We start from the raw sequence: 72,089 nt of genomic DNA, 5'->3' as shown, positions 1-72,089 counted from the left end.
TTACAATGGTCCCCTATTCAATTGTGAATGGCAAACTAGTAGAAGATCCTATCGATGGGAATATTGCAGGGAATAACGGTGGACATCGAAGGTGCGAGCGCGCTTGCAGATTTCGAAGTGATAGAGATTGTCGATGACAACAATCCCTATCCTACGCCACTAGGAATAGATTGGGCCACTAATATGAACAGGGTGATAAATCTAAAGAAGCGTAAAATTATTTTTTAGAAAAAGTCACTACACATAGTGGTACCTTTAGACTCTGCAGAAGGATCACGCTACACGAAGCCAGTCCGCGACGATGAAACTGACGATGATATAGACTGTATCTACAAGATAACCATTTGGTAACAGGATTGGGTAAATTCTACAATAGATGGTAGGATTTCGTGGGAGTGCGACAGCTCCTGCACATCAGATTCAGATGAGGAAATAGAATGATGGCAGAACCAATTACATGAGGTAACCACGCTCAATTGCAATGTGATGGTAAGATCATTACATTGCATGACAACATAGGTAAGGAATTTTCCTATGTATGATAGGTTGATAGCGGTGGAAATTTCTAAACAAATTTGAAAGAGAAGTGATAGAATTGCAGTGTTTTGATGCTCTGAAATGGGCACTACAAGCTACACCCACAAGATGCTGGGGTCCACATCAAAGTAGTTTTGAGAACTGGCGCGAAATGCAAAATGGTGATGCTTATACAGTTTGGAAAGCCTCAGTTGCGGATGGAAACCTATTATGATAGATGAAATAGCCTGCACACCCACATCTCCAGATGGGTACAGGCGTATGGTAGTGTGATGCAGGAAAGTGTTCCCTCTATGGACAGAGGCAACCCCTCTAGCCCTAGAGTGGTTCTAGTCACAAAGAAGGACAAATCAACAACAATTTTCCTTAAATAGTTCAAGTTGGATGTCTACCTCAACCAGTGGTTGATGGAGTTCCATTGCGCTGCTACAACTTCCGCTTCCTTCTCCTAATGAGTAATCAGCCTGAAACAAAGCAAAGGAAATACAACAAAGCACGTAACCAGATACAACAAATGATCTATTTACTCATAAAGTCAAGAAGTATTGAGCGCTATCAAGTACATTACATACAAGACATAGGAAACATCATTGATTGCATTAAATATGAAATAAGAGTAAGCTTACAACCGAAGTCTTGACGTCGCAAACCTTCTTAGGAGGGTCCAGCCAGCATGTTCCTCAAGCATTCACTCTTGAAAGTGGATATCCCAATACACAAGTCTCTCTCACTCACAAGTTTTACATAAGATCAAAGGCACTTCACAACCTTCCTCAAGCTATCAACAATCCCACACTTGTCACACTCACACCAGCTATCTAACAAGCTCACAAGCACTATCAGCAACCACTCCAAAAACTAAGAATTCCAAACTAGCAGCTCATAGCAATGGTGGGAGTTTAAATAGGAGAAGGAGTCTCCACGAATGGTGGGAGGATGAGCTTATCTCCAAGGAAGGTAGCACAAATGACGGAACAAACCATGCCAGAGAAAGGAGGGCGACATAAACAAGGCCAACAACTAGGTCTGGAGTCATTTGGAAGGCCAACTGTTGGAACAAACTCACCCAAACTGGATCATCGCGGGAACATAACTAGTCTGTCACGCTAACATCGCTATTACATAATGGAGATAGTCACGTCATCACAGGAAACTACAATCAATAGTTGCGCTAGCACATGAAATTCGACCATCATGGGAATCACGTGTACTTCCGTGACGGTAGTGCTTTTGGACTGTTTTGGAGTGCTCATCAGTGCATTTATTTGGCCAACAGACGTGATGAGGAAAAAACTTTGGAAAAGTGGGTCATTTGGCAACATCAGAGAGCATGAGCATGAATGATTTTGGACTCATGACATAGTAGGAAGACTGGGATGAAGGCAGTGGAAAATTACTGTGTAACAGATGCCCCCTAAAGTATGAAGCTAGAGAGAGAGGGAGGGGTGAAATGCTTTATGAAATGGACTGAGCTGGAACACCATCCAGAAGAACCTGCATGCAAGTACAACTGATATCTCTGATGATGAATTACATGTAGTTTAGGCATGGGTGCATCCATCCAAAACACATACGAAAAAGGTCTGTGGTATGGACGCAGCCATCCAGGTAATGAGACCATGATGATGATAAAGGTATGGTCGCAACCATCCATCAATGAGTCATGTAATCATATAAAACTAATCCATGCAGCCCGAACATGTGTAATCTGAGTTTAGGGTCTTGAACCCATCTGATCATAGTACAAATCCTAACATGCAAATAGATGTGCTGAAGTCGAGCAATATAGAACATTGCTTGATTACCAGTCAATGATGAAAACCATTAACAAGCACGAGAGAAACCACCAATAATTCCAATGGCTCTCGAGGTATTGTCCAATACAATCCACGAAGTGTGAAAAAGGAGTTGAAGTCGAACACTCGTGGAATCACCCAATCGACGACCAATGATGAAAGTTGATTGTCAGGTGCAAAGAACTTGCCATTGAGGCATGCAAGCTCTAAGGTATCAAAAGGGATCTCTAGGTCAATCTCCTCGATAATGAGCTAGTGTCGACAGAGACGACCCGTCGCAGGAGGGCCATAATGTTTCCCCCATCAATGACACAAGATAAGGAACAAGAGGCAGATGGAGAAACAGAGTATCAGAGGAGAAGGCGAGGGTGTAAACTGTAGAATCATTATACTCTTGAACATATCAGTGACACGACTCTAGAGGGTGGCAGCATTCAGATACCAAGGGATCAGAGGCACAATGGAGATGGCATGAATCAGATGGAATGAGGCTAAATGACAACCCAAACCTGCGGGAGGCCAAATGACAATCTATGTATGTCCCAACCTGACAAGAAGCAAAAGTGTCGATGTTCAAGAGTGACTAGCTGCCATAGACAATCAATGATAAACCTGTTGTTGAGTCCAACCTAGTAATAGTTTAACGAACCCTAGGAAGGAGAAGCTCGAGTCTCGTCATGGTGACGAGTCCAATGTTTTCAGGGTTTAACGAGTCTGACATAGGTAAAACTGAGAGTATTTTTCATGTTTAGAGAGTTTGAAAAAGACATGGAAAAGAAAACTCCAGGGGGGTCTTTTTTCGTAGATTTGTGTCTCTCAAGCCCGAAAAAGTATAAAACGATACTTGAGAGAACCGCCTGATCATTACGATCCAGGATTACTTTTCATAGATAGTGACTTCGACCTGAAAAAGTAGAAAAGCAGTCGAAATCACATCATTTCATAACCAATGACGAGCTTGAAATGACAAAAGCTCGGCAATATTTTTGTGTTTAAACGGTCAGAAAAGAGCTTAAATGCAACCGCCTCTTATTTATTTTAACGAGTTAAGAGGGAAAACTCGGCAATCTTTTCGTCTTTAAATAGTCAGAAAAGAGCTAAAAGTAGACCTCCATTTTTATTCTCTTTAACAAGTCAAATAGGGAGAAATACTTGGCAATCTTTTTATCTTTTACGAGTCAGAAAAGAGCTTAAAGTAGACTTGTCCTATAGGAATGAGTGGTATAAAGGGTAGCAACTGGTTCCGGCAATAGTGGAACTACTCAGAAAATGTAATGGTCAAGAGGCTGGCTAATAACACCACTCATTATTGCGGTTCCTCAGGAAAGGAAAAAATAACCAAGTGAAAGCATATGATCGGCCAAAGAGATGGTGGCGATAGAATGAAACAACCAAGGTTCATCTAGCAGAATTTAGTGGATAACAACAACAATCACGAGGTGTAAATTGGGTATGGGTTCATTTTTACACAAGCTTGAACCATGGAGAACTCTGCTTGGATTCAGTTTCATGTTTACACAAGCTTGAAACGAAAAACTATGCTTGTTATAAGTTCGCATGCCCCCAACATAATGACGAAAATCGAGGTGCATGCCCCCCAAGCTTCATTGAATTCAACAAGGTGGATGGAATGAAGGTTCACTTTCGAGATCTTGGAAAGACTTGACTTGGAGTTTACGAGATCTTAATCAAAGACTCGATTTGGAAAGGGGAGATTGTTTCATTTTTTAATGAGGTTGACACAGTAAAATAACTATCCTCATAACCCTTGTTTCATTTTTTAACAAGGTTGACATAAGATCAAGAACTTTCCTCATGACTCCTTGTTTCATTTTTTAACGAGCTTTACACAAGGTTAGGAACTATGCTCACGAACCTTGTTTCATTTTTTAATGAGGTTGATGCAAGATCAAAACTATCCTCGGGATTCCTTGTTTCATTTTTTAACGAGCTTGACACAAGATCGAGAACTATGCTTGTGCACCTTGTTTCATTTTTTGACGAGGTCGAAACAAGAAAAGAACTATCCTCGTAACCCTGTTCATGGGCCATCCAAAAACGTGGCTCCCAAAAGGCCTTCACAGGATGGAAGAAACGCACTCTGGGAGGAACCCAAGTTAGGATGCACCAATGACAGATCAGGTTCCAATGCCCCAAGTACATTGTGTACTAGACCAGCTGCATGGTCATCAGCAGAGGCTGAGATGGAACGGGTAGCCACATAATTGACCTATTGCAAGGAAGGGACTAATTGAGAGCAAGAACTGAGAGGGGATGACTATTGCACAGGAGGCACCGGGGGACAAAAGAACAATAATTGATCTATAATCACTATTCTTCCTTCGTGTGGAAAACAAACGACGCGGAAAAGGGAAGAAACGAGGCCCCCATGGCATAAATATAATCATGGCCAAGGAGAAGACTGAAATTCGCACCTTGGACAACCATGACGTCAATATAGATGGTTTTGCCCCCCAAAGTAACAGGCAACTTTGGGAGGATCCCGATAGGTTGACAGGGTTCTCTGTCGAATGCCAACAGATTCTGTGTGATTGGCACAGGTTGTGGGGAACCCAAAGCTTGCCAAGTAGTGGAAGGTATAAGACTAACAGACACACCCTCATCCAAGACAGTGCCAGATACGTCCATATCGTAGGCATGTATCGTAATCTCGAAAGGCACATAGGATGGAAGGCAAAAAATAGTCAAATGACTCCAATCAAAGGTGATGGCCAAACTACTTGGTGGGGGAATCGTATGATTGCCCCCTACCCCCCAAGAACCAAAGAAGGACTCTCGAGATCAGTTGGGATAGGAGAGTCATTTTCGGACACTGGAGAATCTGATGAGACGAGGAGAACATGAGCATGACACTCTTCCAGAATAGAGTGATCAACAGGTGGTGAACCCAAGTTGACACTCTTTCTGACCAATGGCTGGTCTGGAACAAGCTTAGCACAACCAGGCGCAGAAGGAGGAGGATAGACAAGAGAAGAATCTGAGTCAATATCTTTGTCGAAAGGGAGAGGTTCTGGAGAGAGTCATCGATAAAGAATAGGGAGTTGGGGTGAAGAAGCTATAATACTTTCCAAAATGGCGGAAGCTTTATCCATGAGCGGACAAAGGTGAAGGGGATGGATGCCTTCACATAGTCTACGGGTGAATCTAATCTTCCTGTTCTTCTTACTATTTCTAGTTGAAAGGATAACATCGCTTTGAGATCCAGAGGATGATGAGGGACGAACCGGATCATGAGACCATACTTCTATGATCCTTGGAATGCCAGGACAATCGCGAAGAAGATGGTCACCCTTGCATAATTTACAAGGAAACTTAACCTTCCATGGAGGAGCAGAAGGTGGTTCGTCCTGGGATGGACTCATAGTAGTAACTACATAGGTGGCCTTGGATTTATTGGACTTCTTCTTCTTCTTCTTCATCTTCTTCTTCTTCTTCATAGTCTCCTGGTTACTAGATATGAAGCTTTCACCAGGCGAAGGAGGAGAGGAGGAGGAAGAAATAGGAGAAGAAGGCGTAGGCTCACCCTTGGATTCAACATGTCTTGGTTCGGACGAAGGATACGGTGGAATAGGATTTATGACACTCGGGACCACTGAGGTTGAAAACAACCATACAGGCAAATCGATGGTTATCCCATGCAACGACAATGTGGGCCTCAAGAAACTGCCTCAGCCTCTAAACAGTGAAGAACAAGTCATCAAATAAGTGAGAACAGCAAGGGACTAGCAAAATTGATGGATTCAGGAGGAAGAATTGAAATAATTCAATTCTACAGCTATGAATGTGGGCAATACATTGGCAATAAAGCACTGATAAAGAACAATACGCAACAACGAAGCGACGTGAGCGCAGAAGTACACACCTTTTCTGCGATGGTCTGATTTACAGAACCATCGCGACTGTTAGGTGTAATAATGCGATGGACAGGATATTACAAAAAGGGTGACGCGATGACAGTGCGACTGTTAAATTAAAAAACACGATGATGTTCAAAACAACAACAGGCGAGCCAAAAACTCCCAAATCAAAAACAATCAATCTTTAAGCAAATAAGGACATTTCCCAGATCAGGCCAGGAAACTCAGAAAATAGATAACTAGTTCCAAAACTCCAAAAGAGAGTAAAACAAAAAACAAGGCAAGAGTAAACAAGAAAAGAACAAAGGCCACCTCCCCAATGGAGTCACCAATTTGTGATGCAGGAAAGTGTTCCCTCTGCGGACAGAGGCAACCCCTCTAGCCCTAAAGTGGGTCTAGTCACAAACAAGGACAAATCAACAACAATTTTCCTTCAATAGTTCAAGTTGGAGGCCTACCTTAACCGGTGGTCAATGGAGTTCCATTGCATTTCTCCAACTTCCGCTTCCTTCTCCTAATGAGTAATCAGCCTGAAGCAAAGCAAAGGAAATACAACAAAGCATGTAACCAGATACAACAAATGATATATTTACTCATAAAGTCAAGAAGTCATGAGCTATCAAGTTCATTACATACAAGATATAGTAAAACATCATTGATTGCATTAAATATGAAATAAGAGTAAGCTTACAATCGAAGTCTTGACATCGCAAGCCTTCTCAGGAGGGTCCAGCCAACATGTTCCTCAAGCATTCACTCTTCAAAATGGATCTCCCAATACACAAGTCTCTCTCACTCACAAGTTTTACACAAGATCAAAGGCACTTCACAACCCTCCTCAAGCTATCAACAATCCCACACTTGTCACACTCACACCAACTATCTAACAAGCTCACAAGCACTAACAGCACTATCAGCAACCACTCCAAAAACTAAGAATTCCAAACTAGCAGCTCATAGCAATGGTGGGAGTTAAAATTGGAGAAGGAGTCTCCATGAATGGTGGGAGTATGAGCTTATCTCCAAGGAAGGTAGCACAAATGATGGAACAACCATGCCAGAGAAAGGATGGCGACATAAACGAGGCCAACAACCAGGTCTAGAGTCATCTGGAAGGCTGACTGTTGGAACAAACTCGCCCAAGCTAGATCATCGCGGGATGATAACTGGTCTGCCGTGCCGACATCACTATTACATAACGGGGATAGTCATGTCATCGTGGGAAACTACAATCAATAGTTGCACTGGCACATGAAATTCGACCATTGAGGGAATCACATGTACTTCTGCGATGGCAGCTTTTTTGCACTGTTTTGGAGCGCTCATCAGCGCGTTTATTTGGCCAACAGATGCGATGAGGCAGAAAATTTGGCAAAGTAGGTCATTTGGCAACATCAGAGAGCATGAACATAAATGATTTTGGACTCATGACACAGTAGGAAGACTAGAATGAAGGCAGTGACAAATTACTGTGTAACAGTACATAACATGCACAAACGCACACCATCCTCATGATAGAAAATAGGAACAACAAGTAGGAGTGAGCATGACAAAGGTGCGAATTACGAAGTATGATACAACCAATTGCACCAAAGTTTATACATGGGGAAGCATTTGACAAGGTGTGTGAAGTGCTAAACACGGTCCACCATGTGAGATGCACTGACTGGGACATGCACCTACTAGTGGTTCTATGGGCTTATAGGACCATGTGCAAAACCCTGACCGCACAAGCACTTTCAAAGCTGAATTTTGAAGCAGGGGTTGTGATCCCTATGGAGCATGTGAGCCCTCGTCCACCCATAGATACGATAGTCTACGAAGCCCGAAACGAAGGAATCACACAACCGCGAGGAACAAAACACATAAGACTTGAGGAAGAAATACAACAGGTCAACATTAGACTTCGTGGACTTGAAAAAGACTGGGTACGGCTGAGGGAGAAAGGTGCTTTGATGGACGCAGAGGTCAAGAAGCTGGAAGATGAAATAAAGGAAGCATTTCTCATCAAAAAACTGAGGGTGGTAAGGCAAGGTGCATACGATCATATTGACAAGTTGGAGAACTATCGTTGTGAACTAGTTAGCCTGCTGCCTTGGCTTGGACCACATATTGCCAAAAATAGTGACTAGGGTAGCACGTTGCAAGTAGTAAAGTGCACGAGGCTGACCACAACTATGGAAGGTGGGGATTCTCCATGAACCATGGTGGAGGATGGGATGGAGCCCCACATGGGTGGTGCAACCACCTGACTAGCTGCAAGAAGGACATTCTTAGCGCTCTAGTCAGTTGAAAGGAAGCATGGGACTATAAACTATTCTCCCTGGAAGCTGCACGATATTAGGGATACGCGCAGAAGAAGAGTTCCATAGGGTCTGCGACTGCGCATGGAGGGCTGCATTACCCCATGATTTGGCTGAAAAGTGACCATTGGAGTCACTATTCATGATGGGATGCTCGATTTGAGGCCAAATGGAGCGGGCAGCGGGCATTTAAGATGCGATTTATGGGCAAGATTTGGGAAAATCTGCCACCAAGAAAGCAGTAATGGCCCGGAATTGGGGGGAATGGTCAAATTTGAATTCAAAAGGCACTATTAAACACAAAGGGCTAGCCAACGAACAACACTTGGTAATTTGAGAATTGAGCACTTGAGCAGAGCACTAAACATTGAGATCCGAGCAATAATTGAGCCCCTAAGTTAACGAGCGACAGAATACAGTTGAGATACGATGAAAACAACTGAGGATGGTTTGGGAATTGAAGAGGTAACCACCACCGAGGCCGCGTAGACCCCAATGGTGGAGGATGTTCCAAAAGGTGCCAGGGTTGTGGTAGAAATCCCCAAATCATCACGAACACCTAGTCCCAAGAAAGATAAACAAGCAATGGCCCTCATACATGTGTCCCCAAGGGACACACTACACAACAAGTTATCAATGCCATAAAAAGGGAAAGTTGTCATGATCGACATGGATGAGGAAGAAGAAGATATGCAAGCCATGACCATCACAATAGAAGACGAAGAGGATATCAAGGAGGACATTAAACCTATATGCTTTGCAACAAAACTGCCCGCATATGTCCCCCCATGAGAAGGGAAGACCAAAGTGCCAAAGGACTTGGATGAAACCAGGAGTTCAATCTAGACTCTGCTCTTCCCATATGGCATAGTGTTTGAAGGCACACACCTGGGCCATGTGCCAACCATGAAGTTTGAATATTGGGACCTCGCTGACCCTGAGAATTTACCTCACTTAGAGACTGGGAACCTCATGAAGCAGAACACTGAGGGGGTGGTGACAACGTTAGAGCCATGGAAATGGCTGCACGGAGTGGAAAAGGCTGGGTTGCTGCACTTACTATGTATACTGCATTTCCACCACGCGCCCATCACCATTTTCATCATCAGACAGATGCTTTGCCTGGTGCATGATAGGTATCTATGGCTGGAGGAGACTATCCCCTTCATGGCAGACCTCCTTCACCGCATTTCTTGGCTCCCCTGCAAAGGAAAGGACCCCGCAACCATAGCTAAAGGAAAGGGCAGTGATTTGGCCCTTACAGAAGTCGTGAAGACAAAATAGAAGCTGGAGAAGAGGAAAAGGGGCTACACCATCTCCAACATCAAGGACAAAGGGGTACGTGTAGCAACTCAACTCCTGGCTAGAAAATTTATGAGGAAGTGCCACGCTGATGAGGTACTGGAACCTGTAGTCGCACTAGCCGAGCAATGCGTAGAGGGGGTCAAGTTCAGCTGGTCTGAATTCCTTTGTGAGGAATTTTTGAAGCACTGTCGTGAAGTCCAATAGTAGGGTAAAACTTTCCACTATGCGTGGTTTTTGTTATCCATAATGCTCATAGCGGGGGAACTACCAGAGGACAGTCAATTCCCCAGCATTGACAAAGAATTACCATAGGTTGTGAAGTATGCTTCACTCTAGGCCACAAAGGATGCAAAATGGATACGCGACACCAAATTCTTCTAGGTGCTCCTGGAGATGAGCATCTGGATGTGGATGAATCGGAGGCTGCACCTGTTTCCTACTGTGTACAACAGTCTGCAGAGTTTTGTAGAATTAAAAGCCAACATGCATAATGTATACATCAGGATGCACAAGGATACAATGAAGTAGTGGATGGAGCTCCCTTTTATAGCCACTAAAGACACCATCTTCACTGTCTTAGAGACATGGCCTCTGGAATGGCACACCCCAGATCTAGCCGAGCTTTAGAAGGTGCAACGCAAAAGAAGAAGGATGATACCAAGCTGCACGTCACACAATTGGCCGAGAAAAGGCGGAAGGAAACAACAATAGTTAAGGAAAGGGCAACGTGGGAAGTGACATAGAAAGCCAAAAAATAGGAAAAGGTTGTGGAAGTAGCAGTAGCAACACAAGTGGCAGAGGAAGCAACAACGAAGGCGGATGAGGACCAAGGAACGTCCTCACAGGGGTAGGGGGTAGAGGAAGCAGAAACATAAGGAGGGAGGGCAGACTCAGGGACCACATCCACACAATTGAAGATCCCACATATGGCAGAGAGAAAAAGACCAAGGAAGAAGGCCAAAGGCTCGAAGTTGGCCATTGAACTAATCACCTTAACCGAAGGTCGCCTCCATGACATTGGTGAGATGGTTTGCAATGTCACTAATGAGGCCCTTCAATATTTTATGAAGGAGCACCAGACTGTGTTGGGGGCCCTTAGGGCGTAGCTATATGAGTTACATGTGTGGCCCCGTCAGGTGGGTAACCTTTCTGTTAGGGTCCCACCCCGACCCCCTTATTTATGTAATAGGATCGAGTCATAGTTATAGTTAAGTAAAGAGTCAATAAAGCCCATATTAATAATTGTAAGTGGTTAACTCGCATTTAATGATGGGACCATAGTTAGTTGCAAATGAGCCATGGTATTAGATAGATGGTATTAATAAGAACCATGGTATTGCCCCATGGTATTGCATGTATGAATCCTATATAAAGGATAGAGACCCCCTGCGACGGCGTCGTATCTTATTTTGTAATCGAGCTCAGCTCCATTGGAGGTTTCCCCCTCGAGGAGGCAAGTGAACTTTGCTTTCTGAATAATAAAATACTTGCTGTTATTGCTCTTGTTCTACGTTCTGGGTATATTTTTTCACAAATTTGGTATTCTGGTATCGTCTTGCAGGATTAAGAGCATAACAAGTGGTATCAGAGCGCTTTCCAGGGCCGGTGGGATCTCCATTTTTTAGCAAAATTATTTTTTTTGGCTAGACACATGTTCCAGTGTCTTTAAACCATGGGATCTATCGTTGAGTACATAAACCTATAGATTTGGGGAGGCATGCATGCAAGAAATACAATAGGTGGTCACGCTTGTTGGACTCCCTTGTAACCCCTCTGGGTACCCCTTTGAGTAGTAGTGCATTAGATAGAACCGCGCACGGACTGTCTTCCAAGTACCTTCTGGGTATATCGAAAGCCCCCTAGCTCCCTTGAAACCTCACCATAGATAAACTATTGGCCGTCTTACTGGTACAATACACCAAGAACAACACTCTGAGAGATTACTCACCCGTACGATAGGGTAGTTAGGTTGTACGGCTAAGGGTACAGTTGATCCTCCTTGGTTAGTGCCCTAAATAATTGGGTCAAGTACTACTGTCAAACCCTTATGTATATTGCGATCTGTAGCACCTGACGCTCCTGGAAACAATAGTTCCCTGATCTCTCTCTACATCATACATAATATTTGCTAGATCATATCTTGCAAGTGGGGTTTTTCCTGCCGTAGCAGCAATCAGTTTCGCAGTTCAGATATATCAGATCAGCCATCCAGATCTCTCAGATCCATCAGATCCATAGCAGCAATCAGTTCCGCCATTCAGATCCATTAGATCCACCATCCAAATCTGAGTAGTTGTGTGGGTTCCTATACCTGGGTGTGATTTCGGCAAGAATTTTGGTAGCATTGACATTTTAGGGATTCGATAACTGCAGTATTCCTAAGCAAGGAGTAAAAATCCGTTAGGAGTAAAAAAAAAGGTCTGAGACCCCTCGAGGTGCTTATTGGTGACATAGCCCATATGAATCAGGACAACGAGCTGAGCAAGGTGCTACCATTCAATTGTTAGTGCCAAAAAAATTTGGCCAGTCACAAATTTCAAGTAAATCGGCTCGGTGCATGGTAGAAACTAGAAATCAAGCTATGGCGAATGAAAGGATGGACAAACTTGAAGCATCCTTAAAAGAAATCCAAGATCAGCTGACGAAATTAACTATAGCACTCTCTATGGTCAAGGCAGAAGCCTGCGAGGAGGCATATATTGGCAATGAATACAGTGAGGGTGAGTCTAGCCACTCTCTTCACCTTTGGGGCCCCCAGCAACAATCCCGTCCGCGCCCACCCAAGCTGGACATGCATAAATTTGATGTCCCTTACCTGGCAGCATGGATAGCACAAATGGAGCAATATTTCAATCTAAATTACATCCTGGATAATGATACTCAGCTTAGTGTGGGGATCATGTACTTGGACAACGAAAGATGGCAATGGTGGCAATGGCATCAACGTTGCTATGGAAGGCCCTTGACTTGGGACACATTCAAAAAATCTCTTGTGGATCGCTTTGACCATGACTCTACTTTTTTGGGTCATCTCACTAAGCTCTGTCAGACTGGAACAGTGGATGAATATATTACAGCCTTTGAATCCTTAGCTTTTTGCACTTTAGGTCTACAAGATTAGTTCTACATGGAATGCTTTATCAGTGGTCTTAAAGTGGCCATACAAGCCTGCGTCTGACTGTGCCACCCTCCGTCATGGCTGGAGGCTTGCAAGATAGCTCGTGAAGTAGAATGTGCATTAGCGGCCCAGTCCAATCACCCAAATTTCACTGCTAATGGTCGCCCCCACAGGCTCACAGCACTACCCAAACACTCAAGGTTCAAAATGTGTCACCTGCAGAAATGGCAAAGGGAACAAAGCAAGGATTATGTTACTACTGTGATGAAAAATACTCCCCCGGGCATAAATGCAAGGAGCCTAGATTTTTTCAAATTGATGCTATGGATCACAACTCATTGGAGGAAGCCTCACCCCTTGAGGAACCAGAGGAGGAAGAAGAGGACAACTAGAAGGACATTGTACCTAAAGAACCAGTTATTTTGTTGCATGCTTTGGTAGGGATTTCTTCGCCTCAAACTCTCAAAATCAAAGGTTTTATTAAGAATTGCCTAGTAGTAGTCTCGATTGATAGTGGAAGTACACATAATTTTATCCATCAAAGAGTAGCGGAAGCAGTGCATTGTTTTGTACGAGTAGTTTCTAACTTCTAAGTCCAAATTGCGGATGGGGGCACAATGAAATGTGAAGGCCGCTGTGAAACTGTCAAAATTCAAATGGGGGATTATCAGTTAAAGACCCACATGTTCACCATACACATGGGAGGGTGTGACATTGTCCTAGGTGCTGAATGTCTTCGCACACTTGGCCCAATCACAATGGATTTCTAGGAGTTATATATGAGCTTTAAGTAGAATAACCACACACATACCCTCTGCGGACTCCAGGCAGGAGCTCCCTCTACCATCAACTCACATCAGATGGAAAAATTGTTTAAAAAGGGCCATCATGGAGTTATAGCTCAATTTAATGCCATCCAGGGCTTCGAACCCAATTCTCTTCTAATTCATCCTGAGATGCAACAGATCTTAAATACCCATCAGCCAATCTTTGACAAGCCTCATGAGCTTCCACCCTCGAGAGGGGAACATGATCATAGCATCACTTTGGTCCTAGGGGCACAGCTACCAAATGTGCACCCATATAGATATCCATTCGTCCAAAAGAATGAAATAGAAAAAATAATCAAGGAACTTTTGGAAGCAGGCATCATTCGTCCTAGCATTAGTCCTTATTCATCATTGGTGGTCATGGTGCTCAAGAAAGATGGGGAATGGCGTATGTGTCTAGACTTCAGGGCCATCAATAAGTTGATAGTCAAAGATAAATTTCCCATCCCGGTTGTTGATGATTTGCTGGATGAACTAAATTGGGATCAATTCTTCACTAAGCTTGATCTTCGCTCAGGCTACCACCAAATTCGCATGAAAGAAGTCGACATTCCAAAGACTACTTTCAAAACTCATGAAGGCCATTATGAGTTATTGGTCATGCCATTCGGTCTTTGTAATGCCCCATCCACTCTTCAGAGCCTTATGAACCACCTGCTCAAACCATATCTCAGAAATGTTTTCCTTGTTTTCTTCGATGACATCCTCATCTACAATTGCACTTGGGCCACACATCTTCAACATGTAGATCTGCTCTTGCAACTACTCCACGAACATAAATTGTTTGTTAAGATGTCCAAGTGTTCTTTTGGCATGGAAGAAATTCAGTATTTGGGCCACATTGTGGGGTGTAAAGGTGTTAGGGTGGACCCCAAAAAGATCCAGGCAATGTAGGATTGGCCTCAACCTAAGACCTTGAAGAGCCTGAGAGGATATTTGGGTCTCACGGGCTACTATGGAAAATTTGTCCACAATTATGGTCACATTGCGAGGCCCCTCACTCAACTCCTCAAGAAAAATTCATTCCTCTGGAATGATGAAGCACAATAGGCCTTTATAGCTCTCAAAAATGCCATGTGTTCCACTCCAATCTCATCACTACCCGACATCACCAAATCTTTTGTCATTGAATGTGATGCTTCAGGTATGGGTATTAGGGCAGTCTTAATGCAGGAAGGTTGACCCTTGGCCTTCACAAGCCAACAACTAAGTGGAAATAATCTGGGACAATCTACCTATGAGAAGGAGATGATGGCCATCTTACATGCAGTAGATACCTGGCAACCTTACTTATTGGGGCAATGCTTCCAAATCTGCACAGACCATCAAAGCCTTAAATACTCTTTGGAGCAATGCCTATCCTCACCATAACAAAATAAATGGCTCACCAAAATGTTGCGATATGATTATGAGATAATTTAGAAGCAAGGGCATGAAAATGTCATAGAAGATGCATTATCTCACTAATTTGAGGAGGAAAGTACCTTGCTCGCAATTTCCCTTCCCATTCCTGAATGGATTGAAGAGGCTCGCAAGGAATGGTTTTCACATCCCTGGCTCTTCGAACTCATTACTCAATTGCATGTGGATCCAAATTCCATCGAGGGCTACTCGTGGAAGGATGAGATTCTTCACTACAAGGATAGAGTCGTAATATCACTGACATCCACCCTCAAAAGATGCATTTTGGCGGAGTTGCACTCATCTCCCACTACAGGACATTCAGGCTTTCAGAAGATGTATGCTCGCACTCGAAGATAACTTTTTTGGACAGGCATGAAAAAGGACATTCTTACTCTTGTAGTGGAATTAGACGTTCGTCGGTGCAACAAAGGAGAGACATTCAAAGCCCTAGGCACATTACAACCATTGCCCATTCTGGCATCAATATGGATAGAGGTTTCTATGGATTTCATTACAGGTTTTCTAAAGTTAGGAAACAAGTTAGTCATCATGGTGGTTGTGCACAAAATTTCTAAGTATGTTCATTTTTGCACCCTACCCCACTCTTTTACACTGACTTTGGTCACCCAATATTTCATGGATCAGATCTTCAAATTGCATGGCATGCCCACTTCCATTGTGTTTGATTGTGACCCGGTCTTCACTAGTAATTTTTGGCCGGAACTCTTTCGGCTACAAGGTACCCAACTAAAACTCAGTACTTCCTATCATCCACAAACTGATGGTCAAACTGAAGCAGTCAACAAATGTCCAGAAACCTACCTTAGGTGTTTCACTTCAGAAAAGCAACATGTATGGGTACAGTGGTTACCTCTAGCTGAATGGTGGTATAACACCAACTATCATGCCACCACCAAAATGACTCCATATGAAGTAGTTTATGGTCAACTCCCTCCTCCCCTACTTCTTATATCAAGGGGTGCTCAAAGGTACAAGTAGTGGATCAACTCCTCCAGAACCGCACAACCATGCTCGCCCATCTTAGAGAGAATATTCATCAAGCTCAAAACCGCATTAAGCAACAGGTAGATCAACATCGATCAAAATGCCATTTTCAAGAAGGGGATCAGGTATTTTTGAGGTTGCAACCATATAAGCAAACATCACTCAAAGACAAGGGTTGCTAGAAACTATCTCCAAAATTCTACGAACCATATCAAGTACTTCAGCGCATTTGAGAAGTAGCCTGCAAGCTAGTTTTGCCACCCACAACAAAAATCCATCCAGTTTTCCATGTCTCATGCCTCAAGCAAGTGATTTGGAACAATTGTAGAATTCAAACCAGTCTACCTAAACTGGATGAAGAAGGGTCAACATGGCTCCAACCTAAATAGGTCATGGACACACGAGAATGACGCTTGCGTGGCCACCTGATCAAGGAAGTCCTCATCAAGTGGAAAGACACCTCTTCGGAAGATGCAACCTAGAAACCTGCCACTATTCTTCAGCAATTTCCGCAGCTTCAGCCTTGAGGACAATGCTATTCTTATGGGGGAGGGCATGTTAGGGTCCCACCCTAACCCCCTTATTTATGTAATAGGATCGAGTCATAGTTATAGTTAAGTAAAGAGTCAATAAAGGCCATATTAATAATTGTAAGTTGTTAACATGCATTTAATGACGGGACCACAGTTAGTTGCAAATGGGCCATGGTATTAGATAGATGGTATTAATAAGAACCATGGTATTTCCCCATGGTATTGCATGTATGAATCCTATATAAAGGATAGAGACTCCCTGTGAGGGCATCTTGTCTTATTTTGCAATCAAGCTCAGCTCTATTGGAGGTTGCCCTCTCGAAGAGCCAAGTGAAATTTTCTTTCTGAATAATAAAATACTTGTTGTTATTGCTCTTGTTCTACGTTCTGGGTATAGTTTTTTGCAAATTTGGTATTCTGGTATTGTCTTGCAGGATTAAGAGCATAACACTTTCGACCCATGTCGCAACATCATCCTCGGCAACAGAGCAAATGATGCACACATGAATGGAAAACACAATAGTGTTACCAAAAGGGTCCCTAGTAGTAGCAAATGAGACCAACAGATTTGCGGTAAACTTGATCAAAGGCCTTCACCTTAACTTGGATGCCCTTCCACGAAAGACACTGTATCTACTGCAGGATGCGATAATGACAGAGCTGTGCACTAGGGAGAGTCGCGTGATCCAGGTTCTCAGCAAACAAAATATCAACATGGAACAACTCGGAATGTAGCACAACAAATTATTGTCGCAGAACCAACAGTTGGCGAAGGTGGTAGAGGACACTTTTTGATGCGCCTTGGAGCTAGATATCCCAGTAGATCTACTAGTAGAGGTGCAGATTCATAGGTTCGCAACCAGAGTTTGCAAGGCTAGAGAAGCAACGACCATGGTTCAGCTGGAGCTGAATCTTCAGATCACAGAGCTACGGTTAAAGGCATAGCCTTCCACTCCCCCAGAGGTCAGAAAATAGCACATTGGCACTATTGTAGCGGCATTGGAAGAAATTGGAAGTGTAGTGCAAGATTGTACCACATTATTGTAGCAAGCACTTGAGGTCCTCACAACTCTGCGGGAGGATCCCAACATCCAGCGCCTGAAGACAGAGGCGCGAGATCTTTAGAAACAATATGACAGTGTCAAGGGAACTACGTAGATAGTAGTCCTCACTTAGCGGCTTGCAAGGATGAAGAAATCCAAGGCACTAAAGGAACAGGTGTACATGGCACGACACAAGGAGGCAGTTCTCAAAGCGCGTGTCCAGCCATGGATCGACGAGGCTTTCACTATCACAGAAAACATCAAAGAAAAGCTCGCGTATATATAGGGGATGCATACGTTAATGCAGAGAAGCGTCCCAGACATGGAGGTCTCAGAACAAAGGATGCAACAAATTTAGCAAACAACGGATCAGTGCACTACCGACATCAACACAGTTCAAGGACAGTTGGAGGAACTCTATGCCAAGATCACCTCACCGACAGAGTGACTCGAGGGCGAGTAATGATTTTTGTGTTGGGGGATTGTTGGACATGGAGTCCCCCCCTGAAGCATGTTTTGGGGCTCAAAGCCAATGTTTTGACCAAATAATGTTGTAAAGCCCCACGAATTGCGGCGTAGAAGTATGTTAGAGTCATAGGGTTGTTCGCCCTAGTTTGTAATGTAATGTCAACCTACCCATGGTCCGTGGACCATGGGATTGTATAAATAGAGGGAGGATCTAAGTGTAAGAGATAGTTAGGGATAGAAAAGTATGAGGTAGAGAAGTAGAAGCATAGAGCAAGTATCTAAGTGTGTCTTTGGGTCATAAAGTAGGAGAAGACTCTGCAACTAAGTGTGTAGAGGCCTAGTTGTCCACAGCTGAGTGTGCAAACCCTTGAAACTTGCAGAGTCAAGTCTATAACCGGATAAGAGAATAACAAAAGAAGTTTTATCCAAATTCTGTGTATTTGTTCTTGAGTTATTACATGTTTTATGTCGATTGCAAATATATTATTTATTTACTGCACACACTTGTATGAATGATTTATATTTCTAAGTATACTTTACGCATGAAAGTAAGCTAAGTTAATCAATTAATGGTAGAATATTAGTAAGGACTTGGGTAATAACAACATTCGGTCCTCGAGCAAGGCTGCGAGGAATGGGATGTGTGCGTAGCGACGTGCGCCCAGGGTCGAACCGCGGACCACTTGAAGTCATCGAACATATCCAGGGTGTGGAAACCTAGTTCTAGCACCCTCCCATACTTCTTCAGGTGAGACCTCGGGCCACGCTCCACAGACTGTTGCCGAAAGGGCCAGTAGTAGCAAGATTTGTTTTGGTAAATCACCTCTAAACCTGGGTTAGGCCCCAACAATCCAACATATGGGTTCACAAGGATGTTGACAAGGAGACTGAATTCTATGTAAATAAAGTAAAGGAAATGTTTATGGAAGAAAAAAGGATCTTCACGAATGTGGGAGCCTTTACATCAAGGACTCAAGGTACGTGCACGAGGAATCTCGAAGATTTCAGTATTGTGCAAGAGGCAAACCCATCATTATCAGCATCATTTTTGCAAACTTGCATGAAGATCCTAATGGATAAGAAGATAGTAGAGGGATTGAAAGAGTTGATAGATAATTGCACTGGCAAGAATAAGCCACAATTGGAATAGCACACAATACATAAGGTGGACAAAATCAAGAAAACGACTAGTCATGAAATGAGGTTGACTACCCAAATTAGAGAATTCAAAATGGACCAGGTAATTCTTGATTTGCCATCTGCAAAATAAAACCTGGAAAAGAATGGGAAGACCAGTGTTACAGTGGTCCTCGATCTAGTTGAGAATGGTTAATTAGCAAAATATCATTCCTATGGAGCACCTACATGGAGTGACTATGGATATCAAAGGGGTGTGTGCCATAGCCAACTTTGAAGTGATAAAAATAGTGGACTACAGTAACCCATATGCAACGTTGCTTGGGATGATTGGGAATTTGATATGAACACAGTCATCAAAGATAAGAAAAGAAGTATGTAATTTGAAAAGATGGAACTAAGGGTTATTGTTCCATGTAATTTGAGAAGATGGAACTAAGGGTTATTGTTCCATTGGATCTAGCTGAGGGTGCATGGTACACTGAACCAGTCCATGATTATGATGAGGAGGACGCTATCGAGCAGATCTATAAGCTGACTATGCGAGATGAGGATTGGATCTACTCTATGGTGGATGGGTGAATTACGTGGGAGAAGGACAGCTCCTGAAATTCAGACTCAGATGAGGAACTCGAGCACTGGTAAAACAGGTTGCATGAGGTGTCATCACTGCGATGCAATAGGCTTACAAATTCACTCCGATGTACATCCACTGAGGTATGTAACTTACTGTATTATGATGGTTTATAAGATTTCAATTTATTTTTGGATAAATTTGAAAGGGATGTACAAGAGGAACATCGGTTCCAAGCACTAGCATCGCGCTGTGGTCTATTCCTGCCAGATGGTGGGGTATGCAAAAGAAGAACCTTTCATATTGGAAGGAGTATCAACAAATGATGAAGCTATATTGTGGGTATGCCAATACTTGAATTACAGAGAAATAAATATGAACAAACGATCCATGCAAGCATCTGTCTCGATGGACGAAAGCATGGGGAGAAGAACCACATCCAGAATGGATTCATATATTTTGCTGCACTTTGGATACGATCCTAATGAACTGTTATCTAGAAATAAAGCTGCAACATGGAACCACAGAATGGGATGATCTCAAGGAAGGCTTTATATTAACTTTTTTCTTTGAAGATGGATTTGAAAGTATTGATGAAGCATTGTAGAAGATCACAACTACAATTTTCAAAATTCCAGAACAACCTGTTGCATGGGTACTACCGGATTGAAGTACGCAGCTATGCCATGCACTGGAATGCTACAATGTAACCACTGAGGAAGGTGAGGAATGTGAATATTTCTCATATGGAAGGATAGCATGAAGTCGCATGTCCTGAGGCGGAATTTCATGATATTTCAAAGCCCTTGATGACCAAGCAGGTGAATATTGGATTGGAAGTGCAGCTGAATTTTACAAACATAAGCGACTATTGGGACGAAGATACAGTGGAAAAAGTCGTGGACCTACTATGAGAGTATCAGGACTTGTTTCCCACCAATTTCTCTGATTTGAAAGGGATAGTAGGGGATCTGGGTGTCATGAAGATCAATCTAAATCTAGATACAAAGCCATTAAAGTAGCGCCCATACCGTTTGAATCCTAAGTATAAAGAAAAGGGGCACGAAGAATTAAATAAGATGCTTGCAGCTGAGATTATTGAACTTGTCAAAGAATCGGACTAGGTTAGTCCCATGGTGGTTTAGGAAAAGAAGACACGGGGTGAGATTTGGATATGCGTAGACTTAAGGAAGTTGAATGATGCTTGTGTCCATGATCCATTTCCTATGCCATTCACAGATGAAGTACTGAGAAATGTTGGAGGCCAGGAAGCTTATTCATTTAATAATGGGTTCCCGGGGTACTATAAGATCAAGATCATGCTGGAGAATAGAAGTAAGAGTACCTTTGCTATTGAATGGGGTTTTTTCAATGTACAGTTATGCCTTTCGAACTTAAGAATGCCCCTCCAATCTTATCTATGATGGTAGTCGTATCCTTCAAGAAATTTATTCACGAGTTTTTGGAGGTTTACTTTGAAAATTAGGTTTTGTTTGGGTTAGTTAAGAGACATGTTGCCAATATTTGCCTCATGTTGGGTACTTGTCGAAAGTATCATATTTCCCTTAATCTAAATAAATGCATATTCTACGTACCGTATGGGATACTGTTGGACCATGTAGTTTGTAAGTAGGGGTTGATGGTAGAACTTGCCAAAATTGCAGTGATTATTAATCTAGAACCTTCAAATAATGTCAAACAACTGCACGCAATGTTGGGCCACACACGATATTATAGGAAATTTATCAAGGCATATGTGCAGATGACTATGCCGATGGAAAGATTGTTGGAAAAGGATGCGACGTTTTTTTTGGGATGAAGACTGCCATAAAATCTTGGATGTCTTCAAGGAAAAGATGGTCACTGTTCCTATTCTAATACTCTTCTACTGCAAGAAGGAGTTCCATGTACATGCAGATGCTCCCTGCATAGAACTAGGAGCTATGCTAACCCTACCAGGCGAAGGTGATATCGACCATCCTATAGTGTTTGTGAGTAGGAAGTTATTGAAGGCAGAAAATAATTATCCAACCATACAATGCAAAGGACTAGCGATGGTGTATGCACTGTAGAAATTTAGGCACTACTTGTTGGGTGTGCACTTCAAGATGTACAAAGACCATTCTTCTTTGAAGTACCTTGCCAACAAGCCTGTGTTGGGGGGGGGGGTGGAATATGTAGATGTTTGCTACGCTTCTAAGAATATGAATTTGAGGTAATTGTGAAGCCAGGGCGACTGAATGGTCGACCAGATCACCTCTCGCAAATTGAGAATGGTGATGAACCCATGAATCTAGAGGAAGGATTGCTTGATGTGTAGCTCTTTTCTATTCCCGTTGCAGATGACCATTTTGATAATATAATCCAATTCTTATCCATGAGTACAACCCCTAAAGGATATTCCACACAACAGAAGAAAGAGTTGGTGGTCCGGGCTACAAATTTATCTGTTATCGCTGGAAATTTATATAAAATGGGATCTAATGAAATATTGAGAAGGTATGGCCGGGAGTATGAATGAAAAATTATCCTTGTTGAAGTCCATGGAGGGGTTGTGGGAGGAAATTATGCGGGAAGAGAAAGTGCATAGAATATTTTACGAGCAGGACTATGGTGGTTGATTGTGCATAAGGATTCCAAGGCTTATTGCTTGGCATGTGATGTCTGTCAGAGAATGGGGAGCCCGCCACAAAGGGATGAATTTTCCTTGAACCCACAGGTGTCATTACAAGTGTTTAATAAATGGGCAATTGACCTTGTTGGACCAATTCAACCACAGGGAAAGAATACAAGTGCTAAATACATCATTACAGTGACTGAATATTTAACAAGGTGGGTTGAGGTGCAACTTGTGAAGGATTGTAGTGCAGCCACTGATCTAGGTGGATATTGGTGGCCACCCACCTATTCCACTTGGACCCCCAACTATTGGCTTAGGGGGTCCTAACCCAGGTTCAGAGTAGTTGCACCAACCAACAAATCCCTACACTACTGGCCCTTTAGGAAACGACCTGCTTAGCACAAGATGCAGTCTTACCTAAAGCAATATGGGGGGAGGCAAGAACCAATTTTTTGCATCTAGAGACTAGTATCATGTCCTTGAGGACCTTTGATCCGCCTTCATGCAAATCGAGACACTCCTACACTCACTTTTGTAACTCTGTCAAATGGCTTTCAGACCTTCGTGGAGGTCTACAATTAGCCTTTACAGGCCTTTATAGTCAATCTATCCACTTACGCACATCGGAAAGTAGTCCTAAATTAGGGTTCACGCATATTCACTTAAGTTATTAGTAACAACTAAGAATTCATCACAGTCTTCGTGAAAATACATAATCATTCTTTGTGTACATCATTAACAGTTATTCAACATAATCACGTGACATTATATCAATCTTCCATAAAATTCATTATTCATAGACAACATATAACATTAGAGAAAACATATTTAAAACAAACATACACAAGAATTATCTGGTAACTATTTTTAATGATCTTCAATTTAGGATTACAGACTCAAAAATACCTTGCACACTCAGTTGCGGACTCTACCTAGGCCTCTGCACTCTCAGCTAAAAAGATTTTCTTCCCCTATCTGATCCACTTCTCTTTGCTATCACTTCTCTTCTATTGACCCATTGCTTCCATCTCTCTCCAAAACACATGCCTTAGACTCTATAAGGCACACCTATTTATAGCCTTTTTCATACAATACCATGGTCTGCAAATAATGGGTGGATCTCAAAACCGAATCAATATTTACATAAAACAAGGGGTTAAACCCCTTTGACTCCTAATCCTCTATGCGCTCTGCATCCACAAATCGTATAGACTTACATTAATTACAAAACTGTATCAAACTTGGGTTATCTTAACCCAAAAACTGACCCAAGGGACCCCATCCCAGCAAGCCCCCAACACAAATATCATGACTCACCCTCAAGTCACTCGACTGGCACTGCGATCTTATTACAAATATCCCCCAACTCCACCTGGAGCACTGTGACTTCGACAGTGCTCTAAGTTGCTGCCTCCTTGAATTTATCAACTAATTTTTCTATAGCTAGTGCTTCTACGGCCAGCCTCATCGTCTATTGTGTTTGTTGCAACCCTTTAAGCTTATCCTGGATGGTTGTCGTGACTCGATAAGCCTCTTCGAACCATGGTTGCAACCTAACCTTCAGTAAGGCCTCCTTTTTTGTGCTTCCTCCACTTGTACTAGGAATTTATTTCCTTCATGTAGTTTAGAAAGGTGCTACACTGGTGCTATGGAGCACGTAGTTGCCTTGATTCATCATACGGTCACTGCAACTCCCTCACCTTAGTGTTCAATGTTTGTAGGTTTGGATCCTCCTACAGATTGGTCACTAACTCCATTGGTTGCTTATTATAGCTTTGTGATCTTCATCTTGAGTTCAAACTAAACTCGGCCAACCTTTGCTTTAGATTTGCACACCCCAGCAGCCAGTTTTCTAATCTTTTCTTTTGGCTATGCATCCTCTGGGATGTGAAGTTTAGGCACCGACTTGCATGCCTCCTCTAATTCTGACTCCAATCATGAACTGTGCACCTGTAGCATCTCCTTCTCCTTCAAAACCTAGATCTTTTCAGTGAACAACTTCTCATTATTGACTTTGATTTCACTGACAGCATTGAGTTCTTGTTGCTCCTAGATTCAAAGCTCTTCCACGAATCCCTAAAGTAATGCATGTAGTGACTCAAGTGATATTGCAGCAAGGTTCAAGCTCATTTTTGTGACCTCGTCAAGGAGGGCACATTGTTCCTCGGTTTCGGCGTGGACTAAACTTCTAGGAAAGGGGAAGACTCTCACATCCTACGGCCAGGCCATCTCCGTGACTGTACTTTTACTGCGTGCCAAAATGCCTTGTGTGTCGCTCGCTTTCTCGACATCTTCTTGGATCTTGGTTGCCTGTAGATGCAACTCTCAGAGATCCTTATGAATGCCTCCCAATGTCTGAATGTACTATTGTTAAAGTTGTTGCATCACTTATGTTATGGTGCCCCTAAATTTATCACCGATCTCATTAAGAACGTTTCTGTTAACACCATGGGATCAACCTGTGTTTTCTTGGATTTCTATGTTTCCTTCAATCCACCTTGCTGCTCTAGGTCACACCTTTTCAAAATGAAGCGGGTGCGTTGCCCTTCCTCACCTCCACTGACTTTCCTTGTAATCTCTTCTGTCTCTATTTCTAATGAAGGTGACTTGTCATCTTTCTGGGATTTGCGTTGGTCTTAGTTCACCTACTCCTTATCAGCGTGTTCCTCCTCAACATGAGCCTTCTCTACGGTGTCCTTCTTTTTCTGTGTGGCCAGGTTATGCACAGCCTGCTTAGTTTCCTCCTTCCTTTTCTTCATGGTAGATTCTTCACATCTATGCTTGGTTCATAACTAAGTTTGATGGGGCGTGCCACTCTGCAAGCTATCTCACTACCACCTCCTGCTCATCTATTTCCATTACTAAATGTGGCAAGTCATTCCACTTTTGTTATGGATCCCTCCATGCTTGGATATACACCTTATGGAAGTCAGCCTTGAATGTCGCATAGGTTGACAGCTACATGAACAAGGTTGGGGAGAATCTCGGATGGTGGTTAATGGCCATGCGGAGACTTGATTCCATAAGAACCCAAAATAATTTTTTTTTTGTAACTCGCGTGGGATCCTTTGTAGCACATAAGGAGGCAAATTGCACTACCTCCTGTTATTGGGAAAAATAGTGTCTATTTAGAGCTGCTAGTCCCACTAATACGGGTAGTTATCTTAGAAACAAACAAACCAATGTTACTTGTGTTTTCCTTTATGAGAGATAGATGAGAGAGAAGCAGAGAGTACCAACCTCAGTCTTTCGCTAGTCTCCTTGCTTGTTTCCTCTCTCCTTTGATATAGCTTTCACCACTCCTTCCTCACTTGTCCTACTTCAAAGAACACCTATAGAGTCAAAGCAAAAAAATACCATCAAAGCATAGAGATCTATAACCATAAACAATATAGGATCATATGTACATTAACCATACAAATGCATATATAAATACAAGATTCAGAGATATACAAGTATATGGAGGAGAACTCAAATAGCTTTATTGATAGAAGGAGTATAAGAGAGGATTACAACCAAGCTGTCTAATCCAACATCATTCTCCCAACATGAAAGCCATATTCACCACATAAAAAGCAATATCACCCAACAATACAATGTCTCAAAGAGAAACGAACATCACTTCCTTGCAAATTACAAAATTCCACCCCCTGGATCTCTAGCATGATTGATCCATATATAGATGTTTGCAGGAGAGTGAGTCAGCTTCTGGGATTTTGATTAGTGTCATTTCATTGATAGTTCTTGGTTCCACTTGGAGATTTCATGATCTCTTACTCATCCCTGGGCGAATTCAGAGAGGCAAGTGTCATATAAGCAGTTTCTAGAAGATTCTTTGAGTTTCCACCTAGCAAACTTCCTCTGCCATTTGTCTGCTCTCACTCATCACACCCTATAGAAGGAGTTTTCAGTATGCATTGCACCCTTTGTGTGTAGTAGGTGAGATGCATCACACCCTCATTATGGAGAGGTCTATATGGTCCAATTTTGACCAGTTCTGAGAAGTTTTTCAGGGAGAACTTCTAGGAAATGATGTAATCAGTTGACCTTGATCTTTTAGGGTATGAGACAACACTTTTAGGGGTTTGAGATCCCTTGTTTTATTGACATATGTCATTGGGGTTGCAGTGGCCAAATATGTCTATAATAGTTGCCCCCTAAAGAATGAGGTCATAAATCTTCTGATGTCGGGTGAAATGCTTTATCATGAGGATCCGAGGTTTTTCGAACTGGAAGGTGACCTGTAATAAGATACAATACAATATATTATCTTCATAATATTTTCATGATCTAGTTGAGGTAGGCATTCCCATGCTCAACTTTATAAATTCATTTTCATGTACATAGGATAGATAATTATCTGTGTGGCAGACTGATGATTATGGTAGAGCCATCATCCCTTAGCTTGGATGATTATCTGTGTAGCTATGATGTACAATTGATGTCATTATTTTCCTAAATATATTGTAGCCCAGATGGATGAAACTAGATCCGGGGTCTTCAAAACTCATGCAATCTTTTCCCAAAGTACAAGTCGATCCATGTGAAAAGATGTTCTGATGTCGAAGATGGAAAGACATCACCTGATTAGCAGCCAATGATGTAAGCTATTAACAGGTGTAAGAGGAATAACTGATAATGATGATGACCCTCAAGGTATGGTACAATTCACATGGTGTAAATACATGAGTTGATGTCAAACACCACACAAAATCTTTCAGTCAAAGGCCATTGATGTAAACATGTCATCAAAAGTGAGAAACTTGCCATTGAGGCATGCAAGCTTAAAATTACTGAAAGGGTTGTTCCTAAGTCAACTTCTTCAATAATGAGTTGATGTCAACAAGAAGTAACCCATCGTAGGAGGGCCTTAATGAATCCGACATCTACGACATGGAATGGAGAAAATGATTTTGTGGAGGTGAAAACAATCTGATGATACAAGGTTCAGGGTGGCGGTCATGAAAGAATGGAGCGTTAAGGTATTGCAGCGGATGAGGCATTAGCTAGGTTGATGGATTCTCTGAGCAACTTCTCTTGAACATATCAGTGACACTGAATGGATTGGTAGCGTTAACCCAAAAATGGATGGTATGAAGGACCAATGGTGATATAAATGGTGAATGGAATAACCCAACCCGACTCAATCATGGTGATGGAGTGAAAGTGACATGTTTAAGAGCGACCGACTACCAATGAAGTTCTTCAAGTTTTCTTCCCTTTTTCCCCAGTCATTGCTGACTAGTACCTCTTTATTTTTGTCAAGCTTGAGGAGGATAACATATGCTTGTTCTATAATTTTCCCTTCAGGCAGACCTATCGCTATGTTTTAACGAGCCTAGTGAAAGTGAAACTCACTCTTGTCTGCATGGACAAGTTTGTCCCTATTGTTTTAATGAGTTTAATGACAAAGATAACTTGGTCCTTTCCAATTTTAGAGAGTCTGAAAAGAGACGGAAAGGAAACTCCAGTAGTCCTTTTTCGTAGTATAATCCCCTAAGCCTGACAAAGTATAAAATAATGCGAAAGGGATGACTTTTCCGATCACTTTAGTGAGGCAAAAAAGACAAGCGCTTGATGTTTTTGTGTAATGATCCCTCAGGTCCAAAAAGATTAAAATATAGAGGAGGGATGGCACTTCCAATCACTTTAATGAGCTGGAGAGGCCAATTGCTCGACAATATTTTCATATTTGACGAGTATAAAAAGAGCTTAAAGGAGACTCATTTTTTGAGGAACGAGTGATGTTTTTGGATAGCAACTAGTTCCAGTTAAGGTTTGGAACTTTTCAATCATGGCAGTGTAAAGAAGGTGGCTAATAGAATCACTCGTCGCAACTATTCCTCAAAAAGGTAAACAATCAAGTGGAGGTGTATGATTGGCTAAAAAAGAGTCGAGATGATGGTAAGAACATGACCAAGGTTCAAAAGCTGATAGTTATGCAATCACAAAGGTTATTTACCGAAGGTGGGTTCATTTTTTAATGAGCTTGAACTTTGGGGGAACATATGCTCATTGCTAGGTTTATTTTTTAACGCGATTGAACTTCGCGTAAACCTGCTCATGATAATAGTTAGAGATGTTGATTTCACCATTAACACTATGTTCTTTTGAAGGTCATACTACCTGTTCAATTACTCCACGAAATTGATTAGAAATGTAAATACATGCTTGAAAAATGAGTTAAATACCAACATTTTACTTGAATTACGTGAATAGTAACATAAAAGTAGTTTTTACCTCTCATTTTTACCATTTCATTCAAATTTGGGATTGTTGGAGCTCTAGAGGTGTTTTCCCCGTCGATTTTCATCAGTTGATTCCTAGATATTATGCATACTATTTTTGGTGCCGTCTAGACCAAGTAGGAGCTAACCCTAAGCTCTTCAATTGCATTCTTTTCTTTTCTGATTCTGTTCATGTTTTCCTATTTTTCTAGGGCTCTGGGGTTTGAACAATTAGTTCTCTCCCCATCGTACCTATTATACATCGAAAGGTGTGATGCATACTGAGTTGGGCATTGGCCAGTAAGTATGCATCCCACCTAGTACATAGCTAGGGTGCGATGGGTGCAAAGAGGAAAGTTCATGCACTTTTTTTTATGGAAATTTTTCCTGTTTTTGCCTGAATCAGGATCCTAATCCTTGTCTTGTTTGTTTTTCATAGATTCATAATATCAAGATGGTCATTACATGGCGTGAATGTGAGCATGAATAAGAGGATATGATTGCCTTACATGATTTGGGTACGGTGACTACATTGCGGAATTGTGGCTTGCTGAAATTCTTCTGTATATCCAGCATGAGGCAACAAATCAATTTGTTGTAATACTTTCTTGATGCATGGGATCCTATCAATGAAGTGTTCCAGATTCGAGGTAAATCCATCCCTTTGACAGCTGAGGATATCTACTTCTTGACTGGTTTATCGAGACGTGGTGCTCCTCTCTCACTATCAGGATCCGCCCATGGGGGTGAATCCGTGAGGGATTATGTTCGCCGGTTTTGTGGAGATGGTTCTTAGCCAAGTAGGGACAACAAGATCAATATTCGAGATGTCACTAACCGGTCCTTGAGGACTATCTTATTCACTTTTGCTAGATTGGATGGTAGTGCAGCTCTTCATTTGGCTAACAGGTCCTATATGCAGTATGCTCTGGAATGCGTTGAACCAAAGGTATTCAAATGGTGTGATGCAGCACTTCTGGTTAAAAAGGAATAGCTTACCAAGGTGAAAAACGGAAGATCCAAGAACTTTGGTTATGGTTCTATTCTGACCAATTTCGCCTTGGAGAGGATCCCACTGATGCAACCACAGCACATTTCACTCGGACTGCTAGTTCCGATGGAACCACGAATGTAGAGATGGGTTGATCTTATTGCAAAACATGCTGGTCAGTCACAGATTTCATTCTCTGATGCATTCTTTGAGTGTTTCAACCATCAGCAGATGGTCTTTACCGAGTATTCATATGCTGGGATGGATTTTTGGGGTGACCCAGATCTGGTGTTGCCGACTGGCGAGCAATGGGGTGCTATAGGTAAAAAGATCTGACCATATCTCTGTTTATTGCTTTTATATGTTCTTTTGGTTTTTAAATGTTATCAAGACTAGTCAAACCCATATATTTGTGCAGACATTGGACCAGCGCGACCAACAGTGTGCCCGAGGGTAGTAGCTATCATTCCAGCAGGAGAGGCTTTAGGGAGGGCTGTCCTTCATGATCTGGACATAACTGAGAACCTTGCAGTATTGCAGGATCAGATCAAGGGTCTCACCCTTGGTATTCGAGATGTGAGGACCGATGAGTTACCTCTGAGATTACAGCGCCATACTACTGGCATGCTAAGCCGATGTATTAGGTTCCTATGTATGATCACATAGGCGATGACCTGTTATCACCAACACCATTAGTCTAGGGTGCTTCTCCTGCATTTTGAGTTTTGGGTCATATGACTGATTTTGTCCTGGACACAAAACATTTTGTAAAAGACTATAAATAGTTATGTATATTTTTTTATTTTTGGAGCTTTATTTTGGTTAGGTTATATGATCCTGATGCAAATGTTGATTTGAATACTTTCTTTTAGAAATGCTGCAAATGTCTATCTAACACATAATTTGCTAATGAATCAGTTAATGTGTTTAAGTTTATGGAAATGTGTTGATATTGAATAGAATCAAACTACCTTTCCAAAATCCTAACCCTTAGGAACATACGATAGATAGCTAGATACTGAACAGAATAGATACCAATAAGCTGTAGGATGACAAGTTGTGAGTCTAGCCTGAGAATAAGTTGACGTGTGCCATGTGCAATGGCATCAGAGATAAGTTCTATCAACGTGCTATACTTAGCGATTTTTTTCATTGACCGACCAATACATACCCCTCTGGAACTCACTAACTCGATGTTTGGATAAAAAATGACCCAGGCTAAAGAAGATAGGTTCCGCGTATTACGACTAGTTTCGTCAGCATATCCAAAAATTGATTCCAATAGGTTCGACATCTGCAACAAATGCAAAACTGGATTACCTAACCAAAAAAATCACTCCTGATGAAAACAAAAACGTAACAAAAGCATATAAAGAGAATACTACACTTAGTCAAGCATAGTAACACTTAAGGTACAACCCGTTTCAGGGTTGTGCTAGTGGAATCCCATTGTAATCTACTAGCTCATAGGCTCCTTTTGCTAATACTTGCTTAACAATGTAGGGAGCCATCCACAATGATTGGAATTTACATGCTCCCAATTTATCGGATTCCTGATCGTAAAGTAAGACCAGGTCACCTTCTAAGAAGACACGGGGTTTGACATTTTTGTCAAATTGTGCCTTAACTCATTTCTTATGAGCTTCATTAGCCAAGGCAGCATCACGATGGGTTTCATCCAATTGGATTAGTTCCAAGAAACGAGCCTCTTCCTCTGAAGTTCCGAGGAGAAGGTCGACTACGAGCTTGAGAGATGAAATCTCACACTGAATCAGTAAGACCGCTTCCAGGCCATACACTAGCTGAAAGGGTGTAAATCTGATTGCATTTCTCACAGATGTCCTATATGCCCACAAGGCTGAATACAATATTAGGTGCCAACTATGTTTGTGGACTCCAATCATCCTTTACAGCATGCGCTTCAGGACTTTGTTGACGGCCTCAACTTGTCCATTAGCTTGCGGATAATACAGAGTAGAACTATCATGCGACAGTCCTAATTTGGAAGCCAATTCAACCATCATGTGATTGCGGAAATGCAATCCATGATCTGTGACTATAGCTTGTGGAACTCTGAATCTAGAGACTACATGATTGAAAAAGAAAAGAGTAACCATTTCGCCACTGTTGTTTAATGTAGGCATTGCCTTGGTCCATTTCGTAAAATAGTCAACTACGACTATGATATACCCATGCCCCTCGGGCGAGGTGGGGTTACATGTCATGAAATCTATGCCCCATTTCATGAATGGCCCAACAAAAACCACTGGATGCAGAGTTGCGGGTGGTATTCTGGTTTTGCAGTTGAATATTTGACAAGCATGGCAACTTCTGACTACTTATGCAATCTTTGAAAATTTTTGGCCAGAAGTAACCTACTCGTAAAATCTTTTGTGCCGTAGCATAACCAGATTGATGCCTCCCACACATGCCTAAATGAAAATCATTGAGGACCTTTTCGACCTCCTCATGGGTGAGGCACCTTCACAGAACTGTATCGATACCGCGACAGTAAAGTGTATCACCAACGGTCATGTAGTCTTTTTCTTGGTATCGAGTACGTCGTTGTTCTGAGTGAGAGGTATTAGGCCTGTATGTTTGGGTTTGGAGATATATGATTATAGCTCCATACCACGGATCACTCGACGATATCAGAAACAAAGATTCATCCACGATTGATGCTTTGGATGTTGAATCGTTGGACGATGATGGGAAGTCGCATAGTAACTCTGCGAAAACTAGAGATTTCTTTGATTTGGATTTTACGAATTCCAAGACAACTCTTGCAAAATAGCTATCCATTTCAAATATTTTCCCCCAAGTAATTGACATGACAGAATGTAAGTCATAGGGTTGCAATCTGACAAAATGGTAGTTTTGCGAAAGAGGATATAGTGTCGAAATCTCTGTACTGCTTGAACAACTGCAAGAACCACCTTTTCAACATAGGAGTACTTTCTTTCTGTATCATTTGAGTTTCAGCTTAAATAATAGGTAGGATGTTCGATTCCATTGTCTTCTTGAACTAAAACCGTTACGATGGTTATCTCTGCTACAGCTAAATACAAGCTAAAGTCTTTTTGATAGTCAGGAGTGTACATTAATGATGCTTTTATTAGGGATTCCTTTAGAGCATCAAAGGAAGCTTGCACAACTTGATCCTAGTTGAAGGTTACTTATTTTTTCAAAATACACATATAACCTTTAGCAAGTTCGGTGTAATTTGGAATGAACCTCCTCAGAAAGTTTTCTTTACCTTGGAGTTTCTGAATGTGAAGCAAATTTGAAAGTGGAGGCATATCGATGATTTCCTGAACCTTACACGGGTCAAGTAAAATCTCGTCTTTAGAAACCACAAAGCCAAGTAAATGACCAGAACCGACACAAGACACACACTTGTGTGGATTGAGTCGTATCTTGTATTGTCGGCAACATAGAAATATAGCTCTCAAATGCTGCGGATGATCAGTCCGCTTTCGCGAATGAGCCAGTAGATCGTCGAGATATGGTTGAACGATGTTCTTGATGTCATGGAAGGCATAATTCATAGACCTCTGAAAAGTTTCCCTGCATTTTTTAAATTGAAAGGTAGTTTGTGGTACACGAATGTGACCCACAGACATATAAATGCAATCTTTGACTAGTCCTATGGGTAGATATTTATTTGATTATACCTAGAAAATCCATCCATAAATGGAAATATTTCACATCTGGTGCATTCATCAATTATCTGGTCGATGAAGGGTGTAGGGTAGTTGTCCTTTGGACAATATTGATTTACATCCCTGTAATCAACGCACACTCTAATCACTCCTTGCTTTTTCATCATAGGAAAAATATTTGATACCCAATCACTTAGAGGAACCGGGTGTTAGAAATTATATATTACGGAGCAATGGAACACATAAAATATTGCAGAGATATAAACACAGAAAACGCATAAAACAAGATAGACACAGATATACGTGGTTCACCCAGTTTGGGCTACGTCCACCCCGAACAGCCAGTCCTTCCATTCTATTATCTAGCAAAAATGAAGAGACACAACCTACAGCAGATCCACTGTAATATCCTTTGTTTTCTCTCACAATCTCACCTCTCTATTTCCCGCTCACAGAATACACATCTATCACACAACCTCAAATACAATGCCCTCATACAAAGAGAGGGGTTGCCTTCTAGGGCAAAAAACCCTAAACTAAACATAGGTTCTACCATCAGATCATTCAGCTAATGAACGGCCCAGATTGACTAGAAATTCCTATACTTTTACAAGGCAATTTTATAGTTTTTTTTAGCTTCGAGGGCGCTACCCACGAAACCCCCCCACTAGGGGGGGGGCTCCCAAAGGTCATAGCTGCACCCCCTGGACCCCCCTGCAGCGAATATTTTAGGGCAGCGTTGCCACCCCCATTTCGAACTGGGGTGCAATGTTGTGATACCTTTGAATATAGAATATAATCAGGCTCCACACCCAACACCGAGTAAATGAAACCAACATGTAAAAGTTTTTCAACTTCTGCCTTGATGGCAGCAGATTTCTTCGGGTGCACCTGTCGAAGCTGTTTTTGCACTAGTTTGACATCTGGATACATCTTGATTTCATGTTCAACTATGCTCGAGTCAATGCCTGGAATTTATTCATATGACCATGGAAAGACATCTCTGAATTCATGAAAGAGAGCACAATATATTTCCAGTTCTGAAGAAGAACAAGATTTGCTAACATGAATATTCTCTACAACATTAGGTTTGGTCGAGATATTTATGGCCATAGTTTCTTCAATATTGGACAAATTTCACTTGGAATCCACCGTATGTACAGTATTTGATAGAAAATAAAAAACTGAAGGATGATTACGTTCGTTGGAATAATCTTCATTGTAATCCGGAAGATGGGAACGATGGTGGTAATCTTCCAATGCTGCCTCTCCTATCATCATCGAATGAATAATTCCTTTGCCTGTAGAATGTACAAGTGACCAAGGATCTGAAGAGGTGCCATATTCCTTTGACCTAACTATCCAAACACTCGATGAGCATTGATTTGGGTTTGCCGCCTAGGCCAAGAAAGTTGATTGCTACAAAATTTCTATTGGGCTTGGAGGCAATACCTGTTGATGGTTCCATGCTAACAAAATGTTCGGAAATCTTCTGAATGGAAGAAATAATATTGCAGGTTTCTACTATGGCCACTTCCACCAGATTACTCGGAGGTGGTAGTGCAAAAGTACCCATTAAGGCAGGGCCTTTTAGTAGGCCTACTCCGACATTTTGAAGCGAATGAGATCTTCCATGGATCATTAGAATGCTTCCTGTAACTTGTGAACGGTTGGGGAGAAAGGTTTGTTGATCAATGACTGTAATTCCTCCTTGAACGGGAAATGCAATCTTTCTAAAGTAAGTTGACACAACAACAGCCATAGCATAAATCTAGGGCCTTCCCAGTAGGACATTGTAATCGAGGTTTCCATCGATAACTTCGATGTCAATTTCTACTGTCTTTCCCCCCAGTTCAACTTGAAAGTTACTTAAAATACCGTACAGGGTGTATGTTCGTCCATCAAATGCTTTTAATGTTGTTGATGATCTTGACAAGGGTGGTGAGCCTAAAGTTTTCTAGCAACTCATTGACATAATGCAGGTAGATGCCCCCTCATCAATAATTGTTCGATGAACAATTTTGTTGAGGGCTTTCAATTGTATGAGGAAAGCGATTTGAGTTGGTAACTGAGCTTCATATCCTTTATGATTAAAGGCCACAAGATTGGAATCCGCTGGGTCAATCCCACCTATTGCTGATAATAGAGCCTGCTTTTGGGAGTGGCAATTTTGCAATAGTTTAAGTGTTGACATAGCAGATGGCGATTGGGCTAGATCCTCTACTATGTTATAATTTTGTCTTGCTCAAGCACAAGGATTAAATTTCGATTTGTGTACTACTCCCTTTGGCAACTTTATCATTAGGTCAGGAATGATGGGTGGCACAACTTTGGTTGAAGTTGTTGTCAAACTAATAGGTTGATCTGCTGCCTTGTTGTTCGACAACTGTGGATTCTCGTAATCTTTATTCCTTGTCGATATCAAAGCATCATTTTTTTGCTTCGAAATGGATAACATAAGCACTTGGGATGGGGAAGCATTGTTGATAGCAACCAGATTGGTTTCTGGGTTTGAAAACAGATCAGTCAATACCACTGAGGTTATTGAACTCTTGAAGAACTTCTTAATATCAACTTTATACTGACAATATTTTTTCCAATGGTCTTCATCACATATGTGACATGGCCGACTAGGTTTCTTTTGCCTAGAAGGGTTTTCAAAAGATCATTCAGGAGACGAATCATCCTGTTTCTTTTTTTTTCTTTTCTCTTTCTTCTTGCCCCATGATTGCTTCGGTTCTTTGCCTTTGTTGGTCGACACAACATTAACGTCCGAGGAAGGAAGTTTATCATTTTCCTTTTTACTAGAAAATGCAAGGGATTTGCTAGGTGAGGCCTTTGTAGTTTGTGTAATTGAGGTGCCAATCATGCCGTCACCGACATGAGGGTCCCTATTCGATTTAGGAGGAGGAGGAACAGAAAACTCTGGTCTAGGAGCATCAAGAATTTTTTCATAGAGCATGCCAGACTGAGTATAGATCAAGTCTAGATATTGTGCATGAGTAATGACTTGCTCTTCAGTGAAAACTCCCCCTTTAGCCACATCTTTTGTAATAGAAGGTAACAATGACTTAATAAACCATTCAGCTAGCAGCTAATCAGGAACATATGTTTTTACCATTTGATGATGACGTTGCCACTCATGAATATGATCAAATATGTGAGTGGTTGTCGTCTGCTTAAAATTGGTAAGAAGGTTTGTCCTGTTTTGTACCTTATTGGTAACTGAAAATGGGTTTAAAATGTGGTGGCAAGGGTGCTAAAGTTATCGAATGAAGCTCTAGGAAATTTGATGTACCATTTTATTGCCGGACCAGTTAGCGTTCGCTGAAAATGCGAAGCCTAATCGAATCATCATTGAGAGTGTTGGATGTACACCACAGATGAAAAGTCATCACATGATTCGATGGATCTTCACCCGGATTTCCATTGAATTTAGGAATATCTAACAAAATTCTTATGAGGAATCATCGGCCACCAAGGGGCATAAGCAATTGGATGATTTGTTAGCTGATTCAGATCTGGTAATTCTAAAGTTGCGACGAAAGGCAATTGTTGATTCAGGTTTGGTGAAGCATACCCAAGATAAGATGGGATCGCCTGAGCAATGGGTCTTTACATACCAGCATAATGTATTTGATGCTGATAACTTTGATAAGGTTGATGGGCATAACCATTATGATATGATTGATGGTAACCATTTTGAATATATGGCTACCCATTACCCGCAAAGCTTTGCTGCTCAGGTCCTCGGTAAACTTGCTGGAATTGCGGTTGTTGATATTGTACCAGCCATGGTTGTGAAGCCATTTGTTGTTCTCCAATATTGGATGTTTGACCAAGATGAGAGGTGATAGTACTCGTTTGAGCTTGAGTCGCTTAAGTTAAGGAGCCACTAATCAGCGATTGTGATTTAGTCGTGGAGGCAAGAGACTATTGTATTACGACCTGAGAGACTTGAGGTTGACATACAATAGGCAGCACTTGTACTTGCGACACTGTCACAATGGCCGGTGTAGTGGGAATATTCAACACAGGTTGATTTGGTTGCTTGAATATACAACTCTTGGCTATTGAGGCAGTATTGGCACCCAACCACTTGATGCAATTCCAGCTTGACCCGAATTCTGTTGTGAACTCCCATATGGTTGTTCTCCCGGAGGGAACAATGAAAAGGCATACTGCTCCCCATATGGCAACAATCCAGTGTTCAAAGGGAAAATTTGTCTTTGTAGACTGGACTACCCAAATTGATACTGTTGTGAAGGATCAATTTGTTGAGACTCAACATAAGAAATTCCAGATAATATTCCAGACGAACAAACAGGAACAGACCATGATGTCGAAACAACTCCTGGGTGGACTCCATCTAGCAGTTGAGAGCTAGTTGGGACAGATGGTATACCAGCGAACATTGTCAGAGTAGTGGCAGGAGGTTTTGTTGCTACTGTATCAAATGACACAGTCCTATATGCTGATGGTTGTTCAGACATATCGAGTCTATCCGAAAGACTTCCTAATGATTCTACAGGAACTTGCGATGAAGGGTGACTAACTTCTGTAGTAGAAGGATATAAGTGGATCCCAGGTCCAAAATGCAATGGGGTACTAGATGGAAGATCCTCCACAATCTCTTCTATAGCAATCAGTCTAGGTGGAAGAGGTAGATCGTCAGGTCCATAAAATATTTATAGTGCCGAAGAAGGTACAGACTCTGCAGCAATAGATGTTGGAGGGGTGACACCTTCTTAATCAATCCTAGATGGAGTTGGTTCAGGAATATAAGTGTTTACCGTTACACTAGGATCAGTTCTAATGTCCTCTTGTAACTGTGGAACTTCTTCTGTAGAGGCAGCGATACCAGAAATAGTTGGAGTAACTAGAGTCTCTGAGGATGTTGAAACACAAGTTTCAAACAAACCAGGAGACTTTGATCTAGTTAAATGAGATTGTTTGGCCCGAAATGGTTACATTTCTGGAGTCAAAGATGGTTGAATCATTAGTCTCTATGAACGACTGGGTTTTTATTGACTTTCTTCCACAATTGCGGATTACTTGATCAACTCAAAAAAAAAAGGGGAAAATTTTATCCTGAATTAAATGAATTTTATGATGCTTTGACACAACTTTCTTTTTTAATTCTTAAGAGTCGAGAAAAAGATAAAGATGACTCTAGTCACCTTCGATTTTTAATGAGCCTAAAGTGACAAGTGCTCAGATGGAACTTTTCTCTTAAGGAGCCTGAAAAGGAAAAAAAGTGACTACTCTAGAAATCTAGATAGAGGGATTACCAAACCAATTGCAAAACTACTGAATACTTTTTACGTACGACAGTCAATCTTCCCAAATGTTGTGTTCAATGAATTGCGATCGATAGGGTGGAATGTTAAATACACATGGACAACAAAGACAATATGAAAGATAAAACATGCAATTTATTTTTTTTATTAACATGAGATATACATTTATAGTACATTATGTGACTCTTGGGTTTCAGATCCCAAGGTCTCTTGGACTGCTTAGTCTATTCGGCTTCCACACTAACCCATTTAGGATTAGGTGTCCAACATTCCCCCCTTAATCTGAAGGGTTATGTATGAGTCCAAGAAGAGAGCTGTAATACAAAATGTGCAAAAAATGCATGGCAGCACTAGGCTGAATGTGCTCTATGAAATGTTGGTAAAAAGGGCAGTGGTTTAAGGATGACCACCAACACTGGAACGCTTAGTGCAGTTCCCGGAACTCTTCCAAAACTGGCAAGAAACTGAAGTTTTCTGCTAGAGGAAGTGATCCTATTGTTTTAAAGAGGGAAACCTTCAACCATAAAAGGGAGGTATCACCCCGCATAAAAGGTAAAACTTCAACCTGAAAAGGGAAGTCTCAACCTGTGATGGTTTAAGGATGACCAAAAACTCTGGAATGCTTAATGCAATTCCTGGAACTCTTCCAAAACTGGCAAGAAGCTGGTGTCTTCTGCTAGAGGAAGTGTTCTCAATTTTGTTCCTGGAATTCTTCCAAAACTAGCAAGAAGTTGAAGTCTTCTCCTAGAGGAAGTGTCCCAGATTGCCAACTGAAGGCATGTTCACGGGCATCCTTGTCTCTGGCTACAACTCTGAAACTGGTGTGGCAGGCTATGGCTCAGGCTCGCTTGATGTGACTTTGAAGCTTGTAGATGACCATCATTTCCCCCCTGTCAGATACAAGGTGAGATGATGGAGAAAACTCAACTGCAAGATAGTTCAATACTCTGGAACAAGTTCTAACATGTGTTTGGAATATCTTCTTGGCTGTTGATGCCCATTGCCAAGAAGCGATCCATCCAAGATGAATCTTTGTTCTTGCAGGACGTTTGTTTTTGAAGCATCTGTGTGAAGAATGATTGGTTTTATGACAGTGCTTACATCGATAAAGATCAAAATAGTGATATTTCAAATGGCCAACTCGGTCACAGTGTTGGCATTTTACAATTTGTTGTTGTTGTTGCTATTGTTGTTGTGGAAGAGGGGCAGAATCTGGAACAGCTGAAGCTGAGCTGTCATGAAGAGCAGGTGAACTGTCATGAATGAATCCAGCACTTTGAAACTGAATGGGCTTGGCATAGTCTGGAATATGAAAGGACAAGTCCTTGTCATATCCAAGACCAGTTTTGTGCTTGTTGTGGACAAGCTGTTCCCAAGGTCTGATGATGGGCTTGGGAAGTGCAAACTGAGTTTCTGCATCTGCATATACAACTGCTGCTTTATTTGAATGAATTGTACCATTATTGACATGCTGCTGATGGGTGGTTGTCTCAATGTTCTGAACAAAAATAGGTTTAGAATGGTGTCTATTTTGATGTAGCTCTTCTTGCTGTAGCTGTGATTCAAGCTGCAAAAAATCGATCTTTTCCTGTGCATTTTGTAGACATGTCTGAATTTCTCAGAGAGATCCTTTGCTGATTTGTAATATGTCATCAACAGTAGATAATATCGTTTTAAGGAACTATAATACTTTACTGGTTCTGGCCATTTTTTCTTCAATGTCTGATTTACACCTTAAAAAACTGATCACAACTACTACTCAATGCAGAAAAGTAATATCTGCTCACAGTACACAGCAATATCCTTTATAAATGTCAGCAAATGATCAGTGTGCAATATAAAAGATTACAATCAGTTCACCAAAATCTTTATGCAGCAGTGGAATCAAGGAACCAATGCACTATAATGAGTTTTAAATACAATGCCACAATTGGGGCAGCAACAACTGCAAACTTGTTTGGAAACTTCAAGTACTCCTTCGGAAATGATGGTTATCAAAACTTCAATAATTATAACACCATGTCATGGGCATTATTTGAACATTGGATTGTATACCATTCAGGCCTCATAAGAACTTATTTAAACAACAGCTTCAACGTATTTCAGGCAGCATCATAACGTGTTCAGGCAGCTTAAATCATAGTTTTCGTTGCATTCAATACAGCTCCAGGTCAGCACAAAAATAAATCAATGAGCGATATACAACACTGATTTCTTTCTCTGCAATAGAGACTTAATGTCCAGCACATACAGTGCACATATTAAGAGCAATAATCGGGGTGATTCGTACAACAAATAGACTAAAGGGAGTTAGCCCCTTTCTGCACTATTGATTAGACTCAACTAGAAAGATTCTCAACCAACAATTTACACAGGTGGAAACACGACCTCTTTTAACTGGAACCTTTCCCAAACAACCACAAAAAATACCTTATACAAATTACTCTCAATGTCATCTCTCAAGTATAAAAGTCTGGACACTATTTCAATGAGAGAATTCACATTTGAATTTTGCACCAGCACCTTGCAGCGAATAAAGATTTGAACCCCTGACTCTATTGAACTGAAAATATCCTTCAAATCCAATTTTCAAATACAAAATAATAGAAGCTTTGAAGAAGGCCAAGCAAGAAAAAACACGAACCCAAACCTTACTGCATTTTTATTCTGGCTGCAAGAAATGAATTCAGTAGCCTGTAAAAAATAGCATACTCTGCTCCTTGTGCAAGAGTGCTCTCGGCTTCACTTCAGCCACACAAAAAGAAAGCAGTGAATCCACAATATGGAAACATAAAATTTCTAATTAAAGAGTAGTGACTCGTATCTGACGAATAGGGAACCTTCTTTATTTTCCTTTTCAAAATATTTGCATAGACACTTTTAGAATTACACTAAATCCCAGCGATTGATGTAAAGCAACCAAATCATCAGCCACTAATAGGCTACTCTGCTGAGCGTGGAAAACGTACAGACCTTTAACGGATCTATTGAATTGATACAAACCACTTCTAAAATTTTATACCGTTGCCATCCTCAAGTTGAAAGTCAAAATGTTCATCAAAGATAGTGGGACTCATCCATACTACTTTCGCTTTCAACTCTATCATTAAAAAGCCTACTGCTGCCAAAAAGCACCTGAACACTATTGCTGGACAGTTGGAAGAAGGTTCACTCTAGAAACTCATAAACACGGAAGCTTATGTGCAGAGTATTGAAATTTGACAAAACCGAGAGAGTAAATTGGTTCTCACTGCAAGGGTGTTATGCAATGGGCAGCGTTCAATGACCAACGTTCAAACAGCAGCGTTTAAATATTACAACAGGCAGCGTTTAAATACCATGAATGATGCGCATAAGCTTTGCTATTCAAACAACAGTGTTTAAATACCATGAACAAAAAAATAAAAATGGATCAACTGTTCAAATGATGTATAAAAACATGTCCCTCGCTGCCATCCTCGTGCAGAGGCCCATCGTGAACAGCATAATCAAAGGTATGTTGAATTTTGCATTAATGCAGAATTTCTGTTCGGCAAAAGACCAAATGGACTGGAGCAGAATTTCTGTGCGTTCAATGGAGGTGTAGGAGTGAGGTATACCGAGGGACTGGAGCAGTGGGAGTGCAGTGAGGAGTCGCCTGTGCGGAGAGGTACCAAAGCGCAGTCAGAAGGAGAAACCGGTATGAATCGTTGTCTGCAACCTTGTCACACCGTGCAGTGTATCAATTAAAGGTGTCCCGGGAGAACGAAGAGTCACGGGATCGAATCGTAGTGGGAAAATACAAGAAAGTGGCGCTATGCCAGGATGAGGTCGCCACCAATATTGACATACTGAACGAGATATTCAAGTTTCTGGATGCACCGTCTTTGGAAATGGCTTCTTGCGCCACTAGCAAATGGAAGCAGGTCACCGATGAAGAGGGTCTATGGGACGGCATCTGCATGCGGCATTGGCCATCTACTGCCTCGCTTGAAAGCGGGCAGATATACGGTTTTATTAAGCTCCCTCCCGTTACTCCTATACCCGCAACTGCTAGTCCTAAACCCAAGAATGCATCGCCTGGATGAGAACGGAATATACATGGGCCAGTTCACAACCTTTGCTTTCTCCGGCTTTGTACGAGCTTACCGTTACAGGACATGGTATGTGTTGGTGTCTGCCAGAGGCAGTGGCAGCGCTATGTCAGGACAGAGGCAACGCTCAGGAGAATGCAATGCACATTCAGAATGATGATACCAGCTGCGTCCTCCACAATTCTTTGTCAGGCAGCGTTCAACAATCCAACTGCATATGGAGTCTCTCAGACCGGTGAGAGCGTTAGGGCAGCACAGGCTTGGCAGAGATGCAGGACAGCCAATAATGGTAAATCGCAGATGGATCAGCGCTTTTAAATGGGGCCTTTATGGACAGAGCACAGTGGTGACAGAGGCGTTGATGGCAGAGGCGTTATAAGGCAGCGCTTGAAAATAATATGGCAGAGGGACAGGACTGCTCACAACAGAGGAATGGCAGCGCTGAAACAGGTGGCTCACAGAAACAGGTGGCTCACAATGGAGCAGGGCAGGAGATCGCCCGCTCTGATACCATGTTAAACACACATGGACAGCAAAGACAATATCAAAGATAAAACATGCAATTTATTTTTTTTATTAACATGAGATATACATTTATAGTACATTATGTGACTCTTGGGTTTCAGATCCCAAGGTCTCTTGGACTTCTTAGTCTATTCGGCTTCCACACTAACCCATTTAGGATTAGGTGTCCAACATGGAAGACATGGATTCCTAAGGATAAAGGATATCAGCCTATTATGGTCTACCAATATATACTCGATGGTACGTGGGAGCACAAGTATGTACTGGCACTTTTCGTATCAAAGAGGAGGAATCACCCAACCTACGATGAAAACTATAGTTACCAGGCTTTATGACACTGGAATACGTCTCTAGCCTAGACTTCTAGATGTTTTGCATTAGGTTCCAAAGCATTCTTATGTTCATTGAGGTTTATTTTACAGTTGATCTTTCTTAAGAAGTTTTCCTTTAAGGTTCACCATGTGATGTAGATATACAATTCCTAAATATGCAATCTAAGATTATAAACATTTGTTTACTTTCTTTTAGCAATGAGAATCCTAGCTACTAAGGAAAGAGATAAAATTCTTTCAACATAGAGCAAAGAGCACACACTAGATGCAATTTTCCTAAATCAATTTCCGCATGCAATGTAAATGCAAATGAACATGCATGTATTTTTTTTTCAGTTTCCTTAATATGAGAATGACAAAAAGAAAACTAAGTACTGATCTGAACTATTTTCTTTCAAAGCAACAATACTAACAATTTTCTCTTTTTGAAATGAAAGGAAGACTAAGATGACACTTTTCTATTTCGAATTTAAAACTTCTTTCGACACTTGAAATACTAATAATTTCAAAATCAAGTACAATGGCAAAAGTGTAATCGACTATCTAAAACAAGAAGAATTTACGACACTATTTTTCTTGACTGAAAACGACAGTTGCAAAACTTTCAAATCAAAAGACGACAATTCGATTAAGCTACTATTTGCAAAGGAGAACTGTAAATGATGAAAAATACATAAAAAAAAATTCACAATTATTTATCAATGGAGGTTGCATAATGCACAGGAAGAAGGTTTCAATAGTGATATATTGATCATAGACAGCAAAACTACTGAATCAATCTGAAGACAATGAAGAAAAAACCAAAATCTGGAGGCAGAGATAGTCTCACTCAATCATCGCACCTATAACATAGGGAAATAGTGATGCATATCACCTACAACACATGGGAGGTGCGATGGTCCAGGGACGAGACTGAGATTGGTTTTCACTCACAGTTTGTAGCTAAGTTTAGGGGTTTAGGCCGAGCTTTTGATAGGCAGTAAACACAATGTATAGGGACTGATCTAATGAGGTTATTTGAGCTACCACCAGGGCACTTAGGATGTTTGCAAGTCAGATGTTCAATTCATAGACCAACCTGGAGATTGACTGAAGCACTATTGATCTACTTTGCAGTTACATAGCAAAATTAGGAAAAAGGCTAGCTTGCTTAACTTCAAGCTCTGTCTGTAGTTTATAAAGCAAACAACAGTAACAAACAAACAAACTATTCGCTCCCCAGTGGAGTCGCCATTTTGTTATCAGGAAAACAAGTGTCTATTCAGAGCTGCTAATCCCACTAAGACAAGTAGCTATCTTAGAAACAAACAAACCAAAGTTACTTGTGTTTTCCTTTATGAGAGATAGATGAGAGAGAAGTAGAGAGTACCAACCTTAGTCCTTTGCTAGTCTCCTTGCTTGTTTCCTCTCTCCTTTGATAGAGCTTTCACCACTCCTTCCTCACTTGTCTCACTTCAAAGAACACATGTGGAGTCAAAGCAGAAAAATACCATCAAAGCATAGAGATCTATAACCATAAACAATATAGGATCAAATGTACATTAACCATACAAATGCATATATAAATACAAGATTCAGAGATATAAAAGTATATGGAGGAAAACACAAATAGCTTTATTGATAGAAGTAGTAGAAGAGAGGATTACAACCAAGCTATCTGATCTAGCATCATCCTCCCAGCTTGAAAGCCCTCTTCACCTCATAAAAAGCAAGATCACCTAATAATATAATGTCTCAAAGAGAAACCAACAACACTTCCTTACAAATTACAAAATTCCAGCCCCTGGATATCTAGGATGAGGGATCCATATATAGATGTTTCCAGGAGAGTGAGTCAGCTTCTAGGATTTTGATTAGTGTCATTTCACTGATAGTTCTTGGTTCCACTTGGATATTTCATGATCGCTTACTCATCCCTAGTCGAATTCAAAGAGGCAAGTGTCATATGAGCAATTTCTAGAAGATTCTTTGAGTTTCCATCTAGCAAATTGCCTCTGCCATTTGTTTGTTGTCACTCATTGCACCCTACAGAAGGGCTTTTCAGTATGCATCGCACCCTTTGTGTGTATCAGGTGAGATGCATCGTACCCTCATCATGGAGCAGTCTGTAGGGTCCAATTTTGACCAATTCTGAGCAGTTTTTCAGGTAGAACTTCTGGAAAATGATGTAATTAGTTGACCTTGATCTTTTAGGGTATGAAATAACACTTTTATGGGTTTCAGAGCCCTTGGTTTATTGACATATGTGATTGCGGTTGTAGTGCTCAAATATGTCTATAACACCTCTGGAAATCCTTCCTCAAGTGGAGGAAATTGGCTATGCTCCGGTAATTCCCACGCAACAAACATCATCGATAGCAATAGCCAAGCATAGTGAAATGGATTGCTTTCATCATGCACCTCTCTGAAGTTTTCTAGGAACTCCTTACAGACATATCTGGACTAATTAAACTATATGCCCTTCACACACAGTGCCACTAGGGAAACGTCTAGCACTAAAACTTCATCTGCATAACATTTTCTCATCACCTTCATTGCTAAACTTTGGGTGGCTAATTGGACTATTGGGTTTGTGATAGATAGGATAGAATAGCCTCATGAATTCTTCATGGGGCCATAATCTCTCTTCATTATTTCGGCGAGGTCCATTTCCCTCGTCTTTCTACTAAACTCCTTAGCAGGGTTTAGGCCTTCATATGGCAGTTGCGTGATTCTGTGAATTAGCATGACAATGATGGGGATAGACCCTCCTAGCCATAAACACTCATCGTCCACTAAAGTGAGTAGCTGGCACACATAAATTTTTTTAATGGGTGCAGTGGTAACGTGGCACCCATAAAAAGTTGAACAACCCTAATTTCTCGACACTGCAGACCCATTCCTAAATTTCTAGTGTTGTAACACCTATCTCTTCATAATAAAATCTCCTCATATATTTTCTCGTCGCCAAGTGTGGGAAGTTAGCATGATCCGTGAGGTCCCAATCCTTGATTTTCAATAGTGGGATCCAAGTGAGCCAACAACTTTCAAACATGACTTGCTCAGGCAGCAGGGGCATGGATATGGTAAACTTTTTAGAATCTAGGTCCTTCATGACCTTAGTTTTTCCCTTCCATGGAGGGATATACTCAAGGATCCTTGTTATGGGTTCCGCTCCTTCAGTGTCAATGTCTTATTTTTCCCTGGCCCTCTTCCACCTCTAGGTCCACTACCTTCTGCTTAACTTTCATTTGTTGCTTATATTTCTTTTGTCTCTGTGTTGTGGTATGCTTCCTTGGGGAAGCACGTACCTCCACCAACTTTTTCTTCTTTTCCTTTACTATAGGTTGCTTCTCTTTCATGGCAGGTTATTTGTCTTTTTCCATGGTTTGTTTTTCCCTGGGTGACCTTGGCGTCATGGACACTGCAGGCATAGCTTCTACACTGGATACTTCTGGTCCTAGAGCATCGGATATAGTTGCTTTTGAATTCAGGGCTTCAATAGGGTTGGTGGTAGTCATCCTCTCCATAAACAACTCATGAGATTTAAGAGAAATTTTTTGTGTGCCAAGAATTCTTCCCAAAATGCTTGGCTCATAGGTGACAGAAAACAAATTTCAACAACAACTCTATGAGCAAAAAATGTTCTCTGTTGGATCGACACGCATAATTTATAGGGAGTTTTGAATTCAAACCCAACCGTTCCCCCCAAATTTTGACAATAAATGTTGTTTTGGCAATAGATCTTCAAATATTTTTGCCTTAAGTGTCGCTAGCCTTCTCCTATTAACCATCTTCTGGTCATCAAGTTATGAACAATGTCTCCAATGGTCACTTTTTTGTTGTGTTGCATAGTGCCTCCCTCCATGGCAAAACCTCCTATGTGCAACTTCATAGGTTGCAAGTTTTTCATTTTCCACACAACCTGTTTGCTGCGTTGTCCTCCAAACTAGGCAGTGTAGTTTATAGTCCCGCACTTCATTACAACTTCCTAGAGAACTAAGACTATCCTACCTCCATATAGTCATTGCGTAGGATCCCCTGTATATAGCTTCAATCTACCCCCATTGACCCTCCTCAGAAAAGGTTCCCCATTCAACTTCATGAGCTGAACTGCACCTCCATCTGTAATTTCTTTAATAATATATGGTCCTAGCCAATGCATCTGGACTATTCCTGGAAACTTAGTGAATTTATTATCATATAACTAGACAAGATCATTTACCTTGAATGTTGGAAGCTTGATGTGGTGATCGTACCATTCCTTCTCGCGTTCCTTATGTACTTACTAATGAAATCTTGCCAAAAATCAATCTTCTTCGACCTCCATTAGCTACGCGAGTGTTAGGCCCCTATGCTACTAGTGTAACCCCTTATTGTTATTAGTACAACCTCCTTATTATATTGATGTACCCATGTAGTGCCCATATTGTTACTTTTGTGCCCCATAGAAGCCCACTATTGTTATTATTGTGCTAGGCTTACATTATTATTGTCATGTCGGCTCTGATTATTTTATGACCCCTTACACTCCTATATATAGAAATGAGTTATTTTCATTTGTATCATCGAAGAATTGTTCATTTATGTAATGTAAAGGAGGTTTCCCCCTCGAAGAGGCTTAATTCTAAGGTGTCGATCTATCTTTTCTATCTTTTTCTTGAGCTGGTTTCATAACATTTGGTATCAGAGCTTTGTATTCTAGGGTTTCGCTGCTCCAAACAGGTCATCATGGCATTTTAGCTATAACTTCTTTTCTGCAACGTTTCAGAAGCTAAAAAAAAACGCATTTGAGAAGAAATCGCACTAAATTTGGGATCCGAATTTCATAGCTTTTCACGCTATATTTGCAGAGATATGATCTGAGGAAGTTGGTCTTTTTGCACTCCTAAATTACATTCCAAACAGGTGACTTGGAAAAATCGTCATAACTTTCTCTCCGAGCATCAGATTGAAATTCGTAAGAAATTGCAAAAAGAGGATGGACTGTAGTTTCTTGTAGATATTTTTCAGAGCCAAAGGTCAAAACAGTGACTCATGGTGTGTCATACAATTTCTCTCTATTGAACTGGTCTATAATCAGGTCATCTTGGGAGATTGTGCATAACTCTTTCTTGGAGAATCCAATTTGGATCAGACTGGTGGCATTGGAAAGAGGACATAGAGGGCTACTACATGTTGCAATTTTAGAACATAAAGATCCGAAAGCACAGAGTTACAGTCGTTTCAAGATCGAGTTCCTAAAATCAAGAAAAAGCAATATGAGGAAGTTTGATGGGAATGATTCGGTAAATTGGATACTTCAGATGGAGAAATATTTTGATCTACATGGTGTACCACTGTTACAAAAGGTATGTATTGCATCTTCATATTTAGAACCGGATCAATTTTTATGGTATGAAGGGCTTTGTTCTCGTAAACAACTTGTTACGTGGACAATTTTCACGGAGGAAATGATAGCACATTATGAGGATACAAAGAGTAGCACCTTCTTTAGAGCAACACCACAACAATTCGAAAGAGTAAAAGGGTTTTGTGACATAGTGGAAAGCAAAATTATGGAAACCAGGAAGCATACCCCTCACAACTATAAAGATGGAAGTGTTGTTTCTCCTAGCTTTCCACAACGTACAAGGGTTACACCATAACAATTGGAAGAAAAAAGAGAAAAAGGGCTTTGTTACAATTGTGATAGAAAATGCACTAAATGTCATAAGTGTGCTGGGAAGAAATTATTTTACATAGAATATGAAGAGGAGGAAGAAATGGATCAAGAAACATCAAAAGAATAAGATATATGCTAGGACTCCACCCTAGAGAAAGAAGAAATGAATCAGACCATATCTTGTAAAGCATTGGCAAGAATTACCACTCCTCAAACTCTCAAGATTGAAGGACATATCAAGAAGAAAAGGTGCAAGAATTGAAATATCACATCAAGAAAGAAGAAATGAATCCAACCATATCTTGTAATTCATTGGTCAAAATTACCACTCCTCAAACTATCAAGATAGAAGGACATATCAAGAAGAAAAATGTTCAAGAAGTGAAATATCACATCAAGCATCAAGAAATGAATCTGACCATATCTTGTAAAGGATTGGAAGTTATTACCACTCCTCAAACTCTAGAGATAGAAAGACATATCAAGAAGAAAAAGGTTCAAGCAATGAAAGATCACATCGAGCATCAACAACAAGTTCTCCAACTTTTAAAGGATAACGCCACTTTGGTGCAAATTCAAATGAAACAATAAGTAGATCAACATCGTAGTAAAAAATGTTTTGATTTAGGTGATTGGGTATTTTTACTACTACATCTCAAGCAAGCTATTAGGAAATGTTGGCAATACTACATGCACTTAAAAAATGGCAACCTTACCGAATCGGAAGACTCTTAAAGGATGAGGATGTGGAAGCATTATTTTGTGCTATTTCTATTATCCAATCAGATTGGGTAAATGAAGCAAGGGATGAATGGAAGAAGGACAAATAAGTATGGCCACTTATTCAAAAGTTGCAAAAGATCCCAATTCAAACAATATTGCCAGAAATTGAAGAGGAAGGAAAAATCATATTGGAACCTAGAGCAGTCATAGAAACAAGAACCCGACAACTATGAAATCGATCAATTTCAGAGTATCTCATCAAGTGGAAGAACTTACCTGCTGAAGATTCCACATGGGAGGAGAACTTACCCGTTGAATATTCCACATGGGAGGACAAGAATTTTATACAGAAGCATCAAGAACTACTCAAGCATTGAGGACAACGCGTTTTGAAGGAGAGGGGCATGTTAGGCCCCTATACTACTAGTGTAACCCCTTATTGTTATTAGTACAACCCCCTTATAATATTGATGTACCCATGTAGTGCCCATATTGTTACTATTGTGCCCCATAGAAACCCACTATTGTTATTATTGTGCCCTTACATTATTATTGTCATGTCAACTCTGATTATATTATGACCCCTTAGACTCCTATATATAGAAAGGAGGTCTTTTCATTTGTATCATCGAAGAATTGTTCATTTATGTAATGTAAAGGAGGTTTCCCCCTCGAAGAGGCTAAGTTATAAGGCGTTGATCTATCTTTTCTATCTTTTTCTTGAGCTGGTTCCATAACAGCGAGCCATTCTTCCAAGGCCTCGCGATCCTCGATACCTATGAGGGCTGCTATGCATAGAATAGGCATAATATACTCCATCAACATTACGGCTTCTACACCATAGACCAATCTGAATGGCGTTTGTCATGTCAGCTTCTTGCAAGTAGTCCTATAAGTGCATAGTACCACAGGTACGTGCACATCCCAATCATTTTGTTGCACATTGCAGATCTTCATCAGCGCATTCTCCAAAATCTTGTTGAAGGCTTTAATAGTTCCATTGGCCTATGGGTGATACAGTGTACTCTTCTAATGGTAGACCTGAAACTCTTCTATTAACTCATTGATCGTTTCATTCAGAAAGTGTGTACCTATTTCGCTCATTAACACTTTTGGGAAACTAAATTTCGTTAAGACATACTCAAAAAAAAAATTTCTATTGTAGCCCCTATACAATCCTTAATTGGTTGTGCCTCTTCCCATCTAGTTAGATATTCTGTCATGGTGATGATATAGCATGCACGAGTTTTCTTCCCTATGGTTTGAATTGGCCCAATGGAATCAATCACCCATCTTTTGGCTGCAAAGATACTTGAGGTTGTAATGGAAATTCATCCCTTCTTGATGGTCTGCCCATTCTCTAACATGGATTGCATGCCTTACAATACGCCTTGGAATACTTGTGCAACGTTGGCCACCATAAACCTGCGTGTAAAATATTTTGCGCAGTCACCATTCCTACATAATAGACCCTCCATGACCTTCAACAAGAATGCTATCCCTCTCAAAATCCAACACATATCTTCACAATATTTCATCTGCACCCATCTTATACAGATGTCCCACAATAACTAAAAAATTTGTTGTGCACACTACTAATTCCTTCTTTTGTTGACTTGTATACCCTTCCAGTGCCATCTCCATAGTCAGGAAGTGAACAATATCAACAAAATGATTATCTGCTATGCACACCATAAAGAGCTATGCATCTATCAAACCTTCCTCCAGATTATTGGGCTACTCTCCTATCTCAATCCGCGATAGATGGTCAGGTCCCACATTTAACCTCTCTGGCTTTAAAATTACTTTGAAGTCATACTCCTGGAATAGAAGCAACCATCTACATATCTTCCCCCCCAACACAGGCTTATTGACTAGGTATTCCGAAGCAGAATGATCCGTGTACATCTTGAAATGCCCTCCTAACAGATAATGCCTGAATTTCTACAACGTGTACACCATGGCCAATCCTTCATGCTCAAGTTTTAAATAATTCTTATCAACCTTTGATAATTTCCTACTGGTGAAGGATACAGGATGGTCCATTTATCTTTCACCAACTTACATTAACACTGCACCAAACGCAATGCTAGAGCCATGCACATGTACGTGAAACTCATTCTTCCTATCAGGGAATACCAAGATCGGCGTAGTGACCATATTTTCTTTAAATCGTTGACATTCTTCATCCCAACAGAATGTTGTGTCCTTCTTCAACAGTTTCTCCATAGGCGCGGTAATTTGAGCATATGCTATGATAAATTTTTTGTAATATCAATTATGTCCTAGCGTCATGCATAACTGCTTAACAGTCCTTGGGGCCTCCAAATTCACAATTACTACAATATTTGTAGGGTCCACCATTAACCCTTGATTGCACAACACGTGACCCAACAAGATTCCAAAGGGGACATAGAAGATGCATCTCCTCAAATTCAGTGTGATCTGGTATCTACGACACGTATCCAACATCAAGCACAAACTTTCTACATGGAACTTCACTAATTCGAACATTGTCCAGTCATCAAATTATACTTCTAGGAACTTGTGAAAGAACTCCTTGAATGTTGCAATGACTATGCAAGAAAATATCACAGGCACATTCTTGAGTCCAAAAGACATCACAATATATTGGAAGCAACCCCATTCCATCGTGAAGGTCATTTTTCTGCTATCTTCAGGTGCAATCTTAATCTAGTGATATTGTGAAACCCCATCAGTGAAAGAGTAAGCCTCCTGCCCTCCAACATTGTCTAACTTTATTGGTAAACAACGTCAGGAATGGATCATGGACACACACATCATTAAGCTTCCGCAGATCTACGAAAATCCTTATCTCTCCCTTTAGCTTCTTTTCCTGAACCACCATCTGGCTCACCCAATCAAATTCTTCAACCGGTCCTATGATTCCTACTTCCATCATCTTATCCAACTCTATGCAAACATTTTCCTTTTATTTAGGATTAAGGTGATATGGCCTCTATTTAATAGGGTTTGCATCTGGCTTCAAAGTGATCTTCATAATGCCCAAATCGTCATTTATGCCCTTCAAATCCAAAAAATTGGTAGGGAATAGATCCTAGTATTCTCGAAGTAACTCAGCAGCTTTATCCACAGTAGATTCGTCCCAATAATCTTCAACCTTTGCAAACTTCGGTTCTGCTTCAATACCAATGTTTACTTGCTTTGTCTTTAATGACACGGTGATGTCCAGGTTGTCTATTTGTGGGCCCTCAACTTCACGATGCCCTTCTTCCTATGGAATCTTAATGTTTCTCAGATCTTCATCCTCCTCTTCAGTGGTCACATTATAGCATTCCAGCACATGGCATAGTTGGGTGCTCTAGTCTGGTTGGACCCATCCCATCGGTTCTTGTGACATTCAGAATTTAATTGCCTTAATCTCCTATAGAGCTTCCTCAATGCTTGCAAAGTTTTCTTTAAGGCTCAAGATCAATAAGAACCCTTCCCTCAATATATCCCACTCCACAGTGCCATGGCGGAGCTCTATTTCAAAATTCCAATTCATGGGAATTGTATCCAAAGCATGGAAAAATATGTGTACCCACTCTGGTTGCAGTTTTTCCCGCACGCTTTAGTTCATTTTTCTAGGTTATCGCACAAATCATCCTTCCCATTATATTTCTCAGTCAATCGTGTGTTAGGACACCCTAACCATAATCTTATCATTCTCTTGTAATCTTGCCATTCATCAAAACTATCTTTATGTGTACCCCACCATCATGCAAGCGTAGCACACAGGGCCAAGTCTAATGCTTGAAAGTGGTGATCCTCAGGGACTTCACATTCAAATGCACCAAAAAATTATCTATGTCTGTTAACCCATCACAATTGGGTAGTTTCCTTACCTTCAATGAGACACGGTGCAACGACTTTGTCATCATATTTCACTACAGTGTGGATACTTCATTCAACCGACTCTGCCAATGTTCTAGCTCCTCATCTAAATCAGAGGTACATGAACTTTCTTGGTCCCATGCAATCCATCCATATGCCTTCAAGTTGTTCCAATCCTAGTCTTGCACTGTTATTTTGTATATTTGATCTAGTTCATCCTCACTTTCTTCGTAATCGTAGATTGGTTCAGTGTAGCGCAACCCATCTGCAGGGTCCAATATTACTACAACATAAAGAGATTTCCTTTCAAATAACATTGTCCTCTTCTTCAAATTTATGACCCCATTCATATCAATGGCCTAATCAATTCCTAGGAGTGCAGGCTATGGCTTACTGTCATTAACGATTTCTATTACCTCAAAGTCAGCCATCACGTTCACACCTTTGATATCAACGGTTACTCCATATAATCGTCCCATAGGGATGATTTTCTACTAGTTTTCCATTTTGAGCTTAACCGGAGACCATTTCAGTGGAAGTCTCCCCATTATTTTCCGATGTTTGTTTTGGAAAACTGTTTGCATGAGACTCTAGATCCAAAATGAAATGGTCCATCTCATAATCACCTATCTGCGCGATTAGCCTCATCTCATACCCCGTTCTTACCTTATGTTTTCTAGTTTTTCTGACCACCTGGTGTCCATCAGAGACCTTCGCTTTGTTGGCACATTTGTTTATTAATTCCTGCAGGCCTTCCACAACTTTTCTATCATGCAGAAGCTTTATGAAAGCCTCCAAAAACATAGTAAACACAGAGGGATCAATCGCTACAAGTGTGCTAGTTTCTTGCACCTGGTCTTGACTTCCTGAGGTGGATACCTCAGCAAAGCTTTTCTTTGCCTCCCTAAATGTTTCCTTCTCGCAATTCAGATCAAAACCCACTTCCTTCTCTGGGTCCTTGTGGACCCATCCATCCTCTTCAGGTTGTTTACCTTTATCATTGCTAGCCATTATTACACTTCTAAGCACTATATTCACATTTTGATCTTCCTCACGGGGCTTAGCTCTCATCATTTGTAAGTTCTGTGTAGGCCATTGAGGTTGTGCTTTCTTCTCTTTCATGTGATCTATCAACATCAGGCATTCTTCTATGGTATGGTCAAACTGGTTGCAATATTGACATGATGGGCGTGTCTGATTTTGACACTCATGTGCATAGTGCCCTTGTGTTCCATATGTAAGTTTTAACCCTGTACAGAAATTACCTAGATATCAATTCTAAAACACAGAAAATAAACAATGTGAGAGCATAACACATATACACAGAGATTTTCCCACTGGATCCCAAAACCGGGACTACCAACTTGATTTTTCATTATATTCCTTTCAATGTTACAATACATATTTATACATGCCAAAGCATCCAATAGCATGGACCAAAAACCATCGCGTCCAAAACCATGGATTGAAAACCATAGGTAGGTTTGCCCAACTTAATATAGGGTCCAAAAAAAAAAATTCCTAGGGTGCTGCCTCGAACCTTGTAGAGGGGAGCTACCTCCCTCGTCAAACCCCCCCATTACGCAATTGGCGCAATGAGGGTGGGGTTCTACCCCCCTCTAACCCTCCAATTCACTATGTAGGTTAGTCGTGGAAAGAATATAACACCACCAAACATTCTTCCACTTGTTGTTTTCTTTCCACAGGGGGCCACAAGAGAGTTTATTTATTTTTCCAGCCCTGAAACACCCATTGTTTCTCTACACCAAGAGAACTTCTCAGAGCTCACAGATTTTTTCAATGCATCTGCAGTATTCTTCAAATTGTCCACCTTTACCAGTAACACCTTTTTGTCTTCTGTCATATCCCTCACAAAGTGATACTAAACATCGATGTGATTTGTCTTTGAATGATAAGTAGGGTTCTTCGCCAAGAAAATTTCACTTTGGTTGTCACAGTCTATCCTTATAGCTCCCTGTACTAATCCATACTTGAACACAATCTCTGCAACCAAACTACTTCCTTGCGTGCATGAGTGGCTGCCATGTATTCTGCCTCTGTAGTTGATAGTGCCACTACAGATTGTTTCTTCCTCATCCAACTGACTGCACCTCCAAATAGGTTAAACACATACCCACTTATAGAACTTCTCTGATCCAGATCTCTAGCCCAGTCTGCATCAACAAATCCATGAATATCCAACACTCTATCCATTCCTAGTCTTCCTTGGTAGCACAAACCATAATCACTAGTGCCACGCAAATACCTGAAAACCCACTTCACTGTTGTCCATTGCTCCTTCCATGGTTTTGACATAAACCTACTCAATACTCCTAGTGCATGTGCAATGTATTCTCTAGTATAGGCCATTGCATACATCAGGCTACCGATTGCACTTGCATATGGAACACGGGACATATCCTCTTCCTCTTCTTGTGTCTTGGGACACTGTTAAACAAATAACTTTACACCTACAGGAATAGGAACCTTCACCAGTTTACTATCCTGCATATTAAACCTCTGCAATATTGTCTCAACATACTTCCTCTGGTTTAACCAGAGCTTCCTCTTTTCCTGATCTCTTTTAATTTCCATGCCCAAAATATAGTTTTCAGCACCAAGATATTTCATGTCAAATTTGGAGTACAATTGGGTCTTCAAATCCTGGATAATTTCTTTGTCATTTCCAACCAGCAACATATCATCCACATACAAGACTAGATAAATAACACGATCACCAATTAATTTTAAATGCACACAGTGATCTACTTTGCTTTGGGTGAAGCCAAGTCCCCATATAAATGTATTAAATTTATGATACCACATCCTTGGCGACTGTTTTAACCCATACAAAGACTTCTTTAACTTGCATACCAGTTCTTTCTTACCCTTCACGGCAAAGCCTTCAAGTTGCTTCATGTAGATTTCCTCTTATAGATCCCCGTGAAGAAATGTTGTCTTCACATCCATCTGTTCTACCTCAAAATCAAAAGTAGCAACAACAGATAAAAGTAATCTAATAGAAGTTACCTTGGCAACAAGAGAAAAAATATCACCAAAATCAATTCCCGACACCTGGGAATAACCTTTTGATACCATCCAAGCTTTGTATTTCTCCACCTTTCCTTCTGCATTTGTCTTCTTTTTTAACACCCATTTGCTACCAATGGGTTTCCTTCCAACCGGCAACTCCACCAGATCCTAAGCCTCATTTTTGTGCAAAGATGCCATTTCATCAACCATGGCCTCTTTCCAAAGTTTACCATCCTCTAAATCTACTGCTTCGTTCATAGTTCTAGGATCATTGTCAGTAATAGATAAAGAAAAATTTGAACAAAAAGCAGATGAACTATACCTTTCTGGCTGCCTTCTTTCTTGAACTGATCTTCTCAGACCTGGAGTTTGTGGCCCTTCATCTTCTGATTCCTCCTCTATTGTAGACTGTGATTCTTCCTCCTTTAGCTCAAACTCTATCTTCTCAGGTTCCTTTGGTTGGATTTCAAGTTTAATAACATCTTTCACCTCTCTGAACACCACATCTCGGCTATACGCAACCTTCCTTGTTGCTGGGTTCCAAATCTTATAACCCTTTAAACCATCCTTATACCCAATTAAGATGCACTTTTTAGATTTACTATCCAACTTGGTTTGTTTCTCCTTTGGAACATGTACATATGCATCACATCGAAATACCCTCAAATGTGAAAGAGAGGGTTTCTTACCATTCCATACCTCTTGTGGAGTATTATCCTCCAACGCTGGTGAAGGTGACCTGTTGACAAGGTAACATGCAGTATCCACCGCCTCTGCCCAAAATTCCTATCCTATCCTGGCACCACTGAGCATGCTTCTTTTCCTTTCCATCAATGTCTTGTTCATTCTTTTTGCAACTCCATTTTGATGAGGTGTATATGGAGTAGTCTTTTGCCATGATATACCACACTTCTTATAGAATTATTCAAATTCCTTATTGCAAAACTCTCCACCATTATCTTTCCTCAACACCTTTATCTTCTTCTCTATCTGATTTTCCACGAGAGCCTTAAATTCTTTAAACCTGTCAAAGACTTCAGATTTCTTCTTAAGAAAATATATCCATGTATTCCTTGAGAATTCATCTATAAGTGATACATATTACACATACTTACCCAGTGATGGAACCTTCATAGGTCCAAACACATCACTATGCACAAGCTCTAATATCTCTTTCTCCCTCTTACTACTAGAGGGGAAACTCACCCGATTTTGCTTCCCATATACACAATTTTCATAGAAATGAAAATCCAGAGAGCTATTACTCATACCTTCTACCATACCTTTACCATGAAGTATTCGAAGACCTTTCTCTCCAATATGTCCAAGCCTTTGATGCCACAACATGGTCTTCTCTCCAGAGACCACTAGGTTTTCTGCTCCACTTTTAGGAACCACAGAACTATTGCACCTATCAATAACAGTGCTACCTTGCAGCTTGTACAGAGTTCCAATCTGAACTCCCAGCATCAATACTAGTGCTTCCTAAACCATTTTGCTCGAACATTATTTTTACACCTGGATCATCGAACTTGCTTACAGAAATCAGATTTCTGGCCAATGCAAGAATATGCAGAACACCCGAAAGTGTTCTAACCCTTCCACCTTGCAACTTCAATTTTACTTTTCCATGACCAATGATTCTAGCCTTTGTATCATCCCCCAAGAAGACATCACCACCATTGTATTTCTCATACTCACAAAACCACTCTCTATGGGGAGTGAAATGAAAGGATGCACCTGAGTCAATCAACCATGCCTCATGATCTACATGTGTACTTGAAGAAGCCAAGTACACATCCCCACCTTCATATAAGGTTGTTTTCACCTCTATAGAAGGAACATCATCAGATCCCTTTCCTTTGTCAGGAGCTTTAGATTTACAATCCCTTTTGTAGTGCCCTTCCTTTTTGCATTTCTAGCACACCACCTTTATAGGTTTTTCTGGAGATTTAGATCTCCCACTCGATGGCTTATTTTTTTTTCTATTATGGGATCGTCCTCATATAGACAAGGCATCACCATTCTGGCTCTCCATATTTTTCCATCTCATCTCCTCTATCAGCAAGGATGAGACTATTTCATCAAATTGCAAGGCAGTTGCATTACTACCTATTGCAATAACCAGACTATCCCACGAATCTAGTAGAGAACACAACAAACTGATGCACTTATCTTCATCTGAAATTTTAATATCAATAGATGCTAACTAAATTACCACCATATTAAATGCATTCAGATGCTCTGTCACCGAGTCTCCATATTTCATCCTCAGGTTATACAGTTTTTTTTGCAGAAACAGTTTATTCACCATAGACATAGATTGGTACAAAGTCCCTAACTTCTCCCACAAAGCTTTCGTCGTAGCTTCCCCTGATACATTCAGTAATACTGAATTTGATACACACAATATTATTGTGCTCTTTGCCTTCTGATCCAACTTCTTCCATTCTTCATCAGACACTACCGTTGGTTTAGTACTCGGATCTACCGCGATCCACTAATCTTTATCCACCAACAGATCCTCCATCTTGAGTTTCCACAACTCAAAACTCTGACCATTAAATTTCTTGATCTTTATATTTCCATTGCTCACCATCTTCTTTCATCAACAGAATTGATATCGCAGATCTCCCACTGAATAGGGTCTACCACAGGCCCAAGTGAAACCCCTCAGCAATAAAGGCGTCCCCTTGAAGCCAAAACTGCTCTGATACCAAATCTAGGTTTTAACCCTATACAGAAATTACCTGCATATGAATTCTAAACATAGAAAATAAACAATGGGAGAGCATAACACATAAAACACATATACGCAGAGATTTTCCCACTGGATCCCAAAACCAGGACTACTAGCTTGATTTTTCATTATATTCCTTTCAATGTTACAATACATATTTTTACATGTCAAAGCATCCAATACCATGGACCGAAAACCATAGGTAGGTTCGCCTAACCTAATATAAGGTCCAAAGAAAATTTCTCTAGGCGCTACCCTGGACCCTGTTGAGGGGGGCTACCCATCCCCTTCAAAACCCCTAGCTATGAAATCATCGCAATGAAGGGGGGGCTCCAACCCCCTCTAACTCCTCGGTTCACTACGTAGGTTAGTCGTGGAAATAATATAACACAACCCAACACCATAGTTGTAATAGATAACATAACCCTAGCCTCTACCAGACCCTCCTCCTTCTCGGCCTCGTCCTCACCCTTGATAACCTCTGCGTGCCCCCACAACACCCTAAACTAGAGGCCAAGTTTTTGCTTGCATCCAGTATGTAAGTGTTCTTTCCATCATCAGCTCATAGCTTCGACAATGGTGCTCATCATGGCCCACATATTTGCCAAAGTTATAGAATAACTATTGAGGTGTCTGGACGAACTTTTGAAGCAAATGGAAATTATCTGTTGTATGTTGTCAAGCAACTTGAAAAATAGTGAACCATAGCGCAACCCCCATGCTCAGCCCTATTGGAGCGTCCAACTTTAGGGAAATTGGTCCCCCTACTATAAGATAATTTGCAAATACGAGACAGTGGTCTTTATCGTGCCCCTAGATTTTTCACTTTAGACAACAGACTTCCGTGTGCACCTTTGGTTTAGTCTCCTTATCTTTCTTCAACCTCTGCAATTCTAAGTGGAGGCTCTATAACTGAGAGTGGATCTACTGAAAGCCCCAAGATCGCATCCTGAATAGACATTGCATGTAACCTCATCGTGATTTCCAAGGCTTCTATATGAGTTCCTACCTTTTGTTGTAACAGAGAAATTCTCAGGTGGGGCAGAAGCGAAGATATAAATGAATCGCGATGCTGACCGTCTGTGAGCTACATGTTAGCTTCTCGAATCTGACACTTCAGCCTTTGATATAATTCCCAAGGTGTGTCATTGACCCTCATCATGATTTCCTTAAATCCAACTACTAACTGCGAGTCAGACTTAGGCTTACTAAACTATTTGTTTAAGGTAGCCTTAGTCTTTGCTAGCGATGCCAGAGGATTATCATAACAGTGCTTAATATACCAAGTCAGCACGTGATCTTGTAGACTGATAACCAATTGTGCCTTGTTTATATTGTCATTAGTAATATGTTATGTTGTCCACACAGCATTCACAACAAACCAAAATTGCTTTGTATCTTCACTACCAATGCCCTTGAAAATTGGCAGGTTCATTGTGTTCACCATGTTGAATGGTGGTGGTGGAGGTGGAGCTGTGGACGAAGGTGTATGCAGTGGAGGTGGAGGTGGAGTGGATGGATGATGTATTCATGGAAAACCCTATGTTATCAGCTAGACAACACTCCACGATGAGGCTTGTACCACTCCTTTATCGTCACTCAAAGGAGGTCTGATCAATGGACTATATTCTGGACCTGATCTCTCTCAATCTCTAAAGAGTCTTCCACTTCACATACCTCCAAACATCAAGGCTATGGCATAACCTGTTTTTCACATAACACCATTTTAATCTAGGTATTCAAAGACATTAAATACTTACCACATGGTCCTTTAAAAAATCGTCGCTCCGCCTCCATGTCACTGACTGAGGTATCAAATTCAAATTCTGTAACAAATCCTCCTAGAATCTGATTGAGCCAATGATCAACACCCTACATTATCTTGTTTTCTGAGGCTTCTAATCATTGCACTAATTCAGGAGTTCACGCTATAGGACTATCAAGCTTCCACCTTCCTTGGTCATCTATCAATTTAGCCAACCATTCATATAGCTCAATGGGGATGGTGGAAAAGAAGATCTCATGTATTTACTTATACAGATACATGTTCAACCACTCTTCTTTTGATAGGCACAGATTCCTGTTTTCTTGTGTCGCGAATTTGTGAATGTTCTAGTCCAACCACTTTTCAATTTCCTTCTTGGTCAGATTCCAATGATGCGACATCACACATCTCTTTCAAGAAATCCCGGTCTCAGCAACGGAACCATTTGTTGGCTTATGGGGTCTTCACCTAGGTTCACAGTAGTTGCACCAACCAACAAATCCCTACACTACTGGTCCTTTCGGCAACAACTTGCGTAGAGTAGGCTGCAGTCTCAATTGAAGCAGTATGGGGGGATGCAAGAACCATGTTTTTTCATCTAGAGACTAGTGTAATGTATTTTAGCGCCTTAGTTTTGTCTTCGCACAGATTGATACACTCCTAGAGATCACTATTGTAACTTTCAAACAGTCTTCAAACGTTCGAGAAGGTCTACAATTAGTCTTTGCGGGCCTTTACAGTAAATCTATCCACTTACGCACATCAAAAATTAGTCCTAAATTAGGGTTCACATAGATTCACTTAGGTTATTAGTAAACAACAGATAATTTTCATTAAAGTCTTCACCAAAATAGATAAGCATGCTTTGCATACATCATTAACAGTTATTCAACATAGTTGCACAAAATTAAATCAATCTTCCATAAAATGCATTATTCATAGACAACATATAACATTAGTGGAAACAGAGATAAAATATATATACACAAGAATTCTCCAGTAACTATCTTTATTGATCTTCAATTCACGATTACAGACTCAAAACTACCCTATGCACTCAACTACAGGGGTCCACAGACTCAACTGTGGACTGTACCTAGGCCTCGGCACACTTAGCTGCAGAGCCTTTCTTCCCCTATCTGACCCACTTCTCTTCGCTCACTTCTCTTCTATTGACCCATTGCTTCCATCTCTCTCCAAAACACATGCCTTAAACTCTCTAAGACACACCTATTTATAGAATTTTTTGTACAATACCATTGTCTACAAACCATGGGTGGATCTCAAAATCGACTCAATATTTACATTAAAAAAGGGGCTAAACCTCTTTGACTCCTAATCCTCTATGCGCTCTGCATCCATAAATCGTGGAGACTTTACATTAATTACATAAATGTATCAAACTTGGGCTATCTTAACCCTAAAACTAACCCAAGGGACCCCATCCCAACACCAACACCGTAGCTTTCAATTTTTTTGTTTCCTTAATTGTAGCACAGTTTACTATTTTTGGCAGTTTTTCAGGTCCTGAACTTCCGGAGCCATTTTGAGGCCCTAAACGACATTTTTAGGGAAACCAGAGAGACCGAAAATGTCACAGACAAAATTTTAATTTTTATTTGACCTTCTCTTCGAGGTCTTCGAAATGAGGTATTATGATAGCCAAACAAATATTGTATGCCAAAGATACAACCCTGGGAAGTTAATCTACCAATTTACCTGAATGGGGCCCACAGTTTTGGCGTTTCATCTCCTAGGGTTAGGTTTTGGATGTTTAGGGTTTTCCATTGTTTCTCAATAATAAATAGGCCTTTGAGCCTCTTTGTAACACACTCCAGAGGCATGTAGCCACAACATCTCTTCTTAGAGATAAGCTACCATCACCTAAGTTATCTTATTTCCATTTTGTTTGTAAGCATAGTTCAATATTTTTCTATTAATGAAATGAATTGTTTTTCTACTGCATCTCTATATCTAAGTTTGGATTAGCCATAGCTTCGAAGTTTATCTTCGAGTATATTTTGTCTTGGTTTGGCTACCCGAAGATCTTGATCAGCGATAGAGGTTCACATTCTTAAATGAAACAATTGTTGCTTTGCTTGAAGAGTTCCATATGTATCACCAGAAGAGTACGTTGTATCATCCTCAAGCGAATGACATAGTGGAAGCATCTAACAAAATTATGGAGAATTCGTTAACAAAGATCTGCAATGCGAAGCGAAATGGCTGGGATGTGCCCATATCCATTGTTCTATGGGCATATTGAGAGACCTACAAGAAGTTGACTCCACAAACACTGGTCAGATTGGTTTATGGACAAGAAGTTGTAATGTCGATGGAGTACATAGTTCCCAGTTTGTGGATTGTTGCAGTTACAGACATGGCTGATCAAGATACCATGGAAGAACAGATCGTGCAACTCGTTGAGCTAGAGGAAGATCACTTCTTGGTGGGCTTTCATCAACAATTAAAGAAGGATCGTGAAAAGGCATGGCATGATCACCATATCAAACAATGCACCTTTAAGAATGATGATTTGGTATTGTTGTATGACAGTAAGTTCACAAAGTTTCTGGGGAAATTCCAAATTCATTGGCTAGTGCCATAAGTTTATTAAGGAGATTATGGGTGGAGGAGGAGTTTAGCTTGCGAAGCTGAATGGGGAACTGTTTTCTGGAAAGGTCAATGGGAGTCAATTAAAGTTTTATAGGGGTGATCTAGCCCCTGTGCAATGAATATATGGTGGTGGGATAGTCTTATTTCTTTAGGTAGTTGAAAGGGAGTGCGGGACTATAAACTACACTACACCACAAGGAAGCAATCGTATCTTCAAGGACGCAGCCCTAGGTGGATGAGGCAAGTCAGCTGATGCTATAAGTGCAGAACAAGCTAAAAGAAATGCATCATACATAGAGAATTGTGGGCCTTGCAGTCAAAGTCCCAACGATAGAAAAATTGGTTGAGGAAGTCCATCAAGTCGCTACGCAGGGGACAACAGACCTAGAGTTTTTTAATATAGAGTTTAATGAGCTACAGGCGAAGATCGAGGTGCCACCAACAAAGTGACTCAAGGATGAGTCACGACTTTATGTTGGGGGGTTGTTAGGACAGGGTCCCATAGGGTAAATTTTGTAATAGTTTTTGTTATTTTTGTAAAGTCTCTACATTTTGAGCAGTGGAGCGTAAAGGTCATTAGAAGTCAAAGGGGCTTTAGGGAGGTAAAATCCCCTTAGTATGTTAGAATTAAGATGTTTTTGTGACCCACCCATGGTTCGCGAACCATGGTATTGTAATGAAATAAGTTATAAAAAGTTGTAGAGAGTCATAGATGGCAGTAATCAAGGGAATACATACATTTGGGCAAGTGATCTAACATAGAAGAGTCTATTTTCTATACTTAGGCAAAGGGGAAGGCTCCCTTAGCTATGTGTACGGAGACCATTGTAAGTCTGCAGCTGAGTGCGTAGCTCCCTGTAGTTGTGCGTGCAGGGAAGAAAGACTTTGTAACAGAAGGATTGAACATAGTAAAGACTATTTTGGAGCAATAATTGTGTATATGTGTCTTTATTTTTACTTCTACATTTTCTGTGTATTCACTCTGTTTTCTACAATTATCTTAAGAAATGCTTAATTGATGTGTGAAAGTAGTAGATCTATTAGCTTACTTTATGTTATGAATTTGTAAAGAAATCAGTGCATAATTAGAAGTCGTTATCTGTAAATTATCATAATTTCCACATTTCAAGGGTTAGGGTTCGTGAAGGTTAGGATAAAGCCTTGGAAGGAACAGAAATCCATCACACGAACCTCTCGATGCAAAAACCTAGTTTTGTCATCCCCGAATACTGCCTCAAGTGATACTGTAGCCTGGACTATGCATATTTTTTCCAAAGGGGCTGACAGTGTAGGTCTTTGTTGGTTGGTGTAGCTAACTATAAATCTGCGTCCAAACCCTTTAAGCCAACAGAATATGAGAGAGACACTTGAAAAAACAAAGGTTCACCCAAACGACAATTGAGAAAACTCATTAAAATAGAAGTACAATTGCAATCAAAGTGAGGAATATTGTTAGTGGAGAGTGCACACCAACTGTGGACTTGTATTATGCAGTACATTGTGCTTATTGATTTTGTAGTTACTAGTGATTGTGCAAGCCTTACGTTCAATAGTTTCACAATGCCTATCTAATCTTGCATAGAAAGATGTGTGTTTGTGAATTCATTGAAGATAGAGCGTCTGCGAGAAAGTGACTTTGACACTTAGAAGAGTACTTAACACTTTGCAAAACATTAGATGACCATGAAGTGACCATAGAATGAAAAATCGCAAGATCCTCGGTAGGCTCCAAAATTCAAGTGCAGGCATAATTTTTGGAGGGTGTTTGTTGCAACAATAACACTTAGTGAGACACTGTTAGAACTACAGATTCTCTATTTAGGTATACCTTTAAGTGAATTGTATTATTCCTTTAGGAGTATCATTGTTAGGATATTCCGACACATAGGAAATAGTTAAGTTCAACTTGGTCTAGTATAGAGTTAGGTATAGAGTTAGGTAAAGTTTGTTTCTTTACCGTTGTACATTTTGTAACTTACAATCCGACGGTTAAGATATGTAGTGATCCGACGGTTCACTCTCTCCTCGGTATTACCGACACTTGATCTGTGGCTTGACACCCGATTGGTCCATGAGTTCTATTTAAAGCGCATGGAGGGTCATTGTTCAGGTAATCCGTGCATGAGAGAATCTTATGTAAATTTTCATTCTTTGATTAATAAATTGCCTGTAGTAGCCACGTTGGTGCAGGTCGTGGACTGTTTCCCTCTTTGAGGGTTTTAACCACGTCAAAAATACTTGTGTATTGATCTGTGATCTGGTTGTGAGCGGTGTCCTTTTGGTGTTCTTTCTGAGGAACTTACCCTGTAAATTCCTACATGGTATCAAAGCTATTTGAGGGCCGCGTCCATTGGTGATCCAAATCTGAAGCCGGTAGAACTGCATGCGGCTGTCGTTTCCTAGATCTACTGTTTCTGACTGCTTTCGGGCCGAGAGAACTGCTCTGTTGTGTTCGGAGCATCTGTTCCAGTGAGGAACCCCTTTCGTTTCACGCAAAAAGGTTTCCGGTAACCCTATCTGCGTCATTTTTAAGATCTAGAGGTATACAGTCTTTATTTGCAGTTTACTGTTATTTTCTCTCTGCTTATTTCGGTTTCGGTTTATTTAGATTTTTTTTTAACCAGATCTATACCTTTCATTTCTGCGTATGCTCTTTGCCCTGCGACTCTGTGCGATCTGGGAAAATCAGAAACAGAAAGGAAGGATTTTTCTCATGCGTATGCTCTTTTCCCTGCACCTTAGTGTGATCTCGGAAAATCAGAAACATTGAGAAAAATATTTAGTTTTTCGGCTAAAGCTAACTTCGAGCTGCAAGGTTCATTTTTTTAAAATATCTAGTTTTTTGGCTAAAGCTAACTTCGAGCCATAAGGTTCGTTTTCTTTGCATGTCCGTGTTGGGTTTTGTGTTTTGTGTTTTGTAGGGAAAAAGAGCTTTTTCAAGGCAAGCACGCAAACCAAGCCCCCCCCCCCTCTCTCTCTCTCTCTCTCTCTCAAATTTTTTGTATAGATCAATTGGTTCAAAGCAATTTTAAGAGAGTAGAGGTCTTGGGTTCAAGTCTCCATTTTGTGGGGGCGGATTTTTTCATTTCCGCACATTCGCGCACTTTGTCGGCAACTTCAACAAATGTTTTTCAAAAAGCCATAACTTCTTCATCCGGAAGCCTTTTTCAGAGCCGTTTTTTTAAAACAGCCTAATTTTTCGAGATCTATCCATTGGAACACTTACTTTCAACATCTTCAGCTTCAGTTTTTTTTAAAAATGGAAAGTCCATGCCAAGTCATTCTTGACAGCACTAACTACTTCCAATGGATATCCTACATGGAAGATTTACTTAGAAGTAAAGGTCTCTACAGAATAGCCACAGACCAAGAGAAGAAACCAAAAGATGAAGACAAGGCTGCAAAATGGGAAAATAGACAAAATCAAGCACGTGGTTTGATAGGGATGTTTATTTCTCCTGATCTTAGATTCCATATTGCAGAACTTGAGACTCCTCATGAAGCATTGGAACAAATCACTAAAGTTTTTGGGATTAAAAATGAAATTAGAGCCCATCAACTTCAAAATGAGTTGCTTACATTGGATCCTAATAATTTTTCTTGCATTGAAGATTTCTTGTCCAAATTCAAGACCCTTAGATATCTCCTGGAAGGTGTTAAGGTTAAGAAAGAAGATAGTAACCTTATTTATTCCATCCTTACTAGGTTGGGACCAGCCTACTCTGTATTTGTTTCAACCTTCCATTCTACAAGGGAAGCTTTCATTTGTCAGGGAAAAGACTACAAGGCCTCTTCCTTTGACTTCTTTTGTGATTTTTTAATAAGAGAACAAGAAAAACTCTTACACCTTGGTCTTCTTAATCTTGGAAACTCTTCCAAGAAAGCGTTAGCCACGCAACAGCAACCAAATTCAAAGAATCCTAAGAAGTCATATCCTAAAAGGAATGGTCCTAAACCAAACAAGGGTCCTAAGCAAACTCAGCCTCAAAATGAAAGATCATTTCAGGAAAATGATAGGACCAATAAAAACAAATGGAAGAAGACTGATAGACATTGTAACTTTTGTAATCGAGATGGCCACTTAGAATCTAAATGCTTTAAGAAGATGGAAGCCTTGGAAGCCGCAATGAAGAAACATAACATCCATGTGGAGCATTCTTCAACTTCAACTTCAACTTCATCTTCAGGAATGGCACTTTCTGCATGTCGTTGTCAATCATCTCAGTCTGGTTATGCATTAAATGTATCTTCTTCTTCTCATTCCCATGAGTGGCTCATTGATTCTGGAGCCTCTTATCACATGGCCAAAAACAAAGCCATGTTTTCTTCTTTAAATGATTGTAACACCAAAAATATATATGTTGGTGATGATAGATCTCTTAATGTTGTAGGGACTGGAACTGTTCATCTAGACAATGGTCAGTTTAATGATGTATTATGTGTTCCAACCTTATCCTGCAACCTTCTATCTGTATATCAGATAACTCATTCAGGTGAAGGTAAAATTGTTGAATTTTCACCTCATGATGTTGTAATCAAGGATCTAAGAGATCCTAAACAAATTCTAGCTACTGGTATTGCTGATGATTCCACAAGGTTGTATAAGTTTCACAACTTTGGGTCATCAAATCTTCCCTCAGTATTTGTTGCTCATAATGATGAAGTGAGCAAACTTTGGCATGAGCGATTTGGTCACTTAAACTATCACTCCCTTCAGCATCTATGTAAAGAAAATATGGTGACAGGTCTTCCTATGGTATCTTGCAGAGATGGTGTTTGTTCCGGATGTGTACTCGGAAAACATCATCGGGACAGTTTTGAAAAACGTGCCTCTTGGCACGCCTCAGCCCCTTTACAGCTTGTGCACAGTGATTTATGTGGTCCACTTCTTGTTGCTTCATTCTCTGGCTGCAAGTATTTCTTAACTTTCATTGATGATTTCTCTAGACACACTTGGGTATACTTCTTAAAACTCAAGAGCGAAGTATTTAACACTTTTTTGGCCTTCAAAGCCTTTGTTGAAAAACAATATAGACATCAAATTCTTAAGCTAAGAACTGATAATGGTGGAGAATATGTTAAAAACACATTCATCAACTTTTGCACCGAAAATGGAATTCAAATGCAACATACTGTTCCATACACTCCACAACAAAATGGTGTAGCTGAAAGGAAAAATCGCACCTTAAAGGAAATGGCTAATTGTATGCTGCAATCTAAAGGACTCAGTCTTAGTTTTTGGGCCGAAGCAATTAATTGTGAAAATTATATAATCAATCGCACTCCTACTAAGGTTCTAAAGAATATCACTCCAGAAGAAGCTTGGAGTTCCATTAAACCAGATGTAAGTCACTTTCGTGTTTTTGGAAGTGAAGCATGGGCCCATATTCCAGATGAAAAGCATAAAGCTTTAGAACCTAAGAGTGAGAAATGTACTTTTGTTGGATATTCTAAAGATGTAAAATGTTATTGACTTATTCCATTTAAGTCCAAAAATGTTATCGTTAGAAGAGATGTAAAATTTGATGAAAATAAATTGGCCTGCGAGCCTAGTCCGGCGGATGTGCCACCTCTTCCTATCTCTTCTACTTTTGAAAACATTTCTTCTTCACATGATGAAAGTGAGGATGAAAATCCTCCCCCACCTTCTCAGGATCCTCAACTTCCAAGATGGGTCCGTGCTACTCGAGATGCAGCAGGTGATCTTGCCGGTGATCCTACAGATCAGCGACGTACACGTTCTCAGTTTGAAAGAGCCTCTTCTTTACTGGCTCAAGCTCCAGTAAATCATGATCCTGACACTTTTGCAGAAGCTTCAGGCCATCCACATTGGGAAGCAGCTACGAATGAAGAATATCATTCATTTTTGACAAATGATACATGGGATCTTGTTCCTCTACCAAAGGGACGCAAACTTGTTAGATGTTTGGGTTTACAGAACCAAGTATGGACCAGATGGGAAAGTAGATAAACATAAAGCTCGTCTTGTTGCTAAGGGCTTTTCATAGGCTGAAGGCATTGACTACACTGAAACCTTCTCCCCTGTTACCAAAATGAACTCTATCCGCCTTTTTCTTTCCCTTGCTGCCTCTTTAAAATGGGAAGTCCATCAGATGGATGTTAAATCTGCCTTCTTGCATGGGGACTTGCATGAAGAAATCTATATGGAACAACCCATTGGCTTCATCCAAACAGACTCCAGCCTTGTATGTCAACTTAAGAAATCCCTTTATGGTCTCAAGCAAGCTCCTCGAGCTTGGTATGCCAAAATGGATAGCTTTCTTTTAGAATCTGGCTTTTCTAGGTGTTATTCTGACAATACTGTCTACACCAAGAAAGAGGGCAACTCTCTTATCATCCTTGTTCTTTATGTTGATGATCTTATTCTTACTGGTAGTGATCCCAACCTTATAAACCATGTGAAGTCCAGCCTTAAAAAGAAATTTGAAATGACAGACTTAGGACACTTACACTATTTTCTCGGTCTTCAAGTCTTGCAATCCAAGGAGGGTATTTCCCTTTCCCAGTCCAAGTATGCTTTTGATATTCTTCGTCATTTTCACATGGAAGACTGTAAGCCAGCCCCTTCTCCCTTTCAGTCTGGAGTCAAACTTTCAGTCTCTTGTACTTCTCCTGAAGTTGATGCTACCTTATACCGTCAACTTGTAGGAAAACTCTTGTATTTAACCCATACTCGTCCTGACCTTTCCTTTGTTGTTGGCCTCGTTGCTCGTTTTATGCAAAACCCTCGTGAAAGTCATTGGAAAGCAGCTAAAAGAATACTTCGTTATGTTCGAGGTACAGTACAGTTTGGGATTCATTACAGTGCCAAAGCAGCTCCTCTATTAGTTGGTTTCACTGATTCTGATTGGGCTGGTGACCCTGATGATCAGAAGTCTACTGCCGGTTATGTCTTCACTCTTGGTTCAGGACCTATTACATGGGCTTGTAAGAAACAGGCTGCCATTTCTCTTTCGTCAGCAGAAGCAGAGTATCGTGGTGTCGTGGAAGCTAGTAAGGAAGCCTTGTGGCTTCGTCAGATCCTATCAGAGTTTTGCTTTGAGCAGCAGCATCCAACCACACTTTGGTGTGATAATCAAAGTGCCATTCAGCTATGCAAAGATCCAGTCCAGCATCAGCGCAGCAAACACATTGAACTACACATGCACTTCATCAGAAAGCTCATTCATGACCATGTTCTTGAAGTGCAATATTGTTCAACAGATGATCAGGTTGCAAAAATCTTCACAAAGGCTCTCACAGAGGCGAAGTTCACTAAACTTCGATATATGCTTGGAGTTCAGGAAGTTGTCACTAAGGGGGGATAGGCTCTAGTGCCTCCTTCCTTCTCCTATTGTGTCATATTTGTAAATCCTACAATCCTATCCCAAGTTGTTCTTAAGGGGGGATGTTAGGATATTCCGACACATAGGAAATAGTTAAGTTCAACTTGGTATAGTATAGAGTTAGGTATAGAGTTAGGTAAAGTGTGTTTCTTTACCGTTGTACATTTTGTAACTTACAATCCGACGGTCACGATATGTAGTGATCCGACGGTTCACTCTCTCCTCGGTATTACCGACACTTGATCTGTGGCTTGACACCCGATTGGTCCATGAGTTCTATTTAAAGCGCATGGAGGGTCATTGTTCGGGTAATCCGTGCATGAGAGAAGCTTATGTAAATTTTCATTCTTTGATTAATAAATTGCATGTAGTAGCCACGTTGGCGCAGGCCGTGGACTGTTTCCCTCTTTGAGGGTTTTAACCACGTCAAAAATACTGGTGTATTGATCTGTGATCTGGTTGTGAACGGTGTCCTTTTGGTGTTCTTTCTGAGGAACTTACCCTGTAAATTCCTACAATCACGAGGATTACCTTTGCTTCCCCATTTGACCTAGTTATAAATGTAGTCTCCTCAGTATCCCTTTTCTTAGTGAATGCATTCACAAATATTTATAAATAAGAATTATTTCAATCTAGGTGAAGGGTAATATACAATTGTGATTTTAATATGATCAGAGTATGATTTTTCATATCTGGTATTGCT

The sequence above is a fragment of the Pinus tabuliformis genome, chromosome J (genome assembly GCF_031772625.1).
Source record: "Pinus tabuliformis cultivar Carrire ecotype Pingquan chromosome J, CPIR1, whole genome shotgun sequence".
NCBI classification, from domain to species: Eukaryota; Viridiplantae; Streptophyta; class Pinopsida; order Pinales; family Pinaceae; genus Pinus; species Pinus tabuliformis.
The sequence above is the reverse complement of the archived record's forward strand: the minus strand, read 5'-3'. Positions refer to the sequence as shown.